General features: G+C 37.5%; 5 protein-coding genes and 1 pseudogene across 7 annotated transcripts; 4 read left to right on the top strand and 2 right to left on the bottom strand.

Annotated features, from left to right (window-relative positions):
• Positions 1 to 2,194: 2,194 nt before the first annotated feature.
• On the top strand, positions 2,195 to 6,822 carry LOC112312985 (olfactory receptor 52A5). Of its 2 annotated transcripts, none has more exons than XM_053925666.1 (2): positions 2,195 to 2,252; positions 5,125 to 6,822. In XM_053925666.1, exon 2 carries the CDS (start codon positions 5,469 to 5,471, stop codon positions 6,423 to 6,425), a length of 957 nt encoding a protein of 318 aa, XP_053781641.1. In that variant the 5' UTR covers positions 2,195 to 2,252; positions 5,125 to 5,468; the 3' UTR covers positions 6,426 to 6,822. The 2 variants fall into 2 exon arrangements, with proteins under 2 accessions (XP_053781641.1, XP_053781642.1); XM_053925667.1 differs by having other exon boundaries at positions 2,196 to 2,252; positions 5,408 to 6,822.
• Positions 6,823 to 12,652: 5,830 nt separating this feature from the next.
• Positions 12,653 to 15,604, bottom strand: LOC128781111 (olfactory receptor 51V1-like). Its single transcript, XM_053925665.1, has one exon. It carries the CDS (start codon positions 15,566 to 15,568, stop codon positions 14,618 to 14,620), a length of 951 nt encoding a protein of 316 aa, XP_053781640.1. The 5' UTR covers positions 15,569 to 15,604; the 3' UTR covers positions 12,653 to 14,617.
• A 10,031-nt stretch (positions 15,605 to 25,635) lies between these two features.
• LOC128781110 (olfactory receptor 51V1-like) lies at positions 25,636 to 27,353 on the top strand. The gene has a single exon (XM_053925664.1). It carries the CDS (start codon positions 25,762 to 25,764, stop codon positions 26,707 to 26,709), a length of 948 nt encoding a protein of 315 aa, XP_053781639.1. The 5' UTR covers positions 25,636 to 25,761; the 3' UTR covers positions 26,710 to 27,353.
• A 3,755-nt stretch (positions 27,354 to 31,108) lies between these two features.
• Positions 31,109 to 55,162, bottom strand: LOC128781108 (olfactory receptor 52Z1P-like; annotated as a pseudogene).
• On the top strand, positions 41,071 to 45,427 carry LOC112300147 (olfactory receptor 51A4). Of its 2 annotated transcripts, none has more exons than XM_053925661.1 (2): positions 41,071 to 41,347; positions 44,331 to 45,427. In XM_053925661.1, the coding sequence occupies exon 2, from the start codon at positions 44,376 to 44,378 to the stop codon at positions 45,318 to 45,320; it is 945 nt and encodes a 314-aa protein (XP_053781636.1). In that variant the 5' UTR covers positions 41,071 to 41,347; positions 44,331 to 44,375; the 3' UTR covers positions 45,321 to 45,427. The 2 variants fall into 2 exon arrangements, with proteins under 2 accessions (XP_053781636.1, XP_053781637.1); XM_053925662.1 differs by lacking the exon at positions 41,071 to 41,347 and adding an exon at positions 43,053 to 43,079.
• Positions 49,880 to 50,866, top strand: LOC128781109 (olfactory receptor 51V1-like). The gene has a single exon (XM_053925663.2). The coding sequence runs from the start codon at positions 49,880 to 49,882 to the stop codon at positions 50,825 to 50,827; it is 948 nt and encodes a 315-aa protein (XP_053781638.1). The 3' UTR covers positions 50,828 to 50,866.
• Positions 55,163 to 60,960: the final 5,798 nt, after the last annotated feature.

The following is a 60,960-nucleotide window of genomic DNA, read 5'->3' as shown; positions in this document are numbered from 1 at the left end:
ATAACAGTATTGTACAGTAGTTTTGACACTGGGTATTCTGGTCTGGTTCACTCCCATTACACGTGTGGATACCTTTTCTTGACACTTCCTGCTTTATGTCATAAAGTTTCATCATATATGAGGCCACTGAAGACAGAACAAAAACCATGAGGTGGGATATTTATTATTCTGACTATTCTGGTCTCTAAATCTGTCCCTGGGGAAAAGCTACATACAGTTCAACTACTGAGATGATATAACTTTTGATTCTCCCAGTTTCAGAGTCTGATGAAAAATTATGCATCCTCTCTCTATGAAGGGTTCTCAGTTTATTTAGCCATCTCTTAGTACATTGATTTAAAATATAGGTGTCAGATCAGAGGCACAGAAACATGGAACAGACTGACAGCTGTAAGAGGGGAGAGTGGAGGTGGAAACTAGTTGAAAGAAGGTGAAGGAATTAGTCAAAGAACATATATGAATGACCCATGGACATGGACAGTGGTGTAGGGACATACTGTGGGAATGGGGGGAAGGTTTGGGAGGATGGGCAAAGGGGAAAATTCGGGACAACTGTATTAGCACAAACAATAAAAAAGACTAAAAAAAGCAAAAAAATCATTGCAAAGAAATAAACATATTTCAAGTAATTACACACACACATGTCTGGGGGTGGTTGTCCAGAAAAAGTCCAACCATTGTTATTATAATGAGAATGGTTTGTGCAACATCCATGTAACCTGGCAGCCAAGGAGAGTGAACTGGAATGTGCATGTGTGAACAGTGGCAACTTCTCAGTACTAGTCACTGGTAGACACCAATGAGTGAATATGTGTACTGTGTGGCCATCACATTCAAAATGACTGAGTGAGTAGAGAAACAAATCTGCATCAAATTTTGTGTGAAGTCTGAATATTCCTATGCAGAAATTATTCCAGTGATTCAGAAAGCTGCAGCTAGGGACAACTGGTGATTGGCAGCTTCACCAGGACAACATGCCCACTCCTGCATCACATTTTGATGCAGGGATTTTTGGTGAAACATCGTCATCCAAGTGACTCAGCCTCCTTACAGCACAGATCTGCCTTGTGACTTCCAGCTTTTCCCCAAACTAAAATCACCTTTGAAAGGAAAGAATGTCAGACTGTGAAAGAGATTCAGGAAAATACAGTGGGGCAGCTGATGGCAATTGGGAGAAATGTGTGAGATCCCAAGGTGCCTCCTTTGAAGGGGACTAAGGTGTCATCATCTTATGTCCAATGTTTCTTGTACCTTGTATCCTCTTCAATAAATCTCTCTTTTTCATAAAACAATGAAATTAAAATTAAAATAGAATATGGAGTTCCTCCAAATGGTTGAGGAAAGGACAGACCACCAATTAACACATGGTATTGAAAAAATTACATATTTGAGAATAACTAAATGAAACCCCAAATCACCCAAGTCCTCAGAACAAACTCCAAATGGAGTAAACATTTCTTCTCTCTCTCTCTTTCTGTCTCTCCTATTGCTGTCTCTTTTCACTATTACTGTCTATTTCTCTTAATCATTATCCATATCACCTTCTATCTATGTCTACTGTTCTATCTCTACCTTCATTGCTCTATTTTTTACTTTGTATATGGAATAGCTACTTTTTACTTTATTTTTTTGTTGTTCTTCAAGTATAGTTATATCCACTTTCCTAGCACCACTTTTCCTCGCCCCACCCACCCCTACCTCCCATCCTCAATCCTTCGCCCATCTGGCTTTGTCCATGGGTCCTTCATACCTGTTCCTTGACAACCCTTTCCCCTATTTTCTCTGTGGAATAGCTTCTTAAGAATGCAAAGAATATGTCATAAATATATGTTAAATTGACTACATAATATTATGTATATCATGTATGTGACAAAATGAACAAAGTTAAAAAGAAAGAGAATATATATTCAAAATACTTAAAATATAAATGTGTTATAAATCAAAATTATAATTAATGATTTAAAAAATTAAGTATTTATCTCCTTTATTTTTTTATATGCATATGCTTATGTATATTTCCAGGAATGTCTTTTAGTGAGAATCACTTCCTCATCTTCTCAAAAGTCTAACTGGAGGTTCTGAGAATAATTATTCATAATTAATTGCTCCTTCAGGACCTGTCTCATCTTGCCTCCCCTTCTAGTCAGCTAAGTGCATATAAGTAGAAGGAGAAACCATGTCCACGGCCCAGTTGTCAGGAAACAGCAGGAAAGGGGAAGCATGGATGCTTGCTGTCAGTTCCACCTGGATAAGTAAGTATTGCATATCTAGGAGTAACTAGCTGTAGTTGTGCCTACTGATATACTGATGTACTGATACTGTCTTGTACCATTTCAGCGAAGCTGATTATAAACATCTCAGTTCTACATCCAGTGGCATCACGGTGGTAGCATTAAATTGCACACAGAAGTATTTCAGCAAAAAAATGGTAACTGGCAGAGATCAGAGCATTTTCACTCAGAGAGCTGATTGTTAAACATTTATTAGCACTCCATGGGTTGTAATGAACCAAGGGCCCTACCCCAATATGAGAGGAAGAACTCACTCTCACTCACCATTGCCATGCCCGAGCCCCATTCTGAATCCCATTTCTGGTCTTTAATCTTAATCCAAGACTCTGCTACAGATGACTAGAATTGTAGTGCAATAAGCCTGTTCCCAGATAAAGAACCATAGTCCTGAACCCACAGCATGATCACACTTAGCTTGTGAGACCCTGATGCTTTTGGTGTTGCTCTCAGCTCTGACCCCATGTTCTTGAAGGAGACACTGACTTTCCTGCAAAACACAGAGAAGCTTTCCTCATTGCCCATGGATAGCAGATGGTGAAAGTGTGAACTGGTAAATTAAAGAAACACATTGGAAAAATATTAAAAACTAGGGGAAATTATGCTAGTTTTCTTATGTGTTAATTTTTCTTCTTTATTTCATGCATTTAATATGTATTGTGATCAAATATAATAATAAACAATTTACACATATCATCTTATATCACTATTACTGTGTTTCTATTGAATACCTGAATTAGAGATATGTGACACCCCCAAGATTTCCTTTCTCTCAGTTTGCTCGATACTCTCTGATTACCTATTAAATATGTGTCTGTAAAGCTTCGGCTTCCTTGTTATTCTCCAAGGATTAGCTAGGTCTAATATTACTCACATGGCCATGTTTAATGTCTAAAATTAATATTCCTCATAAAGGCAGTAGCATAAATATTTGAACCAAATCACAGAGATTGTTTGTTGGTGTATAGATGATATGATTCTGCAAATGTGGTCATTTATCAGGCATGTAGCATCTAATAAACACAGTATAATATATCTATTATACTTACTGGATGAATTAAGAAGGTGATGTAGAGGTTGTTTCCTTCAGAATCTGAAAAAGCACGGACTGATTAAAATCTTTAGTAGTATATGCTTTTACAACCCGCCCTGATTTAGTTGCACATTGATACGTATCTCATAATCCTCACTGAATTACAATTCTAAAATCTCAGAGGACAGTTATTTTCTTTTTTGTTTATTCAGGACTAGTGTACCATAGAATTTGTATCCAAGTAGATTTACCTATAACAACAAGTCTTAGTTTTTTTAGTAATATAATAGGGCAATGATGTCAATATCATAAGGTAAGAAAAATAAAATCATTCAGCACAATGTAGATACCTTATAACTACAAAATAAATAAACTTATCTTTGTTCCCCAATTGCTTCTTGGAAGCCGGTGAATAATTAATGTGTATTAGGAAATACACTTTTAACTTCTGTGTGGTAATATTATCTTCTGATGTGGGAAAGATATAGGTTGACCTATTGCGTATTTACTCAAAGGAAGAGTCCCTGAACAAGGAATCTCGAAAAAGAAAGCCTTGCTCAGAGTTGACTAAGTTTTAGGAGGAGAAACAATAAATTCTCTTGCAATTGGCCTGAGGTGGGTTGCAGGTATTCCTTCATGTGCCAAACACAGACATAATCCGAATTCATGAGAAGAAAAAACTTGAAAGAGATGGAGAAGACGTGATTATATGATTTTTCTTGTTCCCAATTTGTTGCTTTATGTCTTTTCTTCACTATCTTTATCTGTTTTATACTTTCTTTAAATGGTTTCAGAAAGTGAGCTTTGCAAATAATAAAATAAAATATTTCTAATTTCTATAGTAATATTTTCATATACTAGGGTGAAAATATTTTCTCAAACAAAATTAAATACAGGGGTGGGGTGGTGGGATGGGGAGAAAATGCAAACAACTGTAATTGAATAACAATAAAAAATAAAATAAAATGATAAAATGATATATAGAAAAAAGAAAATTAGATAGAATTTATAGAAAATCAGCAGTCAGAAAAATCCCTGAGGTCTTCAGGAACTCTTAAGGAAAGCCACACACAGGAGGCCCTGCAGACATACAAGATACAGTGTTATATTCTACAGTAACCAGCAGAAGGCAGACACATAAAGATGATGGATCTAGTCCTATCAAAAACAACTTACAAGAAAAAAAAATCACTTCTACAGAAATGGTAGTTTCAGTGAATACAAGATGCATAAGCCTCTAAGTAAAGAAAACATTACATTTCATAGAGACTTTTGTGTTATCACAAATAGTTGAGGAAAAAAAACCTATCCAACCTTAGGGATGTAATAATGGTTATTGATGAGGAGAGAGAAGAAGAGAAGGTGTAGATTGGGACTTGAAATTAAATATAAAGGATGTGCAAATAATAGGATACATTGAGAACAAGCTCTGAAGGGAACTGCTACAGAAAAAGCTGTACATTAAAAATGGATTTATTTTCTCAGAGAATGAGTAGAAAAAGGCGCAAAACTTATGGTTGAGTTTTGGGAAAACACAGCAAGTTTGAAAAATTAGGTTGAAAGTATTTTGGTAGAACTTATTGGAGAGGGAACTCATTCTGAAGACAATAACCCAACAAGACAAGTTAGTGAGCTGCAAAACTGAAAAATATTCTGGTAAGTATGGTTCATGAGTTTAATCAAGCAGAATGACCTACCACCACTGTAAATCCTCACTAACTTGTATGTCTCGCCTAGGTGGAGTCTAGTTTTTGAAATATTTTTACTCTGTATTAACTATTTTTCCACAATTTCTATTGGCAGGTCACAAAAAGCACATATGTTTAGCGAACAAAAATTAAAGGGAAGTGGTTTGGTCCAGGAGTCGTGGGCCAGAATGAAGCCATCCAATCCATTTAATTTTGCTTATTGGAAATAATTAAGGCACAAAGACACATAGAACCTGACTGTGGACTGTTGAAGACTGAGAAAAAAGAAAATTACAGAGGAGTAGTTTGGATAGAAAAGATAAGATGGTATATTTCTAAAATAACTGAAGTATATTTTGCCAAATACATTAATTTATTCTTATTTTTAATTCATGAAGCCTTCACAGGGACAGAAGATAAAACAACCATACTGCTACTTGATCTCATGATTGGATAAGCATGCTCCCTCTCAACGGCTCAGTCTTCATGCCCTCTGTGCTGACACTCATCGGGATTCCTGGCCTGGAGTCAGTGCAGTGTTGGATTGGGATTCCATTCTGTATCATGTACCTCACTGCTGTGATTGGGAATTCCCTCATTTTACTTATAATCAAATATGAACACAGCCTCCATAAACCCATGTACATTTTTTTGGCCATGTTGGGGGCCACAGACCTTGCACTCAGCACCTGTATTCTTCCCAAAATGTTAGGCATCTTCTGGTTTCATTTCTCAAAGATTTCTTTTGAGGCCTGCCTTCTACAAATGTGGCTTATTCACTCATTCCAAGGAATTGAATCAGGTGTCTTGCTGGCAATGGCCCTCGATCGCTATGTGGCCATCTGCCACCCTTTGAGACACGCCATCGTCTTCTCCCAACAACTCGTGACTCACATAGGAGTTGGGGTGATGCTCAGGGCTGTCATTCTTATAGCACCATCCATAGTGCTTATCAAGTGTCGGCTTAAACTCTACCGCACTACAGTCATCTCCCACTCGTACTGTGAGCATTTGGCCATTGTGAAACTGGCTGCTGAGGATATCCGAATCAACAAAACATATGGTCTATTTGTTGCCTTCTCCATCTTAGGGTTTGACATAATTTTTATCACTTTGTCCTATGTTCAGATCTTCATCACTGTCTTTCAACTACCCCAGAAAGAAGCACGATTCAAAGCTTTTAATACATGTGTTCCCCACATATGTGTCTTCCTCCAGTTCTATGTCCTTGCCTTCTTCTCATTCTTCACACATAGGTTTGGCTCTCACATACCACCTTATGTTCATATTCTTTTATCAAATCTTTACCTTTTAGTCCCACCTTTTCTTAATCCCATTGTCTATGGAGTAAAGACCAAACAAATCCGTGACCATGTCCTGAAAATAATTCTCTTCAAAAAACGTCTTGCTGAGTAGTGGTTTTAGGTTGGTTCAAACTAGCAACATGGATATGGTGAAAAGTTGTATCTTTTACAAATATCTACATCCAAAACCAATCTTTAAATTTTAGAAGCTCATCATTGATGGAAGTACTTAAGAAATCATAAAATACTTAACTTTGGCCACTCATGTATGAAAAAACTCTTAGGCTCAGTTTTCAAATTGTTTTCTATTTATAATTATTCTTCTGTATTTGGCCTGTCTGTCTGAAGTTAGAAGTTCCTCTCTGGCAACCTTTAGCTCTACATAAAAACAAAATTGAACAAAGCAAGAAAATACCAGGTAATTTTTCAAGGACCATGTCACACAACAACATTTTCTAACTGCTAACCCAACCCATAGCTATAATTGTGGACATATCTCATTTTCTAACATCTGCTTGTGAATCTATAATGTGACATTTTTTGAATCACTTTTCTATTTTACCTATTTTCTCTTAAAAACTGATAAATATAAAAACAATTCAATACTGATATCAGCAACACAAAACATATATGATGAATCCCATAGACAATAAATAATGATGAATTTGTGTAGGAAATAATGTAGTAAAAATACTGATAGAAAAATTAGGGTATTTAAAATATTTTTTATTTTCAAAAACAAAAATGTGATCAGTACTTAAATAGAAAATATCCTTAAAGTGGTACATATTTTAATGACATTACCCAGTGAATTTTATCCAAATTTGGAGGTTGAAGTTTCAGAATGAAACAAATATAAAAATTAATTCCATTGCATTCAGTAATTGCCTACTTTAATTATCTTAAGTATGAAACCTTGCCTTATTTACATTTTTATCGATAACATGTAAAACAATGCCTGAGACTTCTTAGAGGCTCTATAAAATTACATTACATAATAAACCATTTCAGCATCTTATGATGTTGGTTAAGGTATTCAAAAGCAATGAATCTGGAGGTTTTAAGGCCATATTTAATATTGCCATACAGAAATTGTAGATGCTAGAAAGTTTATTCCAATATTGGAAAGGTGAACAAAGATGGTGAATTGAATGAATACATATTAAAACTATTTCCTGCTTCATTGCAGGATTCTCTTGATATAATTTTGAAGACTAGGTATTTTCATTCCAATGTAATCCAACTTATTAAGCATTGAAATAAGAGCTAGTGCTTTCCATGCCAATTTTAAAAATCTTCACCTATTTTGTGTTTATGAATATTATCACCTTAAATATTGTTTTTCTTTAATATTTAGATTAAATCCACTTAAAATTGCTATTTAGCTGTAGTGAAATAGAGACTATTGTCTTTGTTTTAAACTTCATTATAAAAATGGCATACAATTAACTTTAGTTATTTACAATGTACTATGTGATGAGTCTTGCCATGGGGGTATGTCCATGAAATCAGTACCACAATCAACTCATCACTCCCTCCAATATCCTTACATGCATTTGCAATACATACCCCATTTACCCCAGTATCTAGGCAACCATTTATCTATTTGCTCTCACTAGACATCAGTTTGCATTTTCTAGAATTTGATGGAAATGCAATGTGTAATTGCACTTTGGGTCTTTTTTATGTCACTTACCATAATTATTTGATGTTAGAAACTGCCAAATTGTTTTTAAAAAATTGTAACATTTTATACTCCCACCAACATTTTATGAGAATTCCAGAACTGGCGTATATTTGATTTTTTTTTTTTGTTTATAGCAATTTTGATGGCTGTGTAGTGGTATATTTGTGTGGTTTTTCATTTACATTCCCCTCATCACTAATGATGTTGAACACTTTGTTTATTGGTAATTTTGTATCCTATAGCTGTTCAAATTTGTTGCCCATTTTCTCATCAGATTGTTTGTTTAATTAAAAACTTGTATATATATATATTGGGTTCAAGTCCTTTTTCTGATATAAGATTTCTGTCCATAACCAATGGTTATAATCAATAACCATTGTTATTATAATGAGAATGGTTTGCATGACATCATAAACTGGCAGCCAAGGAGAGTGGACTGGAAAGTGCGTGTGTGAACAATGACAACTTCACTGTACTAGTCCATGGGGGTGGTGGATGTCTTTGAGTGAGCATGTACACTGCATGGCCATCACATTCAAAATGACTGAGCGAGTAGACCAACAAATCTGCATTAAATTTCACATTAAACTTGAACATTCCTTCACGTTAACTATTCAGGTGATTCAGAAGGCTGAGCTATGGGCAACTGGTGATTGGCAGCTTGATCACAACAAAATACCCTCTCATGCATCATGTCTCATGTAGAGTTTTTTGGTGAAACATCAGATCACCCAGGTGACTCAGAACCCTACAGCCCAGATTTGGCACCCTGCAACTTCCAAGACTAAAATCACCTTTGAAAGGGAAGGGATTTCAGACCGTCAATGAGATTCAGGAAAATACAGCAGGGCAGCTGATGGTGATTGGGAGTACTGTGTGAGGTCCTAAGGTGCATGCTTTGAAAGGGACTGAGGTGTCATTGTCCTCTCTCCAGTGTTTCTTGTATCTTGTATCTTCTTCAATAAATGTCTCTATCATAGTACGTGGCTGGATACTTTCTGAACAGACCTCTTAATGTGTGTTAAATCTTTCCTCTCACTCTGTAACTTGTCTTTTTATTCTCATAATGGTATCTTTCAAAGAGTTTAAGTTACTTTTTCATGAAATTCAACTTCATCAATTATTTTCCATTTATACTTTTTATTTTGTTTTATTTTATCTAAGGCATATTTGCCTACTCTCATGGTCACAAAGATTTTCTTCCGTGTTTTTACCACAAGGTTTTACAGTATATTGTGTTTTCCATTTAGGTCAATAAAAGGTTTTGAGTATATTTTGTGTAATGCAAGCTTAATAGTTATTTTCATTTTTTATATAGATGTACAGTTAATATGGCCTCATTTGTTGAAGAAATATTCCTGTATCTATGGTGTTGCCCTGGCACTTTTATTGAAAATCCTTTGACTATATATGTGTGGGTCACCTTATCCTGTATATAAATATTGACTACTGTGTTTCATTTGCCCCAGGAGGAGGCATGTCTTAAAGCAATTAATACATGTATTCTCCACATATGTATCTTCTTCCAATTCTACTTCCTTGTTTTCTTCTCCTTTTTTACTCACAGATCTGGATCTTATATCCTGTCACATATACACATCACCTTGTCCAACCTTTTATAGCCAGTGGCAGTCTTGCACCTAACACTTTCCTCTTAGGGCTTTTAACCGTGGGCCGGGTGTATAATCCACGCCCTAGACTACAGTCCTTGTGTGTTGAGCAAGGAAAGACTGCTAAAACTCCCTATTTACTTTCCAAATGACATCTGCTTACTTTTTTGACCTCCCATTACATGAAGTTTCAGAGTTCAGAAATTGTCTTATGTGAAAACTAGCACATTATCAGTGTTAGTTCTCCATTCCTCCTTTCTCACCAGGATTGAAATCCTTCTGTTGCCTCCTTTTTTCTTTGATGCTTTGTCAGAATTTGAAAATATCTGTGTTTCTGACCTTTAGAATGGGCCTTGTGGCAGGAAAATTCTCTTTTTTATTTTTATTTATTTATTTATTTAAAATTTTTATTGTTATTCAATTACAGTTGTCTGCATTTTCTCCCATCCCTTCACCCCACCTCAGCCGAAACCCACCTCCCTCCCCCACCTAAATCCTCCCCCTTGATTTTGTTAATATATCCTCCATAGTAGTTCCTGTAAACCCTTCTCCCCACTGTGCCATCCCCCCTCTCCTCTGGCTATTGTTAGATTGTTCTTAACTTCAATGTCTCTGGTTATATTTTGTTTGCTTTTTTCTTTTGTTGATTATGTTCCAGTTAAAGGTGAGATCATATGGTATTTGTCCCTCACTGCATGGCTTATTTCAATACCCTTTGCAACAGCATGGATAAACTGAAGAGGAAATTCTCTTTCTTGAATGCATGCTTTATCCTCAGAAATAGCAGATGGCTCTTGGCAAATGTGGCTTTAGAAAGTCAGCTATCTCTGTCCTCTGAAATCCTCCTCTCTGAATTTGCATTGCTTCAGAATGTCTCTAATATATTTTAAACTTTTAAAATACACTTATGTACTTATTCATTGGGTAAACTTTTGCCTCTACTCTCTCTTTCCTACTCCTATTGGCAGAATTATAATTTGGATTTCATACACAAAACTTTATTATTTACTTTATTTTTTATAGTAAAGTTTGTTATGTCTAGAAAACTTTCCCAATCATGAAATGTACATATAATCTTTGATATATATGTAATTGTGATATAGATGAAATTGTGATATGTATGCATGAAACTGTGATATGCATGCATATGAAAAATCAATTAATAAGTTAAAATTATACCATATCCAATGAAAAATCCATACAATGCTTTCCTTGAATAGCTGTATATGCACTTAAATTAAAACAATACCTTTTATTGTATAAAACTCAAACAATATAATACCTTCTTCTTCTGTCCTACATTCCCACTCTTTCATCAGAGTTGAGTGTGATATCCAGGATTTATCATACCTGATTATACATAGAATTATTTAAATAAAAATCAAATCATGTCATCAATATTGTTCTGCAACATTTTGTTGCATCATCTGCAGATATGAGGCAAACAACTCTAAATTACGACTTTTGGACCCCTTTCTTCTTTGAAATGTCAAACATTAAATAGTAGAGAAACAACATAAGGCAATTGGTTGTTTCTCTAAATAATCTTTTCAAACATATCAATAATACAATACTTTTGTGTATATGTGTATATACACTATCTTTATTGTTACGTAAGCATTCAAAAAATTTAATCTTTATTGTATTTTTTCCAGTACCATTTAGTCCCCTATAATCCCTTCTCCCAGCAATCACCACACTGTTTTCCTTGTCCATGACTCCTTTTTCCCTTCTGCTCAATCCCTTCACCCTCTAACCTCCCCTTCCCCACTAGCTGTCATCTGCTCTCCATCTATGAGTCTGTCTGTGTTTTTCTTATTACATCCGTTTGTTCATTAGATTCCACATATAAGTGAAATCATATGGTATTTGTCTTTCTCTGACTGACTTATTTCACTAAGCATAAAGGTCTCCAGGTCCTGTTACAAAGGTTAAAATTTTCTTTTTTTTCACTGTATATGTTAATACAAATAGAGTACACATACACACACACATATGTATATATAGAGAGAGATAAAGAGAGACAGAGAGAGTCTAATCTCATAAATTGCTACAGCTATGTTCTGTGAAGCCACTGCAAACACTGTGTTAGTAAATTCTAAACCTTGTCTCCTCTGGGGCAATACGGCATTAAGTTCCTTTGATCCTCTAGTCTTATTTTCATCAACCAGTTAATACACAACTATCTCTGTGTGTGTGTTTCTATTTAAACACACATTTTACTATGTATTAAACACATTTAGCATGTATTTCTTGCAAAAAATTACATGCAGTATTTCATTATAATAAAACACTAGCTGAGAAAGGTTTAATGTTTTCCCGATCCTGCGTTATCTGGATTTCCCCTTCACAACAGTGCTGTACACTGCACTCCATTTAATTGCCTATCCTCTCATGAACCCACATATTTAGCCACTTTTCCATTGTTTCCATAGTTTCATCACACAGTATATGTATTACTTTACTACTTAGCAGAGTAGCCTCATACATAGATGAGTAAAAATCTTCTTCCTTTTTCTGAGTATACAATATTTTAGATTCATTAACATTGAGCTTACAAACCCTAACCCTACAACTCATGCCTAAAGGAAGCTTTTCTAACACATGTGTATTCTCCACAGGTTATATCACAGCCTTGTGTTTAGAAACACTAGACCACCCTTCAGCACTGTGCTTGGGGCCATCTGTTTGAAATCACCAACATACAGCATGAAATGAGAAAAACAACACTGAATAGATCACAAAAAAGATATGTTTGTATGGTATAAGAGCCAATACAAGAAAGCAGAGCATCACCTGGTCCATCCTCATCTGGGAACATGTGCACTGGGTAACCCCAGTCTTTTGCGCTTCTGCTCATGTTCAGTAATGATGGTAAAAATGTTGTGGGTACTGATTTTGTGGGTTTGAATATGAATTCACAAACTCAGAATCTGCAAATAATAAGGGTCAATTATATACACAATATATTAATACAAATATGCATATAAACATATATCCATATATGGTTATAATGAATTAATTTCTTCATTTCTAATTATAAGTTATCGGTTTAGTTATAACATAAATAAAATAAAATGTGAATGTGTAAGCACAGCATTTTGACACTAACATGAATCACTTTTATAAAAATTCCTTCATTTTTACTATTATTTAGTTGGGCTCATTTCAGTCTACTGTGTGCTCCATTCAGTGTGTAAAGAAATTGAGGGAACACTTATGAGATTTTATAAAAGCATTTGGAAACCTTATTTTCTTTGAAATACTTATGGAGAAAAGAAAAACTTACCTGAAATTTAAAGTCCCCAAACCTATTACACTGTTGTATAAAATGAGGACAATACTACTGTCTTGAACTAACTCAGATAGTCATTCTTACTTACAAGTATGATGTACATAAAACATTTTGTTTAATGTATATGCTATAAGGATCATTTGTGTTATCATTCATTAGTCATAATTTAACATAGAGGTTTCTGTGGCCTGCCCTCCCTAAGAAAGAGGAGGAATACATTGTGAAATTCCTCACTGTAACTGGAGCAAGTACCAATGATTTGCAAGTAGGGTCTTTAGGAAATGGGCTATAGGGAAAGAGATAGGACTGATGAAAGAAGAAGCCATTGTAAAATAAAGAAGTACCATCATAGGAAGCTCAGAAGAAAGAAACTAATCACAGGAAAGAAAACCAGCAGGGGCAGAGCTGTTAAAGAAGCCTGAGCTGCAGGGATGTGCCTGGGGATGAATAGCAAGTTTGGAAAGGCAAGGGTCACAAATATAAACTTGGGGTCTTTTAATTAAAACTAAAAACTAATCATTAGTTTTCTAATAACAAAACACTAAGATACAAACTAAAAGGTAACAAACCAAATATTAATTTTCAAAATTGAATACTTTTATACTGTTTAGAAAATTAGTAGTGGAAATGTGTGATAATTTGCTTCCTCCAATCTACATAGCTTAACTGCAGTCAGGCTCTGCTTATAACTCTGCCACCCCGGTCATAGCTAGTACATAGCTGTGCACAAGTGACAATATTCAAGTGAGAAAAAGCAATCTTGAGACTGATATCATGTTTTTTGTTTTGGGAAGAGATCAATATAGTTTTTTAAAAAGCAAGGACCAGGGAAATGCACACTTGCATTTAATGACTGAATTGAATTCCTTGTTGTTCCCAGTGAAGAAGATGAGACTTAGATATGAGGGATATGTTCAGAAGAATCTCAAAGCCACATTTCTGTCCTCAGTCTAGGTATTAATGTTTTACTTTGTATCTCTGTGCTTCAGCATCCTCTCCTAAAGATGAAGAAGTTTTTCAAACTGTCTTTAAAACTCCCTGTATGATGATACCAAGATTAGAGTCGACTGACAAGTCTTGTGAGCATCCTAAACTCTTCTGTATTCACTACAAGGCACAGACGTGTGTACATGGAGGTGTGGAGTAGGGTAGGTAGAGATGTAATAGCTGACTCAGTGTCGTGTTCACCAAACCTTCTGTATTAAGCTGTGATATCTAATCCACCTATATAATGCATTCTATTATATGAGACAGAATGAACTTCCTGGACACGTTTGCTTAATTAAAGGTAGAGAGGTATGAATGACTCAACAGAGTCAATTGGTGACCCAGCATAATAATATGTAACAGCTGCTTATGAGATATTGTGAATGTAGACATATAACAGTTACATGCAACAACAGAATCATACTCTGAACTAGAATTAGAAAAGCATGATGGTACTAAGAATTTAGTCATTACCTGGTGAGTGCTCACTGGCACATTATGGAACATAATTCGCTTTAATATACATTATACTTAACTTTAAAATAAGGAAATAAGATCAGTACCATTTTCTCTGGCTATTTATCTGGCTTTGAAAAACTAAATTAGAAAATGACTATAAATATGCCTTTAACCTTTGAAGAATTACATATAAACTTATTATTTCTGGTACAAATCATTATTAGTCATTCTTCTTCCCAATACCACCATCCCTTCCCTAAAACACATTAACTTCTAGTACTCTGTTCAGTGAACCACCTCTGGATTCTGCTACGAATCTGTTGGGTCTTGACACTATAGATAATGGGGTTCATCAAAGGTGGAAAAAGGATATAGATGTTGCCCATGAGGACATGGACCACAGGTGAGAGGTGCTTCCCAAAACGGTGCACCATGGTCAGACCAATGATTGGAACATAGAAAACCAGGACAGCACAGGTGTGGGAGACACAGGTCTGCAGGGACTTGAGCCGTTCTTCCTGGGATGCAATAGCCAAGACAGAATGCAGAATCAAGATGTAGGAGATGAGAATGAGCACTGAATCCAAAAACAGAGTGCAGATGACCAGGGCTAAAGCATAGAAGCTGTTGAAGCGGATGTCGGAGCAGGCCAGCCTCAGTAGGTCCTGGTGCAGGCAGAAAGAGTGGGAGAGGATGTGGGGGCGGCAGTAATGGAAGAACTTGAGGCGGATGATGGGAGCAGTAATGAACAGGAAACTCCTACCTACAATAGCCACACCAGTGTTGATGATTCTGGTGTTGGTGAGGATGGATGTGTACCTCAGAGGGTTGCAGATTGCTGTAAAGCGATCAAAAGCCATCGCCAGAAGAACTCCAGATTCCATGCATGATAAACCGTGAACAAAGAAGGTCTGTGCAATGCAAGCATCCAACTCAATCTCCTGACTGAGCCCCCACAGGATTCCCAGCACCGTGTGCACCGTGGACAGCCCCATGCACAGGTCAGTGAGGGCCAGCATGGCCAGGAAGTAGAACATGGGCTGGTGCAGGCTCGGCTCAGTCCGGATCACATGCAGCACCAGGCAGTTCCCTGAAATTATCATAGCATAGATACAGAAGAAGGGGATGGAGATCCAGGGATAGTCCCTTTCCAGGCCAGGAAAACCAGTAAGAAGAAAGGTAGAGTTACTGACTTTGAGATCAGGTTGAACAGACATTGGTCTGTAAAGAGAAAAACCTCTCAAGGAAAAATGTAAGTAACAGCTGTGTAGGATTTGTAGGTATTTTCCACTGCCTTAATATAAAGTCTCAAGTAACAGCTATAATTAAAATGATTGGATTAGCACATTGCTTGTGGTTTGTTTTGTTTTTTTCAAAAGCTAAATGTGCTCCAAAACACTGATGAAATTAATTTATGCCTACATATGAAACCACCTGGTTATCAGAACTCTGGTCCCATCAGAGAAATCCGTGTCTCTGATCACAACATCACCATCACTTTCTGCTTCAATGCTTCCTGTTACAGGCAGCAGAGAAAAAAAAAATGTTTGGTTTGTGAAGGTATAATAATGAGGCTTAAGCATATAAAGTAAAAAAAGAAAGCACATTCAGGTTATTCACATTTAAAGCCTGGTGAAAGAAATTAGCCACTGTTGTAGGTGTATGATTAGCTAGCCTCTGCTTATATAAAAGACTAAGTAATTTATAAAAATCAGTGACCAACCATGTTGTCCCTTCTGACTTCTATGTTTCAGGGGCTTAATAAAGCATGACTGTCATTCACAGCAGAGATGTTCTTGCCAATTTTAAACATGGAGATTACTCTCCTATTTTGCTTACAGTGGCACTGAGATCCTCAGAGAAGCGAGATTTAAGCAGGTGCAAGAGTGCAGGAGTCAGTGGGGTAAATGCTGGAACCTGGGAGGTGCTGTGCTGAGTGATGCAATGACCTGTGGAAAATGAGGGAAAAGCCATGGGCAGTGCCTGCAAAGCAGACTTTCCACTCCAACAAGTTTTCAATGTTTCTACAAGCACAAGTTTATAAAAATGATTCCTTCATCCCAGGGGATTTGCAAATGAGCATTGGACAGATTGGTTCAGAAACCTCTGGTAGTTTTGTTCCTCATAGACTGGTCTTTCCTTTTTATTTAAAGGGTAGCAGGTATGTCCTATATAAAACAGATTATTGTTATTAACACAAAATTTCACTTTATTTCTCTTCATTTCTGCCCCATTTTATCCATTTCTTTATTTAAATCCCCTGTTTAAATATTCAAAGAATTCTAGTGCTGGCAAATATAAAATGCTGTTTATAAGTCATATAGTTTTGTATAAGGTTGATAAACTTTCTAAGCTGCTGGAAATCAGAATCTCTGTTTTAATAACAATATTATTGAGCTTTTTTGCATTTACTGAGTGCTAGGAATCTTAGTATTATTTAATCCTCAGGGTTAGAGAATTTTTTAATCTAATTTAATTGCTAGATTTATTTGAATATCATGTCTTCATTTTCAGAGGCAGTAGAGCATAGCGATAAAGAATATGCTTATAAAGTCAACTTTCTGACATAGAAACCATTCTTCAAAGCCTTTGAGAATTGTGAACTTGGGCAAGACACTTCAGCATATATTAGTTTTCTCATCCAAAATGGGGATAATACGTTACCAGTTTCATAGGGTTGTCCTGAAAATTAAATTAGATGACCATACAAATAAAGCACTTAGAATAATGAAGATGCAGAGAAACATAATAAAAACAAATTGCTATTATTTCCATTTCAGAGATGAAAAACTGAGGTCAGAATTGCAATACTTAATAAGGTAGCCATAAGCCACAAATAGGTATTGAGTACATAAAATGTGATAAGTTCAGATCGAGAACTTGCAAGACTCCATTCCAGGAAGACAAACAATCCAATCTAAAAAATAGACAAAGGACCTGAACAGACACTTCACCAAGGAGGACATACAGAGTGACCAGAGATACATGAAAGGATGCTCAGCATCACTATCCATCAGAGATGCAAATTAAATCCACAATGAGATACTATTTTATACCAGTCAGAATGGCCATCATAAACAAATCAACAAACAATAAGTGCTGGTGAGCTTGTGGAGAAAAGGGAATCCTAGTACACTGTTTGTGGGAATGCAGACTGGTGCAGCTACTGTGAAAAACAGTATGGCATTTCCTCAAAAAACTAAAAATGGAACTGCCTTTTGACCTGGCAATTCTTTTGCTAGGATTTTACCCTAAGCATCCTCAAACACCAGTTCAAAACAACCTATGCACCCCAATGTTCATAGCAGCACACTTTACAATAGCCAAGTGCTGGAAGCAACCTAAATGTCCATCAGTAAATAAGTGGATGGAAAAACTATGGTACATTTACACAATGGGATAGTATAGAAATATTATAGAAGAAAGAAGGAACTCCTACCCTTCCCAAAAGCATGGATGGAACTGGAGAGCATTATGCTAAGTGAAATAAGCCAGGTGGTGAAAGACAAATACCATATGATCTCACTTATAAGTGGAATCTAATTAATAAAATAAACAAGCAAGAAAAATATAACCAAAGACACTGTAATAAAGAACAAACTGACACTAACCAGAGGGGAGGGGGGAAGGGGATAATGGAGGAAAGAAGGGGAAGGGTGGTCAAGGAACATGTATAAAAGATCCATGCAGAAAGCCATTTTTTCTACACATGAAATAGAAAAAACTAGAACAAATGTTCCAAAAATTTACATGAACCCAAGAGACTGAATAGTGAGAGTAATCTTGAGAAAAAGGGAATGAAGTTAGAGGAATCACTCTCCCTGATATCAAACTACACTACAAGACCATAGTAGTCAAAACACAATGGTACAGGCATAAAAACTGACATATAAATCAATAAAACAGAATAGAGAGTTCAGAAATAAACCAACACCTTTGTGAACAATCAATATTTGACAAAGGAGACAAGGAAATACAGTAGGTTAAGATTGTCTATTCAAAAAATGGTGTTGGGAAGATTGGATAGATACATGCAAAAAATGAAACTAGATCATCTTCTTACACCATACACAAATATAAACTCAAATAGATTAAAGACTTTAATGTAAGATTTGAAACACAGGCAGTAAAATTTGGACATTTCTTGCACCAATATTTTCTCTGCTGTATCTTCTTGGCAAGGAAAACAAAAGATCAAATAACAAATGGGACTATGTGAGACTAATGAGTTTTGATAGCAAAGGTAACCATTAACAAAATGAGAAGACAATCCACTGAATGGGAGAACATATTTGCCAATGATACAACTGATAAAGGGTTAATATCCAAAATTTATAAAGAACATATAAAACTCAACATCTAAAAAAAAAAAGCAAGGAACCCAATTAAAAATGGGCAAAGAACCTGAATAGACAATTCTCTGAGGAGGACATACAGGTGGCAATCGACATATGCAAAGATACTCAAGGTCACTAATCATCAGAGACAGCATAAAAAATGATCCAATCAGAAACAAAGGATATACTAACTGAAATAAAGAACGATTTACAGGGAAACAACAATAGAGTGGATGAAGCCAAGAATCAAATCGATGATTTGGATAAGGGAAGAAAAAGCAATCAATAAGAACAAGAAGAAGAAAAAAGAATGCAAAAAAATGAAGATAGTGTAAGCAGCCTCTGGGACAATTTTAAGAGGTACAACATTAACATCATAGGGGTGCCAGATAGAGAAGAGAAAGAGCAAGAAATTGGAAATCTATTTGAAAAAATAATGAGAGAAAACTTCCCTAATTTGATGAAGGAGATAGACTTGCAAGTCAAGGAAGCACAAAGAATCCCAAACAAGATGGATGCAAAGAGGTCCACTCCACGACATATATAATTAAAATGCCAAAGGTTAAAGATAAAGAGAGAATCTTAAAAGCAGCAAGAGAAAAGAAGTTAGTTACCTAAGGAGAGTTCCCAGAAGACTCTCAGCTGATTTCTCAAAAGAAACGTTGTGGGCTAAAGGGATTGGCAAGAAATATTCAAAATCATGAAAAACAAGGACCTACAGCCAAGATTGCTCTACCCAGCAAAGATATCATCAAGAATCGAAGGGAAGATAAAGAGCTTCCTAGACAAGGAAAAACTAAAGGAGTTCATCATTACCAAGCCATTATTAAAAGGAAATATTAAAGGGACTTATCTGAGAAAAAGACAATCACAACTATGTACAACAAAATGACAATAAATACATGTGTATCAATAACTGAATCTAAAAACAAACTAAGCAAACAAGAACACAGTCAGAATCATGGATAAGGAGAGCGTTTTGATGGTTGCCAAATGGCAGGGGGTGTGGGAGAATGGGTGAAGAGGTGAGGGGGTTAAGAAGTACAAATAAGTAGTTACAGAATAACCATGGGGATGTAAAATACAGTGTAGGAAATGGAGTAGCCAGAGAACTTATATGCATGACCCCTGAACATGAAAAATGGTGGGAGAATTGACCGAGGGAGTAGGGGGTGCTGGGGGGGGCGGGGCGGGTCTGGACAACTGCAATAGTATAATCAATGAAATGTAATTAAAATTTTAAAAATAAATATCAATTATATCAATTAGATAAACTTAATTTATAACATTGTTCAGGTGAGCTATGTCTTTTCTGATATTCTGGCTACTTAAGGAACAGAAACTAATAACTGGAAGGAGGGAAACCTTTTAATAATCTTACAATAAATCTCTCTCTTGTAGTGAGTTTCAGGTTGTGACATTCACTTGTGTTTACTTGCTTCCTCCTCCCTATTAAAGTGACACAGGAAGCCTAGAGGGGCTGGAGTCGAGTCAGTCCCCTTCTGTCTTCTAACTAAGCAAGGCTCTGGGAAAGTCTTTGTCACTGGAGAGGACGCCTTTATTATGGACAGCACACTGGAAATACTGATGTATTTCAAAATAGTTATCTTTACCCTCCACCTACTAGATACAGAAGTTTTTTTTTCTTGGCTTTTCACTGTTAGAATTGCTTTCTTGGGGGTGAGGTGGGTCAGTCCTTGGAGGTAGAGTTTATAAAAGTAATGTGGACAAAAAATAATGCTACATACTAACCCTAACAAGCTCAGAGAGGCCTGCATGAAGGTCTTACAAACTCAGAGATCCAAAGCAACCACACAGGATGGTCTGAAATTCAAACTTCTCAACAAAAAGTGTGTCATGGAAAGTAGTCATGTCCTAGGCTGGTATATTCCTTGAGAAAGGTCCATCTTTACCTTACCTGAGCCTGTCTATTGTCTTTTTATATCTGCCTTTATATGTACCTTTGGAATGTAAGAGTTATCCCTCAAGGCACAATCTCCCACCACCAGTGCACTAGGTCACAGGTGCCCACATAGAGATAGCGTACCATCGCTACGTGCTGTAAATGTTCATTGTTGACTATCCTACACCCACTGATACAGAGTAACAGGTGTCTCTCCGTTCTACTCTTTATCCAATCTCAGAGACTTCACCCCTTTACTTCTCCCACCTAACTCATCTACTACCAGTAAATTTCACAAAACCACCCCTTATGCCTCCTCTTTTGATAATAATATATAAAGTGAACTGCAAAACTGCCATTCTCCAGAGCATTTTCTCAGTCTGTTGAGATTATGCTTCCTAGCAACAGCTGTCAGTTTGAGTTTGACTCAAATAGAAGTTCTGTACATGTTTGGACTTTTCTTGTGTCTGCAGTATCCCACCACAACACTGCAGTCTCCAAAAGCTTCTCAGCCTCATCTTATTCCATGCTGAGTACTCATGAATTTATTAAAAATTCTGGTTAAACATTTCTCCCAATGTATGGCTCCCTCAGCCTTTATTCTAGACAAACAAGTGTGGGTTGTCATTCTCTTTATTTAATGTTCTCTCTATAATTCTAGGTGGTGATTTACCCTATAACTTTAATTATCTGATGGGTTCAAGTAGTCATGAGTTTTCATTTGTTTAGTTTTTTTTTAATTTTTTAATATATTTATCGATTATGCTATTACAGTTGTCCCATTCCCCCCCCACTCCACTCCATCCTGCCCACCCCCTCCCTCCCACACTCCCCCCCTATAGTTCATGTCTATGGGTCATACTTATAAGTTCTTTGGCTTCTACATTTCCTACACTATTCTTACCCTCCCCCTGTCTATTTTCCACCTATCATCTATGCTACTTATTCTCTGTACCTTTCCCCCCCTCTCCCTCTCCCACTCTCCTATTGACACCCCTCCATGTGATCTACATCTCTATGGTTCTGTTCCTGTTCTAGTTGTTTGCCTAGTTTGCTCTTTGTGTTTTAGGTGTGGTCGTTAATAACTGTGAGTTTGCTGTCATTTTTACTGTTCCTATTTTTGATCTTCTTTTTCTTAGGTAACTCCCTTTAACATTTCATATAATAAGGGCTTGGTGATGATGAACTTCTTTAACTTGACCTTATCTGAGAAGCACTTTATCTTCCCTTCCATTCTAAATGATAGCTTTGCTGGATACAGTAATCTTGGATGTAGGCCCTTGCATTTAATCTTGGGTAATGTAATTATGATGTGCCTTGGTGTGTTCCTCCTTGGGTCCAGCTTCTTTGGGACTCTCTGAGCTTCCTGGACTTCCCGGAAGTCTATTTCCTTTGCCATATTAGGGAAGTTCTCCTTCATTATTTGTTCAAATAAGTTTTCAATTTTTTGTTCTTCCTCTTCTCCTTCTGGCACCCCTATAATTCGGATGTTGGAACGTTTTGAGATGTCCTGGAGGTTCCTATGCCTCTCCTCATTTTTCTGAGTTCTTGTTTCTTCATTCTTTTCTGGTTGGATGTTTCTTTCTTCCTTCTGGTCCATACCGTTGATTTGAGTCCCAGTTTCCTTCGCTTCACTATTGGTTCCCTGTACATTTTCCTTTGTTTCTCTTAGCATAGGCTTCATTTTTTCATCTACTTTTCGAATAGATTCAACCAAGTCTGTGAGCATATTGATAACCAGTGCTTTCAACTGTGCATCCGATAGGTTGGCTATCTCTTCGTCGCTTAGTTGTATTTTTTCTGGAGCTTTGAAGTGTTCTGTCATTTGGGCCATTTTTTTTTTTTTGTCTTGGTGCTTCTGTTACTTTAAGGGGCGGAGCCTTAGGTGTTCACCGGGGCGGGGTAACGCTGGTCACTGCGCTGTGACGCTGTACGTGGGGGAGGGGCCGAGAGGGAGCAATGGCGCCCCCCTCACTCTCCTCCGGATTTCAGTCTTTCACTCCGCTACCCACAATCAAACTGGGCCCCTCTGGTGCTGGTTCCCGAGTGGGTGGGCTTGTGCACACCCTAGGCCCCTGTGGGTCTCTCCAACGAACTCTCCCGTGAGGCTGGGAGTCTCTCCTGCTGCCGGCCCAACCTTCAAGGGCGCTTTCAATCAGAGGTTTGAGGCTTTATTTCCCGGAGCTGGAGCCCTGGGTTGCACAGTCTGCTTTGCTCCCCGCTGTTCGCCCGGTTTATCTGTGTGCGAATGTGGGGCCCCGGGGTGCTACCCACTGCTCTGCCTGCCCCGCTCTCCGCCACTCTGAGTCCGGTCCTCTCGGGGTATCTGCACGAAAGTAGTGCTCGGACTGCCTGCCCCATTCGTCCCACACTCTGCCAGTCTCAGTCCCTCCACGGCCACGTGAGTCCTCTCCACCCCGGTGCCGGTCTCCGCCCCTCCTACCGGTCTGGATGAATGTTTATTTTGTATTTCCTTGGTGTTGGACTCCCTTGCTGTTCGATTTTCTGTCAGTTCTGGTTGTGCGAGGAGGCACAGTGTGTCTACCTACGCCGCCATCTTGGTTCTCCTGTTTAGTTTTTATTTTTGTTGTAAACATGGGAGAGAGAACTTCTAAAGTCTTTACATATCAGAACTAAAAGCAGAAAGCTAACAATTTGATTTGGAAATTTAAATAATACCATTATAATTGCATCAAAAATAAACTATTTAGAATTAAATATGAAAAAAATTGTTCAAAATCTGGACAAGGAAAGCTCCATAATTCCAATGGAAAAATCAAAGAACACATGAGTAAATTAGGAAGTATTTTATTTTCTTGGGTTGGAAATCATGTCAATCCTCATTAATTTCATTTTTAGATTCAAGTATATCTTAATGAATACCTCAGCAAACTTTATGCACATATTGATGAGTATTCTAATATTTATATGTAAAGGCAAATGAACTAGAGTAGCCAAAACAAATGTGCAAAAGAAGAACAATTTTGAAGGACTCATTCTGCTCAGTCTAGGAGTTTTAAAGACACAGAAACAAGGCAGTATTTGTGCAAGTAAAAACACATAGGTTAATAGGAGATAATAGAGAGCTCAGACAGACCACATTAACATATGCAACTAATTTTTGGCAAAAGTTTAAAGATAATTCTATTGAGAAAAGGTAGTCTTTTAAAAATAATCTTGATGCCTTATAAAGGGGGAACCCCCAAAGGAATTTATTTATAGAAAATTGTGTATGTATTCTTACATGTAAACTTCATTCACCTTCAAAGCACTCTCCATTTGATGCATTAAACCTATTGAGAAAAATTTTCCACTGCTCAAAACAGTTTTTGACCTCATCATTTTTGACCAACTTTTAGTGCTTCTGCAATTATTTTTTGTTTCACCTTTTCCACATTTGCAAAGTGTTTCCCTTTGAGGACTTTTTTCATCCAGGGAAACAACAGCACCAAAAAAGTTGATCAGGGCAGGATCAAATGAATAGAAAGGGTGGGGCAGCGAGGTGTGGGCATGTGCACTCATAAATCACCCATCCTGAAAGGGGCCAACTTGTTGAAAAAATCTTAAAAAAAAAATTCACTGAAGCCAAACGCAGTCTCTCACAATAATGCCAGCTAGTACACTGATACAGACAGGTTCCTAGAACACTCACCCAGCAGGGAAGCCTGCACTACAAGGGTCCTGTCCTCCAGAAGATAATTCCTGTTTTGGGGGATCCCCTCTCTTATATAAAAATTAATTCAAAATGGATAACTGACCTAAAAGGAAAATGTAAAACTTCTAAAGGAAATACATGAGAAAATCTTGTGATCTTGGGTTTGACAATGTTTGTAGATATAAAAAGAATAGCACAATCCTTAAAATAATATGAATTGGACTCTATCACATTATTTTTTTTAATTAAACTTTTGCCTTTTTTGGTCACAGTTAAGAAAATGAAAGGATAACTTACAAGTTGAAAATAATGACTTACAAATCATACACCTGTTAAGGGTTCTGTAATTAAAATATCTAAAGGACTCTCCAACCTCACTGAGAAGGAAACAACCTCACCAGAAAAAAGAAAATTATTAGCAGGCACTTCACCAAGAAGATGGATGAATGACAAATAAGCATGTGAAAAATGCATTAAAGTATTTGTCATAAGGGAAGTACAAAGTTAAAACAATGACATGTCACAACTTGCCCATTAATATAGCAAAGCAAAATAAAATAAACATAAAAAATCTGACCATACCAAATATTGGCCAAGATAAGGAGGAACTGTAATTCTCATATGCTACTGGTCAGAGTGTCAAATGGTACAGTTATTTTAAAATACAGGTTGACAGTATATTAAAAAGTTAAATATTTATCATATGATCTGGTCATTCCACTTCTAGCTGTTACCTAAGATCAAATATTGGTCTAATACTTTCCAGCTTAAAATGTATGTCACTTATATAATATAGAAAATAATGAGGGTAAGTTGTGGTGAGGATCAGAAAAAGTAGAAGTCCATATGAAATATGAAGACATGGATGGAAATGGAGAAGAAAAGTATGGAATATAGAGAAGAAAAAGTATAATTAAAACCATTGTACAAGGGTAAATCATTTAGAGAAGGGCCATGTGAGATGCACCAAAAAAGTCCTGATTCTCCTTTGTTTAGTTCCTCTTATCTAAATTTTAGGTCTGCAAAGTTAGATTGAAGTAACCAGTCAATTTTATTTGCAGTCTTATAACCCTTTGGGGGTAGTGAAAGAAGAGCTATGGTACCCAAGAGAAAAATTACCCACTTCACACTTTCTGAGGATCCTACCAGCCATAAAAGCAGTAAACACATGTGATTACACATTATCTCCCTCTAGAAATAAACAGACACTCCCAGAAGTCCAGCCCCAAATCTAAATCCCATATGCACATTGAGATTATTGTTTCTGCATAAAACTCCCTATTCTGCAGGCATTGCTGGTCGACAGCAGTGGGAAAATGTATGTCTAAAGAAGGGATTTCTACCCTAAAGGATAAAGAATCGGGTATCTATTTTTGTGAGTTTATAAAACTAAAGGGAATTTTATTTTATTTTATATTATTTATTTTATTTTCAAAATCAGACAAACCTTACTAGAAAGTAGAGGATCATAAAGTGATCTAATTTGCCACATCAAAATTTTTTAATTCTCTCTTAATGTCTGCTATCTCCATCTCAAAATACAATAGCTCTACATTTATTCTGACTGGTTTCCCTGGCCTAGAAGTCAACTATCTCTGGTTCTCCATCCCTTTTTCCATCATCTATGCTATGGTTCTCTCCGGGAACTGCCTGGTGCTGCACGTGATCCGGACTGAGCCAAGCCTGCACCAGCCCATGTTCTACCTCCTGGCCATGCTGGCCCTCACTGACCTGGGCATGGGGCTGTCCACAGTGCACACAGTGCTGGGGATCCTATGGGGGTTTGTTCAAGAGATCAGCCTGGATGCCTGCATTGCCCAGTCCTATTTTATCCATGGTTTGTCCTTTATGGAGTCCTCTGTCCTCCTTGCCATGGCTTTTGATCGCTACATTGCCATTTGCCACCCATTGCGCTACTCCTCCATCCTAACTAATGACAAAATCATGAAAATTGGGGTGGCAATCTTATGTAGAAGTACTTTACTCGTACCTCTGGTCATCATTCGCCTAAAGTTCCTAAATTATTGCCGTCCCCACATCCTTTCTCACTCTTTCTGCCTGCACCAAGACTTAATTCGGATGGCCTGCTCAGATATCCGCTTCAACAGCATCTGTGGTCTGGCCCTGGTGATCGCCAACCTGCTGTTGGATGCAGTGCTCATACTAGTGTCCTATGTCATGATCTTGCATGCAGTCCTAGCTATTGCATCACAGGAGGAGAGAGTCAAGTCCTTGCAGACCTGTGTATCACACATCTGTGCTATTTCAGTTTTCTACATCCCAATCATTGGTCTGACCATGGTGCATCGCTTTGGGAAACACCTCTCACCTTTGGTTCATGTGTTCATGGGCAACATCTACATCCTTTTCCCTCCCTTGATGAACCCCATTATTTATAGCATCAAGACCCAGCAAATACGAAGCAGAGTCCAGAGACTGTTTTACTTGAGAGAAATGTGTTGAGGTCAAATGTGCATATATTTAAAAGTCAGCAAGTGGAGATCAAAAGGGTAAGAATTGGTGTATAATCAAAAATAAATTTAATGACTTCTATTTGGATAATGTATATGTTGCAAATACTTTCAATTTTTCCCACAGCCGTCATAATTCAGTGACAATGACATGGGTTATATTGTGGTCAATTGTATAAATCATTATATACCTATATGTACATACATATAGGTATATAATGAGCTGAGAATCATACTAATGTATCAGGCATGTTAGCTATTAAGATTTATGTTGTGCTATGGTCACCTGAGTGAGGACAGTTTTGCATTCACCCAATATGGAAAATGTTAATTTTACAAGTTAATGTCCTTCAGGTAATTCCTAAGGTATCAATAATTGTCTTAGTCCATTTTTACTACTCTAGGCAACATTCTTATTTGTTGTTTAGCCATCACCCGTGCTATCCGGTTTTGCCACATGATAGTGTAACAGAGTAAGCATCACAGGGAGACTGGACTCTTTGGATGATTTAGAAAGTAGTGGAACAAACTAACAACAAAAAACTAATGTGATCCTATTTGCCCACCAGTCAAACACTCTTTCCTCACTTGTATTATATGAGTAGTATTTGGACTGGAGATATAGACAACCAGTAATTGCCAGAGTAGGAAAACAACATACTTTTGTGATCAGTTTGATTAACTAAATAATAATACAAATAGCAACTACCATTTGAAAACCATTTGAAAATATTTATTATGAGTCCATATCTCATTTAAAGCTCAATCTCAAATGAAATAAGCTAGACATAGAAATACAAGTACCAGAGGATTTCACTCATGTGCAGAATCTAATGAACAAACTGAACTAACAAGCAAAACAGAGATAGGCTCATAGATAGAGAGCAGACAGACAGCTCTGGGGGTGTGTGGGCTGAGGTGCAGAAGGATTGAGCAAAAAAAATCATATAAATTAAATCATAATGTAATCTTTTATTTCTGCAGTCTTTCACTTGCAATAATGCCTTTGACATTCATTTTTGTTGTCTGTATTCACAGTTTATTGTTAAATCCTATTTTTGTATCACATACTGCACGTTTATTTATTCATCAATTGATGGGCATTTTAGTGGTTAATAATTTTGATTTTGAATAAAGCTGTTACAAGCATACACAGCTTATGAACATCAAAGTATTTTCTCAAAATTGGTATCATTTATTTTTAATGTTTATATTTTTACAATTAATAATACAACTACCAGTAATAATAATAGCCATAAAATAATGCTTAGTTTACACTTATCAGATGCCCATTCTACATCAGTCACCATGGAAGCACTCAGTAGTGATTCTTGCTAGTAACCTTCAGAGCAAATTTATGAGGTAAATCATAATCATATAATTGTGCGGATGAGGAAATTGAGGGAAATTAATTTTAAATTAGCAGAAAATAGTGGTGGGACAATTTCATTTCAAAGATTTTTACTATTGCTACTACTGTTTTATTTTACATTACAGTTAATTCCCCATCATCCTGTGTGTTTCTGTCAGTGGTGGTGGGCATGGTGGGAGGGAAGAATTTTAAAACTCATATTGATGTAAATATAATTTTCCAATGAATTACTGGTTGAAACAATTATTTAATAGGCAATTCTTCTCTCAGCCAGTATTTTAACAAAATCTTATGTAATAGGTTTGGTACTTCATACTTGGGAAGTCAGATATGATGAGTTTTGTTTTTATTTTTTAGCATTATCTTGTTCCAAGAGATCTTATCTCTGTCCATAGTGGCCAGAATTTCCAACCTTCCACTTAAAAGATCAATTAAAGATTTTTAGTTTAAAAAGTATATTTACTATGATGTAACCCAATTAATTTCAACAACTTTTCTCTTATTTGGAAATTGATATTCTCTGTTAAGACTGTTTCTTTTCTCCTTGAGTCTCTGCCACTCACTCCCACCTCATCCAAGCTTCTTACCACCTGCATTAAAGGGGAAGCCACGTGTCCCTGAGGAATTGGATGAGAGAGTTGGATGAGATTCTGGTCTAAATCTGTAATGTGTGGCTGACTATATTGAGTGAAACTTACCTTACCTCCACTGAGTCTGTACCCTCTGCGGGATGTGGACTCATTATTTTCTCTTGAATCTACTTAGTGACCCATCCCTAAAGTTGGTGTTCACTCCTTAAGCCCCTAAATCACACTCATTTTCTCTTTCTTCCTGGACTCTAACATTTATTTTTATGGCCCTTGACTGTGGGATCATTCTTCCTAGCCAAAGCAACTCTCTTGACAACTACACTACTCAGCATTAGCTATGATGTTTGTGTTCCTTATAGGACTATAAAGAACTCCTAAACCCATTTTCTGCCTTGTGGAGGAGAAGGAAAACAGTTTTCTGACTGAATGTGCCATATGCATGTGTTTCTACTGTAATGCTGCTCATGGTAATTTCTACTCTTCAAGGTGGCATGAGATATTGTAGAAGGACATTTTCCTCAGATATTTATGCAGAAAGTAAAGTATTAATCTCCCTGTGCTTTTAGCTTCCCAGTACAATACATTGGATTTCTATCTTTTCAGGCCCTGACACTTTGAATGAGGGCCTGAGAGTGTGCAGCTGAAACTGGGACCTTTGAAGATTTTTTTTTCCCCTCTAATTTTATTGTTGTTCAAGTACAGTTCTCTGCCTTTTCCCCCCAGCCCTCCCCATCACCCTCCCATTTCTACCTCCACAACCCATCTGTTATTGTCCATGTATCCCTTATAATTGTTCCTACAAACCCTTCACCCTTTCCCCTGAAATTCCCTCCCCTCTCCCCTCTGGTCACTGTTGGCCTTTTCTCAAATTCAGTGTCTTTGGTTATATTTTGCTTGTTTGTTTGCTTTGTTGATTAGGTTCCTGTTAAAGGTGAGATCATATGGTATTTGTCTTTCACCACATGGCTTATTTTGCTTAGCATAATGCTCTCCAGTTCCATCCATGCTGTTGCAAAGGGTAGGAGCTCCTTCTTTCTTTCTGCTGCATAGAATTCTATTGTGTAAATGTACCTTAGTATTTTGATCCATTCATTTTCCTTTGAAGATTATAACTTCCCTATTCTTCCCTTCCATCTGTGTTTCTCCTCTCCATCTCATGCTGAAAGGGAGTCCACTACTCCTCTTTTGTATATAAAAGGAACAGTCTCTGCATCCCAACCTCTTTCCTCCCTACACTTGTTCTAGCTGGTACCCTCTAACAGAAGCATGTAATGATATAATGACATTAGGACTCTACTGAGAGAAGAAAATCAATAATATTTAAAAGACAAAATATATTGGAATATATATAATATATATACATGTATAAATAGTATTTAAAATATATAGAATACATGGAATTTATATGTTATATATTCATAACATATATGTACATATATATTTCATATATATATATTTTTTGATGGGTTTTAACTACCTTTTTCCTTATGGTAATGTGTCCCAATTTTGACAGCCTTTCACTAATACAGTAATGCTAACACACTTTTGGCATGTTAAGTTTTTTTCTACTTTACCGCATTTAAATAAATTTTCAACCTAATATGACTCTGAAAATGTACAAACTAAATTTTATTACTATATTTATAAGTGGTTACTACCCTTTATTGAAAACATTATATGTCAGATATTATATACTTTCTCAATTTAAAAAGATTGACACATAGATAGAATAACTTTGCAAAGATTTTATACTTATACTAGGAGCAGAGATTTTTATTTTTGGCACTCTGACCTAGAGATTGCCATATTAGTCAAAAGCCTACAATATATTCCTTTTTATTTTGGGGGGGCAGGGCACCAGACAATGAGCCTACAATGTATTCTAATGCATAAAATTAGTATTTCCTGACTAACTACATGAAAATAATTGCATTAAATCAATTATATTTTATGCCATTGTAATGAAAGTCAATATTACACAGAATCTAAGGTGTTCTTGGTCTGATATTGTCCTGAAGAAAATCACAAAAAGAGTAAGATTTTATTCGTGATCTCATTTACTTAAATTTTTAAAAATATTTTATTTATTTATTTTTGGAGAGATAGGAAGGGAGGGAGAGAGGGAGAGAAACATTGATGTGTAAGAGATACATCAACTGGTTGCCTCTCACATTCCCCCACCAGGCACCTGGCCTGCAACCCGGGCATATGCCCTTACTGGGAATCGAACAGCTGACCCTTTAGTACTCAGAACAGCTCTGAGTCCTGAGCTACACCAGCCAGGGCTCATTTACTTAAGCTTTTACTGTTCTTATTCTCTCTTAATACTGGCATGATTTAAGATGTTTAATATAATTGTAGATACCCTTCAATTAGTGGAGCTGCACACACACACACACACACACACAATGAAGACTGAGCTGTTCAGTCTACAGCATCAAAAATTCTTGCTCAAAGAAAAGACCTAGAGAAACTTCTCCTGAATATTCTTGGTTCCTAACACCATAAATTATGAGGTTGACTGTGGGTGGTACCACCACACAAAGATTGCAAGAATATGTACATGAAGTGGTATGTTGTGGTTCTGGAATTGGTGAGCAAAGAATGAAAAAGTAAGGCTGGGGTTGAGAATAGTAGGATAACACTGACAGGGGAGCCACAAAAACTCAGAGCCTTGGGTGGAGCTTCGTGGGAAGGGATTCTAAACACAGTACAGAGTACAAGGGCATGGGAGATGATGACAAGCACCACATCCAGGCATGTGGAAAATGCGGGCACAATCACTCCATAGTAGATGTTGACTTTGATGCTATTACAGGATAGCCTGGCAATGCCCATAAGTTCACAATATGGGTGACAAATAATGCTTCCCACAGTAAGCAAGCTGATAAACCAGAAAAACCAAGGGGAAGCAGACGAGGAATTTCCTAATCACATATGCAATACCCATTTTTCTAATGGCTGAGAGGGTTAGAATGGTAGTGTTATATATCTTGGTGGGTAACAGATGGCTGCACAGGGGTCAAATGCCATAGTCAGCAATGTGGAGACTCTGCCACAAAGACGAAGGGGAGGAAAAACATCTGGGACACACAGCTACCAATGAAATACCCCCATCTTGGGACCAGAAGATTGTTAGCATTTTGCTGTGGTAACTGTGGAAAGAAAGATATCCACCAGGGCCAACACAGAGAGGAAAAGGTTTATGGGTTCATGAGGACTATGCTTAATGATCCGGAATAATAAAAGGGCGTTGCCTACAAGAGCAACTGTATACATGGAACAGAGAGGGATGGAGATCCATGTGTGTTCATCTTCCAGTCCTGGGATTCCGATCATGCTGTGCCAGGTGTCTTTAAGGATGGCATGGTTTGAAGTGGTCATTTTGCACTCTGTCCTCTGATATTGAACCCTGGATGAAGAGCTAGAGCTAGAGAGAGAGCAAGAGTGAGAGAGAGATTGAGAGAGAAGAATCGAAGTTATTTTTATCAGGTTAAATGTAAATTTGGGCATTGCAGTAAAGTTAATTTTCTTTTTTAATGTTTTTATTCTATTGTTGTTCAAGTACAGTCGTCCGCCTTTTCCTCCTCACCACTGTCCCCCCACCCCAGCCATCCCCACCTCCCTACCCTGATTCCACTTCCCCCTTGGTTTTGCCCATGTGTCCTTTATAGTTGTTCCTGAAAGTTAACTTTCTTAAGAAAAGATTGGTAATCAGTAGTGATTCAAGGATAATAAGTCAGATAGGCTTCACTGATATGAAAGTTACCAACATTATAGGGCCAACACTGCTACTACTACTGGTAATGATCATGGTAATAACTGTAGTCATAATCAACATCTAATAGCTTTGTGACTTGGTGTAGGCACTATAGTCAATATGTCACACTTACCAACTCAGCATCATACATGAAAGCCCCTGTAAGTCCTTGCACATCACAGTTTCCCCCCTTGCCTGACTGGTCATTTCCAGTGAGTCATACTTTATTCCTTGGAATGCCAGAAATAATGTGTTCCGATTACTGGTATGGTTTCAGGATCTCAAGACCTCTAAATCAGTAACAATGATTATTCTTTTAATTTAATATGAAGGCTTTCATCATCAAATAAAAATAACTTGGAAAAAAAGAGAAAGAGAAGCTTAGATAGTCCTGGCTGACACAGTGCTGTATTCACTTAATGTGCGTTTAGAACCACATTCTCTCTGTGCCTGGTTCCATTATGCGTGTGTTTCAGTTAAACCACTACCGCACAGAGCAAGCACTCCTATAACATCCTTCTAATTCAGCATTCACTGCACCCTCCCTCCATTCTCTCTCCCTGCACTGCTTTTTCCTCCTGTATATTTCTTCCTACTTGTGTTCAAATTCTCATATTTCCCTTACCTTTTTTATCCTTTTTCTGCTCAAACTTGAATTTTATAACTGGAGAAAAGGAAAAGGAAACTCACAATATAACAAAATAACAAAAAGGTTGCAAACACATGCAAAAATTAAATAAGTTAATGAACATTTCTTTAAGCTCACTCTGTGTGTGATACTGTGCTAAAGAAGAAATCAATAAAAGCTGAATATTCTCTATTTCAAGAATATTCTGCCATAGCAAGAATCATGAAACATGAACACATGATAGCACACCTCAGATCAAATCAGGATTAGGATGATAGGAGATATCCAATTACATGTGTATAATACAGAAGACATTACCTTTAACTAGGGAGATGTTGCAAAGGTTCTTGAAGCTGCTGTCATTCGGTCTGTTGAATAACAGTAAAAAAGTTTAGACATTCAAAGAGCTAACTCTGGAATGAACAATCCAGATAGTTGAAAAGTTAAATTGAGAAATGTAAGTCACTGTAAAAATCAAGTCATCTACATATGATATCTTAGAGACATGAGGAATATGACCAAAGAGTAGATTGTACTTTGAAAATTCAGTTTGAAAAGTGAAGCTAAAGGCTTTAGGTTTAGTTTAGTTCTATATTAAGAATTGATTTGTTATTCCACAATTTTTACAGAGTCTCTAATATTTAGCAAAGTTTTAAGGAGGACATAATATGATCAATATTAATACTTATGTTTTCAGAGAAACCTTGTTAATGAGCAGTATGGTTATTTTTCATTCTCTGTTTCCCAATAACACACCTATTCATTTTCTAATTACATATTTTGTATTATTCTTCACCAATAAGTCTTAAGTTTCATGATGGCTATGTATAGGGAACAGCTCCATGTGTGGGAAATGTAGTCCAGACCTCACTCGGAAAAGCCAGTGGGGAGCGAGGTCCAGAACACAGGACCCCCACCCATGGACAGGTTCTCCCATGGGGAATCAGGCCTGCATTGTACCTAGGCTTCTGTGAGACTTGCTTTTGCTAAAACTCCCTCACTCTGAATTGAGGCAGCAAATGTTTACTGAGTATCTTTAACTTCCTAAAGTCTGTGCTAAACCTCCCAAGTATGGAGTGTAACCAGTTCAGCCACTTTCCCCCTTGATCTATAACATCCTTCTCTTTGAAGTAATTAGCAACATTCTTTCCTTTGTTGTCTGTTAAAGGTAATCACCTACAGCAATCCTGCTTAGTAAATGAGGATCATCCTAGGTGTAATGCATCTGGAAAAGCAATAAAAGCCTGTCCAGGTAGGGGTAGGACTCTCTGGCCCTCCTGCCCTCTCTCTCACTCAGAGAGCGGCCACGCTGTCCCTTTTTCTCCACAGGACTTCTGTAGTCCATGTGAATTTGTCTATTGTTGCCACGATACATGGATCCTGCAGGCCGGGATCCGCATCAGCTATAAGTTTATCTTAAGTGTAATACATTTGTATTGAGTAAATATAGTTTAAAAGACAGCAAGATGGATTGATGGGAAGGAAGGCAGCTACCAGGAGTTACTCTGGGAAGCTTTTGCAACAGACCAAAGCAGAAACAGAAACGTGGCCTTAACAGTGAAAACAGATAAGGTAAGGCATGTTCAGGGTGGAAAAAAAGATTCGATACCTAGTCTTCTCAAACTCTTCCAAAAAAAATTGAAGAAGAGGCAATACTTCCTAACACATTTTAAACACATTTTATGAGACCAACATAATCCTGATGCCAACAATGACCACACACACACAAACTATAGACCAAACAAAAAAAAATTCTAAAAATTCAGGCTGTTTATTTCAATTCTATTATAAGCCCATGTATTAGATTCAAAAAGAATGAGGCAAAGAAGAGTTCTAGGTATTAAATCTCTTCCTTAGCTGTATCTCAAACACATAGTGTATTTTATCATAGTGACAATCTTCACTCGCCTGGGCTTTTTAATCTAAATAATATTATTTAGTTCTGTCATATTGTTATATTTTAAACTAATTTTTGAGCATTTTTATAAACTATATCCTGTGTTAACCAGTTTATACAATTTAATCCTCACAAAATCCCACCTACTTATCACAATAACTGAGCAAAATGGCTGCTAGTGTGATCTCCATTTAACATGTTCAGCAACTATGGCATGAGTAGGTTGAAAAACCTGTGTAAGTTCACACAGCTATCATCTAATCAAGCACAAATTCAAACCCAGGTTATCATCCTGGATGGTGTAGCTCGGTGTATTGAGTGCTGGCTTGCAAACCAAAGGGTGGCCAATTCCATTCCCAGTCAGGGCACATGTCTGGGCTGTGGGCCAGGTCCCCAGTAGGAGGCATATGAGAGGCAACCACGCATTGAAGTTTCTCTCCCTTTCTTTTTCACTCCCTTCCCCCTCTCTAAAAATAAATAAAGAAAATCTAAAAAAAAAATTAACTCAGGTCATCTTGCTCTAAACCTCATGCCTTTAAGACACTGTTTCATTTGCCACCAGCGAGCAACCCCTTCTTCAAAATTTCTTCTCCTTTGGTGATCTTGATCCCATTATAGTATTGTCTTCCTATTACATTTTCGTAGTTCTGTGCCTTTTTTCCAGTGCTATTTTTCTTATTATTATTTCCAGTGTTGTTGTAATTATTTAGTTCCACTTCCTAATTGTTGTATTAAAAGCAGAATTTGGAAGACAAGCATTATACTTTAATTTCTAGTGAAAGATATTTGACCTTCACTAATGTGACCAGTGTTACTTACCAAGAAGGAAGTTTCACTAAATGTTCTGCTTTGATTTTTTTCTCCTTCTTTTCTCCAACGATTGATATCTATCTTTCTCATACCCTTGGCTTTCAATTTATGTCATAGTTTATCCTTTCCATTTGCTTTACCACCATAATGCTACTGTGACCCAAACTGATAAATAAGAACCGCACTCTAACAAAAGCAAGAAGCAGAAGCTTCCCAGAGAGCCTCCTGACATTCCAGCTCTTGCTGTGCTGTGAAACAGACTTCTACGCCCACTACACCTAGCCTGTGTCTTAACCTCTTTTCTGTTTTCAAGGCAATGAAGCAAACTCAGTTGTTCCAAAGACAGATTTAGCAAGCAAGCAGAAAGTCAGTAAAGAAAATCATACACAAGTCTGTGAGGTAGAACCTGAAAAATAATAAAAATAACTAAAAATGAAAATTCAGTGATCTCTCTCCACTTACAGGAAATCATGCTATAGTTAAGACAACAAAACCCCAGGCCCTTTTCTTCTGCTGACCTCATTTTAAAAACACCTCAATTTTCTTTCTGAAATAATTCTTCTTCATAGAGATTGGCTATTTCAGGAGTCATACATACCCCCCCCAACTAACACTTTATTGATCCAAAAGAACGTGATCTGGCCAGGTAGCCAGACATTTCAATCAATAAGATAATAAAAATCATTTCTCAAGCACAGGATGTGCCTCCACGTTCACCCTTGGATCTGTTCAAGCCATGGCCTTGGGCACATGCTACAAGGGTATATATGGCAGGAAAAAGTCACAGGTCCTTTGTTCCGTACCAGAAATGTGTCTAATCTAAAACCTGAGAAACATGGGACACCTTCTAAACTCAGCAGTAGCCTACTGTCCACTATGGAATACCAGGTGCTTATGAACTCCTCTGTTCTACAGCTGCAGACTCACTGAGGCCCCACAGATAGGCTGCGTCTCCTTAGTCTGGGCCCCATTGCTGCCTCGGAGGCTGGTTCTACAGCTTTCTCTGTAACAAGAGATATATTCCTGCAGATTTTTTCCCTGCCACTTATGGGGGTGGGACTAGCCCATTCCTTGTCTCCGCTCCTCCTACCAGTCTCAGTGTTACTTCTTCTTTATATCTATAGATGTAGGACTTCTGTTCAGCTAGATTGCAGGTGGCTTCTGAGAGATGGTTGTTCCGCAGTATAGTTACAATTCTGATGTGGTTGAGGGAGCATTTGAACACTGCATTTACCTGCTGCCATCTTCACTGGAACCCGCTGTAAAGATTCTTAAATTTTGTTTCAATAACACATTTAAATTACCTGAAAAGTTTGATCTTTTAGGTCTTCTGTTTAATATTTGTCAGGCATGACCAGACAACATTTAACCTAAAACTAATTACTAATACTACTGTTACAGAACAGACCGGGGGCGGGGGGCAGTGAATGATATAGTATCACCGAAAGAACCCCCACTTTCTGTCTGGGGGTCCCCCTCACCTACTAGCTTTGACCGCTGCCACAGGAAAAATGCCTCTCAATGCCAGAGATTGGTGAAAAGGAAAGAAAGTATTATTTAAAAGTTATACAGACATACAGACTTAGAGTAATGACTTAATGTCTTCATTGAAATACTAAAGTCCTTTAGAATACCCACAGATGCACACAGTCCTTCCTTCTCCCCTCTGCCCAGTCCAGGGTACCATATCTCAGGAAAAGAAGTGGAAATCCGTGATTCAGGCTCCCGGCACCAACAGCTGTGTTGCAGCCACGGGGTCCCCACTCTGCCAAAGCTGCGTGGTTCTCGCTTGGGTATGGCTGCCACACCTGGATTTAAATCCCAAAGCCAGTCTTCCTCTGCAGCCCCATTTCTAACTCCTCCCACAATCAGTTACACTTGCCAGCGTTCCCATATTCTTCCAGCTTTACTGGGCTGCCACAGTAAGTCTGGGCAGGTGTGACCCCATGGCATGAAGCCAATCTTCTCCAAAGTCTCATGTAGGCACTGTAACCAGGAGGAGTTGACTCCCAGTTACTTCTTGGGTGGAAGTCACTTCCACCTCCCAGGCTCAAAGCTTGGCCACAGCTACTTAACATATCCATGAAACCAGTTAAAGTTTATAGATATGTTAAATGACCATGCCAGAGGTTAGCTGCAGAGCTGTTGCTATACAAAACAGCTCTGAATGGCCCTGCTCCATGTGTCCCATCCCCCAAGCTCTGACTTGTGGGGGTGAGGACATCCTATATATATTTTTCTAATATTTCCTGGACACCTTGAGTTCTGTACCCTATTACAAATCACTATTTAGGCCACTGTCTTGCCTGCACCCTGTTACACTACCAGCTACTGGGACTTTCATCTTTCTAAATGTTTTGCCTAATCCCCTTTTAACTATGAGTTATTTCATATGCATAGTTGGAAACATGCATTATGCAGGCTATATGTTAATATTGGGGTATTTCTCTTTTACTTTTATGGTCATTTCTTTGGCTTTAGTCAGTTTTTTTACTCACATGCACGATCAGTAGGCTGGCAAATATTTGAGGGAAGTTGCAATAGTGTGATACATATATATATATATATAAAAATTTGTTTTTTCAGATGACCAAATATATTTTTCATACATTTTATTTCTACTCATGGTTCCTGCCTCACAGCTTCCCAAACCCTTAAATATTCCTGAGTGATAAGAACAATGGGAACATCTGTTATATTTGGTCTCTTGTCCCCAGCTCCTGAAATCACTTCAGAGTCATAAACATAAAATGAGTGTTGCTTGTTATTCATAACAAGCCCATTTTTCCACTAAAACTGTGTTTATGTTAATTAGGTGACTTTCTGAAAGCATCTAAAGATGGGGGCTGTCTGTCAGGGAAACCAACCTCTATTCAAAGGGTGGGACTTTAAGTTCTACCCCTGATTTCTGGGGAGAGGGGCTAGAGATTGAATCAGTTACCAGTGATTAATGTTTTAATCTGTCATGCATATGTAATGAAGGAAGCCTTCATAAAAACCCAAATATGGGTTTGGAGAACTTCCAGGTTAGAGAACCAGAACACTCCCATATGCCACTGTGTGGGGCCCCAACTCCACAAAGGCAGAAGCTCCTTTGTTTGGAGACTTGACTTATGTATCTGTTCATCTGACTGGTGATTCATATTCTTTTTTTTTAAAGAATAAATTGGTAATCTAATAAGTAAGCAGGTTTCCTGAGTTCTGTGAACTGTTCAAGCAAATTAATTGAATCCAAGGAGGGGGTAATAGGAACTTGTCCTTTATAACCAGTCAGTCAGAAAGACAAGCATCAACCTGGACTTGCGATTGGTGTCTGCATTAAATCTGTGGGGGGTGGGGGAATGACTGTGGAAAGCTCCGATCTGTGCTCAGTTGGTAAGAAGCACAGATAACACCTGGGCTTGCATTTGAAACCTTAAGTGCAAGAAGGTCTTATGGGACTGAACTCTTAATCTATGAAATCTAGTTTTATTTCCAGGTAGAAAGTGTCAGAATTTGTTGGGGACCACTATGTGTGGTTTTGGAGACTGTAGCCTTGCAAGAGCAAGCTCTGTAAGGGGCTAGTAAGTCTCCCTGGGAAACTAGATAACACAGGTGGCAGGCATGGCCAATTCTAACATTGAGGGTTCCCATGGCAATCAGGCCTGAAATGTACATTTTATCCTTTGAAGTTTGCTCTGCCTAGCATAGACCTGTTGATATGAACCGGATGTTTAAGTTCAAGGCATAAGGAGTAAACTCCTTATCTCATGAAACACGTCTTAAAGACCATCTGGCGTCAGCATGTCTCACAGACCCTGACCTATGACAAAACTCTGTGTTCCTTCAATTGTTGTCTATATATAATATCTGTTTTTGAATGACTATAGCCTTTTGATATTGATTGATGAACTGTGCATATATGCTGTATACACCTACACATACCATTCCCAATAAAAGCCATTTGGGAGAAGGGCTCTGGGCATTCCCCACTAGAGGGAATCACCACCCCCTTTCCTGCCAGAACAATATTGTGTCTGGGACAACTTATTCTCATTGATGGCAGTTGGGAGAGCTCTGAGGGATGGAGTTCTCCCACAAGAATTGAGTTGAATTGTTGGATAATTGCTCCGTGGTGGTGTGGGAAGCCTCCCTGTCCCCCACATTGTAATTGGTGTCAGAACCTCTGTAGGGAACCTCTGCAAACTTTCAAAACTCTCTCTTTGTGCAGCTGGTTCTCTATTCTCCAGTACTCTGTCCAATGAAGTTTAGAATCTTTGGTCTCCTTTGGTTCTCAGTCATTGTTTTTCAACTCAGGGAGTTCATGGGCTCTGTCTGGGTATCTGCTACCATGGCCTGGAAAATCTCTCTAAGCAGTAAGCTGAGCCAATTGCAGGATTTATGTTTTGTGCTTATTTTGTACGTCTTGATCTCTCTCTCTCAGGGATCATAGTTCTTTGTTTCCAGATGTGCATTGTCTTGAAAAATATTGCTTTATACATTTTATCTAATTACTTTGGTTGTTTTTGATTGGAAGATAAATTCAATCTCTCTTAGTCCATTTTGACCAAAGGCAAAAGTCTCCAGCACCATTTATTCTACATTGATATATGCTGAACACCTTCTATGTACTCGGTACTATTATAGGCTTCCTAGTAAAGTAAGAAATAAAGGTTAAAACTTTGAGAGCAGAGAAAAAAGTTACAAACACATCAAAAACTTAATAAAGTCCTTAAAATAGAGAAAAGTTGCTTACAACTAACAGCTTTACAGAAAGAAAAGGGGGAGAAAAACAAAATGAAGCCATGCTAACTCAATCTAATGTAAATTATTCTATATTTCTCAAAAATTTACAGCATCACAATATTGTGAGACAATATAATAATGGACATGCACAATGGTAATGAGAAGAATACTTCCCAGCATTAAGCATCTCAAAAAGAATGTAGAGAATTACATTTTCAAATGATTTACCTCTAAAATGACCAAAACTAAATATGGATAGTTACGGGTCACTTAGGAAAAATCATTTCTAAAGAAGCTCATCACATACTTATAGTGAACAGTAGCAATACAACTGGTTTCATGTTTGAATGTGTGATTAATTATAAGGGCTCTGGAGTGTTGAGAAAAGCAAATTTGGTATGCCCTTACCTCCAAACAATTTGTTTTTGTGACATCCCATGTGTAATTCATTAAAACCTCTATGTCATGGGAATACTTGATAACCTCCTTCTGGCACCTTCCATCGAAGATTCTCTGTTGCAATAAATAACTCAGGTGCTGGACAGGTACCTTTCTGAGAGGTTTCTAACATCTTAAAAGAGACTACCTATTCTCTGTTTATGCCAAGGAGGGTGAAACTAAAAGAGAAGAATTGTGCTGCTGAAGTCACTTGTCAACCCATACTGAGGTGGCTGGTTTCATGGAGGGATTGCACACACATAAAAATAACTGTTGGAGCTGTTTTCTTTAAAATAATAGTTGAGACCATCTTTAAGAGTTGCTTAACAGCAATTTTCCTTAGACTCAGAATGACAGTCATGGAACCTCAGTGTCCTTAGAAACGAAACAAAGTGAAGAGTTGAGAAAAGGTAAGACCACAGAACCTCAATGCAAGAGCAAAGAAAAGTGTTACAGAGTTCAAGGTTAACTGATGGGAATTCGTAGTACATATGTGAGAAACCAAATCTTTGTTTGGGGCTCTGGGGCAAGACTGAAGAAATTATGTGTCTTGAAAAGATTTTTCAGGAGGTTGAAAGTAAGATATACTTAATTAGACTAGTTAAATTTCTTTTGACTCTCCAGAAATAGTCTGTAAAATATCTTTCTGGCTAGGATGGGTAATTCAGCACAGATAAACAGAAACCCAATACAAGGACAACTGGAAATTGAACAGAATGATAAACACTGGAATTTATATTCTCTACCTGATTATACATCTTTCTTGCTCTCTCTTCAAATTTAGTGAAATCTAGTTTTCAGTTCTAAAATAAACCCCAGTGGGGAGAATTATCCTGCCAAAATATCTTTATATCAAAGTTTAAAAGGGAGCCTTGATCACTGGTGAGTTTCAAATATTTGCTAAATGTTGGCAACTATATGCTACAGTGGGAATCTCTAAATATGTAATTTAATTGCTTGGGCAAAATTTATTACGTTCCTTCCATGTCCAAACAGTGTTAGACTCTTTTTACTATGTGATGTGTGAAGGGTGAAATTCAAATTTTAAAGGCATTTAAAGTCAAATTGGATAAGGAAAACTTGTTCAGGTAAAAGTTGGAGATAATATCAAACCATATGTAGTAAGTGACAAATGTTAAGATAAAAGCAATATAATCTGTAAGGATTTAATAGCTGGAGACATTTTTCTAATATGAATTAGTCATAGAAAGTGTATAAAATGTTGGATGTAAACTGATTTTTAATCAATGAATTTACTTACTATCAATTGAGATAAAGCATGATCCCATTTGAGATTCCATCAGGAGATGTACAAATATTCTGAGGTGGAAATGATTAAGTATTACATGGTGGTATTAAGCAACAACCTGGCTAGAGTAGAATGTGATTAGAAAAAAAATTAAGTTAGTTGAAACAAAAGACATTCTCATTGAAAAGGGCTAGGCATGTAGGACCCAGAAGTATTAAAAATGATGGGCAACAATATGAACTGAGTATATAGTTGAGTTTTACATGGGTGGCTACAGCTGTGTTGATGGTGGCATCAGTGCTTTTGGTGGTCGTACTGATTGGATTGGTGCCAAAAACACAAGGGAAAGAAAAGTGACATGTATAAAGTACAGGAGGATGAATCCAAAATACTCTGGGAGATAGTTAAAGCAAAGAGAGAAAAGTTGGTTATATGTGTATATAAAAATCTGTAATGTATGTATTTGTGTATGTCTAAATGAAGTACATGGTGCATTGTGGTAGGTCAGAATGTTATGTTCATAAGAGAGTTGTATGGAATGCAGTGTGCTGAGTGACTGAATGTGAGTATATTTGGATGCCCCAGTCTAGTATAAACCATGATAGTTCTTTCTTTTTTTTTTTTATTCAACATGAGTGACTCTCATACTCCACATGAACAGCTAAAAAAAATTAAATAAAGCTTAGTATTCTAAGTCCTTAAGAAGTTGACCTTCCTATTAGGAGCACTGCTTATGAGGAGCTAACTCAGTAAATCAGCTAAAAACACATGCTTTGTAAAACACTCTTTACTAGGCATACTACGCACGAATCTTTTTGACTATAGAAGACGTTCACTGCCACGACCATGTGCATGGATGACTGAACCAGTTATGTCTATACATCAGTAGATGGGTAGGTGTGCATTGTGACTCATCTGGGATTTAGTCTTCAAAGATATACTTACATCTGTGAAAAGATAATGTCTTCTTTTTTACATTTACATAATTTTAAAACTGCATATTTCCAATTTTGGCTGAGAGCAAAACATATTAATCTTTTATTCTAATCTTCCCTGTTTGTAGCTGTTTAAGAAGAAATCTTTCACTAATTCTTAATTTTTCTTTTTGTGTTCTTATTTTTGGAATATTTTTAAATACTCATATTTTTAAGTACCATGATTTTATAAAGATATCAAATTTTTATTTCATGTTTATCTAGATAAGGTTAGTTATATTACTTCCCTTCTTCCCAATCCCTCATCTTCAAATGTAGTTACATCACTCTTTTGTTTCTGCTTGCAATTTTAAACAAAAGATTTAAATCAAACTATATTTAATTAATCATATATAATACCTTTCTACTTTTCTTATAAGGCTTAAGTTCTAATACCCTTTCCTTTAATTACACTATTTTAAGGTATTTACTGAAAATTGGAATTTATTATTCACCACATATATTTCTATATTGAATAGAGATATTTTGAATTATGTTTAAGAAATTATTTGTTATTGTTTGATACTATCCTAGTACTGGCCGAGAAGTAATGACAATATCCACTTTGTTGATTTTATCATTTTCTTGTATTTTGAAAATTCAATATAATATTTTAAAAAGACATATCAAACAACCCAGAAATTAATTTAAAAAATGCTATCATACAAATTTTATAATGCCTTGGGGTTTATGTGGGTTATTGTAATGTCCTGTGCTTTATTTCTGTGCATATATAACAGGAAAATTGTCTAGATTTCCAGATGCTTGTATGTTTACAGGGGTGATGTTGATATGGAGTAAGTGTAGAAACTTATTTTAGAGGTTCAGCTAAGGTGACTAAAAATAAAAGTAGATGCAAACATAAATAAAGAAATAGGAAATGTTCTGAGAATAAAATTTTTCTAAACATTGGATAAAAACAAAATTACATCCATAGTTTTCATTGTTACTTGATCAATGATTAGAGTGTGATAAGCCAAAAGAACTCCAGTAGCTCTAACAATTCAAAAGCAGTTACCTATTGCCTTAATTTCAGGTAGTTATTCAGATAGGTTTGGAAATGTTCTTAAAATCAATCCTTGATGTAAAGACGCCCAGGATTAGCACTGTCCAGAGGAGTCCCATGCACTATGTCCTCCTGTTTTAAAATGTATATTTTTCTTTCAATAGGAACATTTAGAAGCTGACCTGCACTGGATTTCAAGAAATATCTTTATGGGGTTTATAAACAATAGCTGGTTCCAGCCACCCACTCTTCTTCTAATAGGCATTCCTGGACTGGAGGCTGTACAGATGTGGATCTCTATCCCACTGTGTGTCATGTATGTAATTGCCCTCTTAGGGAACCTCACCATCCTCTTCGTTATCAAAACCACCCTTAGTCTTCATGAGCCTCAGTATATCTTTCTGTCCATGCTGGCAGCCACAGATATGGGTCTGTCTTTATCAACCCTACCTACAGTGCTCAATGTCTTCCTCCTAAATCACAGAGAGATTGAGTTCCACTCTTGCCTAATGCAGATGTTCTTCATCCATACCTTCTCCTCCATGGAGTCAGCCATCCTACTGGCCATGGCGTTTGATCGATTTGTAGCTATTCGAAACCCACTGCACTACACTGCGGTCTTAACCCCTCCTCGGATTATTGGGATGGGGCTTGCAGCCTTGGTTAGGGGTGTGGTATTAATGACGCCCTTGCCAATCCTGCTCAAGCGATTGTCCTTCTGCAAAGATATTACTCTATCTCACTGTTACTGCTATCACCCTGATGTTATGAAGCTGGCCTGTGGCCCTGTCAGAGTCAACATGATCTATGGGTTGTTTCTTGTCCTCTGCTCCTTTGGAGTTGACTTTATCTTCATTGTCATTTCATACATCCTGATTCTGAGAACAGTGCTGGGTATTGCCTCTGACGATGGCCAGTTCAAGGCCCTTAACACTTGTGTTTCCCACATTTTCACTGTATGCATTTTTTATGTGCCACTTATTGTGCTGGCTCTAATTCATAGGTTTGGTACATTCACATCTCCTCTTCTCCATGTCACCATGGCCAATCTCTTCCTCTTCTTGACCCCTGTCCTTAACCCCTTAATTTATAGCCTAAAAACTAAACAGATAAGGTCTGCCATACGCAAGATATTTAAGGGCAGGAGAAACTAGTTCAAATAGTCAAGTATGGCCTTAGCAAAAACAATGCCCTGAATCTTGTTCTCCTTTTATCTGTCAGCTTCCCTCTTAGAAATGTGTCATCATTTAACAGTATGGTTTTGTGAGATTGGAGCTATTTTTTCTGGTCTGTGAAGAAGATGATAGTATTTTGGATACTGTCTTAATCCAATTCATCATCCACAGTATTGCATCAGGGATCATCCTGAAATGATTTTTATGTTTCTTCTCTATTTAAACATTTAAATTTAAGTAGTTAAATGATTTACAGTTAATTATGTGATAAAGGTCAAGTTATTAACATGTTTTAGAAAACTCTTTATTTTCTTATTCCTGCTCTTCTCTCGAACCTCAGCTCCAGCTACAGATTGCCTCTTCTCAAACTAGATGATTCAATACATTTTTATACAAATATACCAGCCTTCACATTACTCTAAGTTTTTACTAATTGTTTCATTTCAAATTTCATCACCAATCTTACATAAAACATTTTTCATTATGAATGTTTCTAACATGTTAGTAGAATTGGCACTTTCTACTGCCCCATAGATAATTGTATTATAATACTACACTGTTTTACTTACATCTTCATGTCTATCTTCCTCAATAAATTAAGAATTGCTGTGAGAAGACAGTGTGTTATTTTATTCTGAAACTCTGGTATTCAGTGCCAGAGTAAATTCTAATTGTCTTCTTCAATAAATGAATGAACATTTATGGACATAGTTGCATTTCACGATCACAACTCTTGTTACCTGCTAATATAACTACTGTCAAATGACAGTCAAGGATCATTATTGTCTTTGCCATTGCATCTTCCGGGCCTTATGAAATATCTGTAAGATTGTGTACAATAAATACATATTGATGAATAAATGGATAAATTAATAAATATATCAACTGAGAAGTAACACTCATTCGTACCTATAACAGTATGATTTTGCACATTAAATGTAGCTAAAACAAGCAAGGGAAATTTTTTAAATACTTTATTATTGAAGAAAGAAAGAAAATGAGTAATTTAATGTCTATCTAAAGCTATAAACTTTAATTACATTACTAAAAGTAGCCTTTCTTAAATCAAGGGAGGTGTTTTATTAGCTTTATTTCAAAAGAAAGAAGGCAGTTAAAAGATACTAAATCATTTGTCTGTATCTCTTCAATAAAATATGATTAGACTCTGGTTTAAAAAATCACATTTTTTGTGGCAATTGTGGGGTAGGAGGATATAAGGGGACTAAATACTAATGGAAAAAATACAATAAAAATATATAAATTAAAAAAATAAATAAAATCTTTACATTTTATATAAAAGAATACATAAATTCTGATAAATCGGATTTTCCCCCAGATATAAGTGTATATATATGTGTGTGTGTATGTATATATACACACGTAAATATATACATACACATATGCACACATAGGTGTCCTTGAATCCCCTTTATTTAATTAATTATAATATTTAACTGAATTTTATTTTTATTTATGTTTTTTTACATTAGACACACTATGAATTCCCTAATTCCAGCATATATTTGTTTTTTTAAAGATATAGTATTTTTATTGTCAATTGATATGTGAATAAAGACTATAGTGCCCAAGAAAGCTGCTAGTTGTAAAAGTAGGACTTAAACTCTCATCTTTATTCCTGCAGATATCATGTTCCTAAGTCCACTTTGTATTTCATGCTTATAAAAACTGAGGCCTAAGAAGAATATTGCCAAAATGTGTAGCTTTACCCTTGATTGGAGAGTAGGGCTGACCTTCAAAAAACTCAAGGGTTAGAGACACTGGCTTCCTGCTCTGTTGAAAATTCATATATAACTTTTCACTCCACCATAACTTTACTAATAGCTACTGTTGGCCAGAAGCTTTACAAGGAACATAGGTAGTTGATAAAGATATATTTTGAAATGTATATGTAGTATATAGTATATTCTTATCATAAAGTAACCTAGAGAAAAACAAATGTCACAAAGAAAAATCATCATGAAGAGCAAATATATTTACAATACTGTACATATGTATGCAAAAATTTGCATGTAGCTGGACCCATGCAGTTCAAAACCATGCTGGTCAAGGTTCAACTGTGTATGTGGAAGTCGATATGGAATATATGTATTTTTATTTTGTCTTTTTTAAGGAACAACTTGAAATATTTAAATTGAAAGACTGTAGGGACAAGGCAGTTGACAATCATCTTTTGGAAAACAAAAGTCAAACCAAAATTAGCTAACACAAGGAGAAAATTATCTTGTTATGATAAATTTCTACATAGTCTATGCAAAGGAACATCTGATAATTAAGGAAGGTCAATAGTTTCATTCAGTGTTCTTAGATATTGGAAACTGAAAGTTGCTCATTCTCTGAAAGTTTATCATAAAGCTTAAAGTTGAACTATCATTCAGTGGGTGAATGGATAAAAAATTGTGGTATATACACACAACAGAATTTTATTCCGCTATAAAAATGAAGTACTGATAGATGCTATAACACAGACAGTCCTCCAAAACGTTACTGTAAGTGAAAAAACCAGAGACAAAACATCTCACATTGTATTATTTCATTTATATGACATATTCAGAACAGTTAAATGCACAGAAACATAAAGGTCATTGGTGGTTGCCAGGACTGGTAGAAATGAGAATGCTAAGCAACTCTTTAATGGGTGTGATTTTTTATTTTGCAGGGGCAAATATATCTTGGAACTAGATAAAAGTGATGACTGTACAACATTGTGAATGTACTAAATGTCAATGAAATGTACACTTTTAAATGGTTATTTTTATGTATGTGAATCTAAAGAAAAAATTTAAAAAACACATTTACTAAGCCAAATCAAATTCATATGTTAATGTCCAATGAGAGTTACAATCAATGTCCTAAAAAAAAAGTATATCTGAGCCAAATCATCCCAGCACCAGGTCCTAACTCTGCAGTAACAGCAGTGCAGGGCCGGAGCAGATGCGGCTTGGGCCTGTGCTCAGGACATCTGGTCAAAAGGGCAGCAAAGGCAGACATGGCTCACCTCTTCACACAACCACATCAAAATTACAACTAAAATATAGAACAACCATCACTGTCATAAATAGAGTTGAATGGAAGTTTGACAACTATGGAATAAAAGAAACTGAATCCATCGAGACTGGTAGGAGGGGTGCAGATGCAGAGTGGGCTGGTCTCTCATCCATGCATAATGGATGAAAATTCAGGAAGCATATCTCAGGAGTGAGGAGTCCCAGCTCCACACCGGGCCCTACAGCCCAGGGTTCCAGCGCCAGGGAGATAAGTCCCCACAACTTCTGGCTGCAAAAAACCCAGCAAGGATTGAGTCAGCAGAAGAAACTTCTGGATCCCCAAGCAATTCTTTTTAAAGAACGCACAGACAGACTCACTTTCTCAAACTCACTCCTTCTGAGATCCAGCACCAGGATAGCAGCTTGAAAGGCACCAGTAGCACATGAGGAAGAACTGAAGTGTCAGGCATCAAGGCCAGCAGAGACCATTGTCCCTTTTCTAAACCCTCCCCCAACAGAGCTGGCAAGCTGGTGCCATATCTGAGACTCCACCAACATGGCTAACACCATTTGACTCGCCTTGGAGATTCCCAGAGACTCTGTCCCACCCAAATTATGGGCCCACCCAAGATGTTTATCCATATGAATGGCTGGTCTTGGCTCTTATTTCACAACTTCCTAAATCCTCTCAAACAAGCAACAGCCAGCCTCAGTGAGTCCTAAGCATGGCACTAGTCAGCCTAGATTCGTAGCTTCACCTGGAAATATCCAAGTCCAGCACAAGTAGCAGCTACTTCAGTTTGCTTTATAACACAGGCAAGGTGGCCCTGGACAAAATATAGGTGGGGACTGACCTTGGCCTGCCCCACCCAGGAAACCCAGGTCCAGTGCACCCAGTGGACAGCTACAGACCACATCAGAGCACCACCACCCTGCCCCTACACCGTGAATACTCCACAGAGGGCAGAGGTTGGTGATAAGTGGTAACAGCCAATCCTTGAAGCTGACTGACCTGGGTAAACCCCTCCCATTGATCTGCCAACAGCAACCAAGACTCAACTACAGGAGGAGAGTATATGCATCCCACATGAAGGGTGCACCTTGATAAGGGAAGCTGTGCCACTGAACTTTATAGGACACCTACTACATTAGACCACACTACCAAGACACAGAGTCAAATCAGCTCTACCTAATACATAGAAACAAACACAGGGAGGCTGTCAAAATGCAACATGCCCAAATGAAAGATCAGATCAAACTCCAGAAAAAGAGCTAAATGAAATGGAGATAAGCCATTTTTTTCAGATGCCTTGTTGCCAGCAGTGGAAAAATGTATGTCTAAAGACGGGATTTTTACCCTAAAGGATAAAAAATCGGGTTTCTATTTTTGCGAGTTTATAAAATTAAAGGGAATTTTATTTTATTTTATATTATTTATTTTATTTTCAAAATCAGACAAACCTTACTAGAAAGTAGAGGATCATAAAGTGATCTAATTTGCCACATCTCTCAAAATTTTTAAATTCTCTCTTAATGTCTGCTATCTCCATCTCAAAATACAATAGTTCTGCATTTATTCTGACTGGTTTCCCTGGCCTAGAAGTCAACTATCTCTGGTTCTCCATCCCTTTTTCCATCATCTATGCTATGGTTCTCTCAGGGCACTGCCTGGTGCTGCATGTGATCCGGACTGAGCCAAGCCTGCACCAGCCCATGTTCTACCTCCTGGCCATGCTGGCCCTCACTGACCTGGGCATGGGGCTGTCCACAGTGCACACAGTGCTGGGGATCCTGTGGGGACTAAGTCAGGAAGTCAGCCTGGATGCCTGCATTGCCCAGTCCTATTTTATCCACGGTTTGTCCTTTATGGAGTCCTCTGTCCTCCTCGCCATGGCTTTTGATCGCTATATTGCCATTTGCCACCCATTGCGCTACTCCTCCATCCTAACTAATGACAAAATCATGAAAATTGGGGTGGCAATCTTATGTAGAAGTACTTTACTCATACCTCTGGTCATCATTCGCCTAAAGTTCCTAAATTATTGCCATCCCCACATCCTTTCTCACTCTTTCTGCCTGCACCAAGACTTAATTCGGATGGCCTGCTCAGATATCCGCTTCAACAGCATCTGTGGTCTGGCCCTGGTGATCGCCAACCTGCTGTTGGATGCAGTGCTCATACTAGTGTCCTATGTCATGATCTTGCATGCAGTCCTAGCTATTGCATCACAGGAGGAGGGAGTCAAGTCCTTGCAGACCTGTGTATCACACATCTGTGCTGTTTCAGTTTTCTACATCCCAATCATTGGTCTGACCATGGTGCATCGCTTTGGGAAACACCTCTCACCTTTGGTTCATGTGTTCATGGGCAACATCTACATCCTTTTCCCTCCCTTGATGAACCCCATTATTTATAGCATCAAGACCCAGCAAATACGAAGCAGAGTCCAGAGACTGTTTTACTTAAGAGAAATGTGTTGAGGTCAAATGTGCATATATTTAAAAGTCAACAAGTGGAGATCAAAAGGGTAAGAATTGGTGTATAATCAAAAATAAATTTAATGACTTCTATTTGGATAATGTTGTATATGTTGCAAATACTTTCAATTTTTCCCACAGCCATCATAATTCAGTGACATTGACATGGGTTATATTGTGGTCAATTGTATAAATCATTATATACCTATATGTACATACATATAGGTATATAATGAGCTGAGAATCATACTAATGTATCAGGCATGTTAGCTATTAAGATTTATGTTGTGCTATGGTCACTTGAGTGAGGACAGTTTTGCATTCACCCAATATGGAAAATGTTAATTTTACAAGTTAATGTCCTTCAGGTAATTCCTAAGGTATCAATAATTGTCTTAGTCCATTTTTACTATTCTAGGCAACATTCTTGTTTATTGTTTAGCCATCACCCATGCTATCTGGTTTTGCCACATGACAATGTAACAGAGTAAGCATCACAGGGAGACTGGACTCTTTGGATGATTTAAAAAGTCTTATTTCTACTCCAAAATTGCCGTAGGCTGTGTTTATCAGTGCCCTGTGGCTTCAGGTGCTTCAGCTCTTTAAGCTAAGCTCTGGACTTTGAGCACAGCATATGGGAAGATGGTCTTACTGGGGGAGAAGAAGGCTTCTGTTGCACAACACCTCGGGCCATGGCTAAATTAAATATTGGACTTTGAGTCTGTCTCTACATTTAAACAGTGGTTGGTGTTATTTGCTAGAACCTATCTTCTGCTTTGAGACCTCTGGTCCCTAGGAAGCCTCTAGCTCTGGCCTGAATTGCTGTCACTGGTTAAGACAGTGTGTACCTTTGGATCCTTACAGTAACCCCATGAGATAGATTCAATTTTTATCCTTCTTTTATAGCTAATGAGACTGAGCTCAGAGGAGTTAAGGCATTGCCCCTAGTTAATGGGAAGTCTCATGGAATAGGAGAATGTAAATTGCTGCTGTGCTCTGCCTCTCTACCCTTTCCCACGCTCACCCTGGAATTCACAATCTATCTCCCCTGAGACTCATGGGCTCCACCCAGAGCTGTCAACTGGTCCTGACCCCTTATCTGAGCCTACAGACCTATAGACCTTCTGGGTCCTGATAGCTGGCAGTTAGCCCTGGCCCTGCCCTCCCTGCACCTCTGATAGACACATCTGACATACCAGCTCCCAAAGTCCCTGAGGGGGCCCTGTGTTTGCTGAGTCACAATGTTTCCTAAGTCCAAGCTCTGAGAGACTCCTGCTCTCACAGCTATACTTATTAATGTCTCCATTTCCACCTCCTTCCCGCACAGCCCAGTTCCCCGGGTTTCCCAGTTCCATCCATCAAATGCTCCTCAGCAGGGCAGCAAAGGGCTATGAGCAGTAAATTCAGTGTCTGACCTGGGTCCAAGCACTAGCATCACCCCTTGTATGTCTGACCTTAGGCAAATGCCTTGACTCCTCTGAACTTAGCCTTGCCATCAAAAACAAAGATAGTAATTGTACCTGTCTTATGAAGTCAGCGTGAGGACAGAAGGAGATATGACACACTAAAAAGCAGTAGTTTACTTGATTGCACTTTAGAATATAAAATGTCTTAACACATAATAGATTTTATCATCCCTTAACCCTGTCCCATTCATTTCAACACATCAGTTGATTATGTGATTAATCCAATCAAAAAGTGTGGGGAGAGACCTCTCTCATGGGTTCCTAAGTGTGCACATGACAGGAAAGCAGAGAATAACATAGAATGGCATAGGTCTTCACAGAGCTATGTGAGCCTTAGGAATTCGTCAAGATCAAACTCACTTAGGGTAAAATTCCTCTCTGAAACACCCGTCATATTCATACAATCACAGGTGAAACACTTTAGTCAGGAAAAGTTCATGGCTTTTCCACTGAGCCCTTGTTTTTGTGAGTCAGCTTAATTGTCACAAAGTTCTTACAAAAATAAAAGCCCTTTAATCCTGTCACATAGCGTAACTCGAATCTCTGTTTCAGAAGATAGCCTTTCACATGAGATCACTCCCACGTTTGTTAAACCCAAATCGTGCGCATTGTAACGAATACTGCTGACATGTGAAGCAGAGAGCCACAGTCCTTGAATCCGCCAAGCCAACCACACCCCTTCTTCCTGACCTTGGAGAAATAAATTAAATGGTGTAACTTGTTCAAATGCTTATTACAGTGCCTGGCACATAACTTCAGTTATTTTTATTATTACTTTTATAAATGAACTGATGCAAAGTGTGGAATGAAATAATTTGAGGCTGTAGCAAGAATGACTGCAGTCAAATACAATAAAAGCAAATATTTCTAGTGTATTTAGCATATGTGTCACCATTTTAAACTGGATCTGTTAACTCATTCAATGCCACAATAATCTTATGAGGATGGTAAAATCCTATTTGACAGATGAAAAAACAGACATACAGCTAGTAAGAGGTGCTTAGGAGCCTGCCACTCAGGCAGTCTGGCTCCAGAGATTGTGCTTTGAACCATTGCTCTTAATGCCTAAGGTTTCCCTGAAGCAAAAGGTTTGAATCTCTGAAATGAATTAGCAGGGATGGCTATGTGAGGAGGGTGTCAAGTTCTTTCCTAATGTGTATAAGAACATGGGTGAAAGGGACATCTCTTCACACATCTAGCCCCCAGTGGGCCTGGCAGAAGAAGAGAATGTCACAGCTGAATGAGAGGACCAAGGAACATCTGCTTGTTCAGGAATATTTGGGTCAGTGACAGTCCCAGTTTAAGAGCTGACAGAGCTGATGAATTTAATCAATAGAAATTCTATGTGGGGAGAAGGTCCATAGATTCCAGTCTACTGCTTAGAGAAGAGGAAGCTGAGCTGAGAGAAGGGTGGGGACTTTCTCAGTACCATTGAATTCGCCATGGAAATGCCCACATGAGGACTCAAAGTTCCTGACTGACTGCTCAGGACACTTGCCTGTAACTGCTCTTCTTGAAAGGAGGAACAGATGGCATCTAAAATACTTTAGGTCATTTCCATGCCACAGCCGGGGCTGGGCAGACTCCAGGTTACTTCTTTAGAGGTCAACATAGCATATGATACATAAATAAGCAAACCCTGCTCAGGGGCTGGGAGGGAGAGGTTGCCCCTCCCGGGTCCTGGCCCTGCAGATTGTGCTATCTGAGCCCTGACAGGACCCCGTCCCAGTGCTGGGCCTTGGAGTGAGTCAGCCTCACACAGGCCCAGGACAGGCCATATCATTCTGACCTGGATGCTCAGTAGGAGAGAAGAAAAAGGCTCATGATTATAATCTCAGGCTATAGATACAATCCCCCTTAAAAAAAAAGAAAAACAGTCAGAGGTGTATGTTACTCTGTATTCCCCTTGGTGTGCCTGAGCCCCCAAAGCTCTCTGTTCTGAAGTTACGGCAAGGGCATTGCACCATGTGCCACCTCATCCAAACCTGTTCAGGCAACTGGTGCTTCTTTTGTATAACAGGCAAGGAACCATTGAGAAACTTACTCTTTCAATGTTTCCCTATTTCTCTTGCTTCAGTGGCTCAGTGGGAAAAATGTATGTGCAAATTCAAATTGCTAGTGTCTGGAAAAGTTGCATTATGGTGAATAAAAAAGAAAGCCATTATGAATTCAGAAAATAAAAGCTATCAACTCCAGGCCTCACCTTTTTATCAATAGTATAAATATTATAAAACTACCCAAATTATTGTGATAACACATGTATAGCACCTCGGCATATGATGGATACATGATAGAAAGTCAAAGAAAAGCTTTAAAGAGTATTTTATTGACAAATGTCTGATACCACCTGAGGGGTAGTAGACAGTAGACAATATAGAGTTAATGTTCCAAAAATGGAACTAGGGTTCGGTTAGGATAGAGGTCAGAATTTAATCTTACACCCAAAAAGATCTTAAAACAGAAGTAGTGGGGACTGGGGTCCTATATTCCCTCTTCAGCTGTCCTCAGATAGAAATCTCTTCAAAGAACTAGTAGTCCCAATAGGCCACTATCTAAAGGAAAATATTGCCCCCAGAATAGAGATGTCATTTTACAAAAAAACAAAAAAAGAAAAAGAAACACAGGAATGTCCGTATCTTGTTCCCTGAAGCCATCAGAGAGGTGACCCTTGCCTACCTTCAGCATTAGAGAAGACTTGAGAAGTTTTGGGCTGTGTCCTTGAGGTCGACATACTCTTCTCCATCATCTACCAAGTTCAGTTCTCTTGTCTACCTCCAACACCCATTGCAGTAGGAGTGGGACTGAACATGCTGAGAAGCTGGGGACTCAGACCAGGAAAAATAAGAGATATTAGTGTCCATTCCTTATTAAGAGGCTCCTGAGTCTTCTTAGTCCAATCATTTATGAAGCATGAATTGTGGATCAGAAATTATTTTCAAATCTTTTGGTTGACGTTGATATCAGAATCTAACCTAGGCACTGATAAATTAACCAAGGCCAGGTGTGCCAGATCTGAGACATATTTTAAATATATTTCACGATTTTAAATAATCATGAAATTAAGTATTTATTTTATTTATTCATCTGTTCATTAATTCATTCATCATTGCTTTCATCCATTTATTCATTCATAAACAAAAAGCCTAGAGGTTAGTATAGTATGTTAATGTTCAGGGCTCTGTGTGTGTGCTGGAATAAGGGAAGGGGTTGGGGTGTTGAAGGTGGATCCCCAGTAGAAGTTCAACTTTGCCGCCCCCTTGTGTTATCCTCACTACCCTGCAAGTCTCTGTCAACTGCTCAGCTTAATTTTGAGACTTTTGGGGAAGTAGATTCTGCCTCTCTCTGTTTCTATATCCGCATATTCATCAGAAAATAATTTTTAAATAGAAAAATATTGTCACATGTATGAGGCAGATATCTAAATTTAAACCAACTGCAGTTTGAATGCCATCTACACAGGACATTATGCAATTTAATTAACTTCTCTGAGTCTGAAGTTCTCCAGTATGAAATGTGTATAAAAGTGTTTGCCTTCTGCTGTTTAAATTAGACCTTAGTTATCTAGTGCATCGGTGGTATTAGTATAGTGCCCAGCATAAAGTAAGAACCCTATAAATGTTACAATATGAGAATCTATTGTAAAATCACAGGCATAATGAAGCATTATTTATTGTGCTTATTATGATTAAGACTTAAGTTGTCAAAAGATTAATAGACACCAAAGTATTTGGCTGAATCTAGTCTCTCTTACTTCAAACTATATTTTATTTCAGATCAAATAACTGAGACTTTGAAAATGTTTTCTCATTAATTATTATTTCATAGCAGGAAAGAGACTGGGTTGAAATTTCCTTTCTGCTACTTTCTAGCTACTTCATCTTGGGACATTACTTAGTGTTTGTGTGCTTCAGTCTCCACACCTGTACAAAGAGGGTAACATTAGTACCTGAGTCACAGAGTTATTGTGCACATTTCATGAGTTTCTCCATGAACAGTGCCTTGTGCATAGTGTCAGACATAATAATTGTATTATTATTACTATTAGTAGTAATGTTTTTAATACTATCTTTCAATCATTCTGCTTTGTATATTAAGGGTGTGGGGACTTGGAGCAAGGACATGATCTCACCTATGGGAAGAGGTGGGAATGAAAGAATGAGATTATGTTGTTGAGAGTTAAACACTGGTCTTTCTCTGATAAGGTTCAGAGAAATTTAGTCCCTGCCAGAGAGCAGTGTGCAAAAGTAACTTAAAAGAAGTCACTCATTCTACAGCCGTGTGGTGACCAGCAGTATGCCAAGGAGATCTCTGACCCAAAGCTTGTGAGAGCCATGTGCCAACAGACAGACTTGCCTGTGGTTGTAAAATAAACCTCGCTTTTCCCACACATGCTAAAATGAGGTTAATCTAGAAGTGATTAGAAGGCTAGGTTGTAGTTTTCATAGATAAGTACTCCATGTGATACTCATTTGGTATATATATTCCAAAAGAAAGTTTCTTCTATAAAAACAAAGTTTAATGGAAATTTAAGAGAAGAGAATACATTGTTATTATTTATTTGAGGTATGCTTTGGAATGCTATTTTATCAGGTAGATAAAAAGCAGGGACTATCCTAAGAAAGACAACAATCTCAAAGTTGCAAATCCCCAGTAATGTAGAGTGATTTTTTTTTTTTACTGGATCATTATACAGACCCTCGTATAAAATATTGCAGATAAGTTAGGTAATGAATAATTTGAGAGACTTAGTGTTCATAGAAAATTTAGAGGTTTATATAGTCTTTAAAATTCTAGTAAATGATTTAGTTGCTTTTTCTGGGACATTTCATTGGTGAGTAATGTATGAGATAGCTTGTTCCATTAGTGTACACCTCTGATTGATAACAATGTCTTTCCCATATTAATCTAAAAATGTACATCCTTCTAACTTATAGAGTAGATTTTAGTTATTTTATATAAAAGAATGCAAGATAGGGAGTATTTTTCATTCAAAATACAGAAGTGTTTCTTTATACAGAAGAGTTATCTACCAAACTAATTTTCTGTCCATAAATTTTAGTTCTTCTAATTCCTTTTTCCATTTCTATGATTATCAGGTCTTTGTCATCTTTATTCTGTTTCCCTCTCTTCAATTCCTTCTCATGTATAGATTTCTACCTCAATTCATATTGAACGATAGACTAGTGAATGAATTTTCAGCACTCAAAGACAGATTTAGTTAGAAGTACCTCACCAGCATAAATATTACTTCAAACATTTATTTGTTGCATCTGTCTGTTCCATATGACAACAAGCTGATGAGATATGGAAAGAGAATTTCTGATACATTTTTCTCCTTTAAAGTCATAACATATTGGTCAACTCCTTTTATCTGCCCCTGGCAGCGTGAGCTGACCATCTTTTCTATGATTCTAAAGGCTCCCAATTAACAAGCTGAATTTTCTTATAGCTCATTTCTACATATATCGATTCTGTATTTGCACGTCTTTCCAACTAGATTATACAAACCTTTAAGTTAAGGAATATTTTTAAAAGATTTTATTTGTTTCTTTTTAGAAAGAGAGGAAGGGAAGGAGAAAGAGAGGGAGAGAAATGTCAACATTTGGTTGCCCCTGGCACACCCCCTACTGGGGACCTGGTCTGCAATCCAGGCTTGTGCCCTGACTGGGAATCAAACTGGTGGCCCTTTGGTTCGCAGGCCCACACTCAATCCACTGAGCTACACCAGCCAGGGTAAGTTAGGGAATATTTTGTTTACCTTTGTTTCTCCACTACTTACTCTAAGACCTAGAACATATTAGGCACTTAATAAGTTTTGGTTAATGGATATATATTAACTTACCTCTGAAATATTTACTGACTACTTACTATGATAAACACTCACTGAGATTCAGAGAAGTAAATAGAGATATCCAGGTGCATTATAGAGGAGCAGACTGCTACAAACTCAAAGGAGTCAACAACTCTACAGACATCAGAGCACTTATGAGCAGACTGGCACACACTCACACACACGTTATTTATAAATATAGCCTGTTCACAGAGAGAAGCACAACGTGGATCTTCCACATGCTCTCACAAGCATAGCCTCGCCAACCGCCTTCTTTCTGTTAGGGTCACCCCCACCCCATACATCTCTAGAATGCCATAGCTTGAGTTACCTACTCTTCACCCAAGTCTTCAGTGGATAAGCAGTGTCCTACTTAAACTGTGCTAAATGGACTGAGTATAGTATTTCAGTTTTTAGGTGACAAACACAAATGACATAAGACTCTCCCCTCAGTTTCACCACAAATTCTGTTTGTATGGATATATATGACTAAGTTCAAGGTATGTATAAAATAGGATTGAGTGAAAGAGGCATGCTGGACAATTTTCTTCTTGTCCCACAACAGGACACCCGGGACTGTGGTCATTGTCGTTAGTGTCATCCTAAAGTCTGTACCTGCCAGCATGCCAGCAAGTAGCACATGGGCCAGGAGACTGTGGTCATTCTGAATAAGGAAGAGAAGTGTGCCATTGCCAAAAAGAATGGACAGGTAAATGATAAAGGCAGGGATAGAGATCCAGTGGTGAACTGCCCTGAGCCCAGGAAGCCAGTTAGCAAGAAAGGAGCAGTGCTGCTGTTGGACCACATGGTAGGTTTTGCAAGTGGAGAAGAGCTTTTTCAGAGTTTACTCAGCAAGTCTTCCCCACATTAATCTAAAACTCTAAGTACTCAGCATTCTTTCTTCCCCTCCATCTTCTTATAGCACATCATCAGGCAACGTTTCCCTTCCAAATGTATAAGATTTTGTGGATCGTCTCACTCTTAATTATATATTCTTTGCCTGAAATAATGAATAACAATATTAATCACATTACTAAATATGAACAATTCACTCTTCAGCATCCAACTTTTATTCTGTCAGTCACACACCTTTCATCTGTGTTTCTGGTCTTTTCTCCAGGTCACCCAAATCATTCCTTTGACTCTACTTCATTGTCTGCACTATCTTATTCCTCCTGTTATTATCTTTCATACAGACCATTTATGTATTTCTTTCTGATTTGGACTAATTCAGATTTTCTTTCTTGAAATCCATCAGATATTTGTTTCAATAATGAATCACTAGGGAAAATGATTAATCAATAGAAATGAGTCCATCAGTATAAAATGTTTGAGAAACATTATCAATATTGCCATCCCAAATGGCCTGTGAATAAGGAGGTGACTCGTGAGATTCCAGAGAAATCAGAACAAATGGGCATAGTGCTAAACTCATTTTCGAAGGGTGTGATTTACTCAGTGGACTTGGAACTCAGAACATTTTCAATGCTGTAAAATATGTGAGACCAGTAACACCAGAGACAAAGTTTAAAACAGAAAAAAAGACAGGAGTTGAAAGCTCCTTAAAAACCATTCAGGAAGACAGAGTCCTGCTACAAAGGTCTCCTCAGAAGCCAGCAGCCTACATACACTGAGTTCCATATTTAAAAAAAAATACGTGAGCATCTGAGTGACTAAAGCAACACCAGAATTTAATGATTGAGTGCATAAACTTTGAACAGCCAGTTCTGGAAGGTAGATAAAGACTCACAGATATGTAAAAACACATTGCTAGTAGCAACAATCATATAGATATTCTGATATTTATGCATCAGGTGAAATTTCTTTGCATACAGCCAAGAAATTTTGTGGCAGTTGATTATAAAAACAATTAAAAAGAAACACAAGAAAAACTAGTTTTTCCCAAATTCCATGCAATCTGTATGTGGCCACAGTCTTTTAAATATTGTTTACTCTGATAAACATCACTACTGGTACCTTTGAAGACGAATTCAGGAAGAATGAAGGGATAGCAATTTTTATACCACTCCATTTCATAAAACAACTCTGAAAACAAGAATAAATTTTCCCCAAGAATTTGGCCCACGGTATTATCATTAATAATAAGCAGTGGTTTATGGGGGGAGATGAGTGGAGAAAAGATCAATGTGTTTTGGAAATGACCACCACTCCAGGGGATGGTCAATGACAAAAAAGTCAAACTGGGAACCAAGGTGGCAAATACTCTTTGATATGTGATATGCACATATATGTGTCATGGGGACACAAAGAGAAATCTGAAAAATCTCAGCTTTTAAGTGATTGATTAAATCTTACCTTAGGGGGAACAGTGGGAAGAGGGGATTACAGGAACTACTATAAAGGACACATGGACAAAACCAAGGGGGAGGGTGGAGGAGGGGGAGGGAGGTGGGTTCAGCTGGGGTGGGGTGGAGGGATGGGGAGAAAAGGCATACAACTGTAATTGAATAACAATAAAAATTTTTTTAAATAAATAAATAAAAGAAACTGTAAAAAAAAAATCTTACCTTAGGTATGAATTAAGATGGGAAAGTAGATGTGGAGAGAAAAATTGTGAACCTCGGAAAACCTCTATTTTAGAATAAAAAGAAAGAAGGTTTCAAAACACATGGACAAAGAAGTAGGTAAAATATAAGATGAGAGCAAAGGTACTCTGTTATTACAAAGGCAGTGAAAAAGAAATTTTAAAACATTACATAATGCTGTAGGTTAATAGTGGAAAAATGTCAGAACTGCCAAGTAAGATAAAAATGAAATGTATTCATTGCTTTTGGCTAATTGGCTTTTGGTAATCTTAACAATTTCAACAGAATGGTGGG

The sequence above is a fragment of the Desmodus rotundus genome, chromosome 5, assembly GCF_022682495.2.
Source record: "Desmodus rotundus isolate HL8 chromosome 5, HLdesRot8A.1, whole genome shotgun sequence".
NCBI classification, from domain to species: Eukaryota; Metazoa; Chordata; class Mammalia; order Chiroptera; family Phyllostomidae; genus Desmodus; species Desmodus rotundus.
The sequence above is the reverse complement of the archived record's forward strand: the minus strand, read 5'-3'. Positions and strand labels throughout refer to the sequence as shown.

What these genes read in the sequence shown, in the direction of transcription:
- LOC128781111 (XM_053925665.1), bottom strand. Translation starts at nt 15,568, where the DNA reads ATGTCTGTTCAACCTGATCTCAAAGTCAGTAACTCTACCTTTCTTCTT.
- LOC128781110 (XM_053925664.1), top strand. Translation starts at nt 25,762, where the DNA reads ATGTCTGCTATCTCCATCTCAAAATACAATAGCTCTACATTTATTCTG.
- LOC112312985 (XM_053925666.1), top strand. Translation starts at nt 5,469, where the DNA reads ATGCTCCCTCTCAACGGCTCAGTCTTCATGCCCTCTGTGCTGACACTC.
- LOC128781109 (XM_053925663.2), top strand. Translation starts at nt 49,880, where the DNA reads ATGTCTGCTATCTCCATCTCAAAATACAATAGTTCTGCATTTATTCTG.
- LOC112300147 (XM_053925661.1), top strand. Translation starts at nt 44,376, where the DNA reads ATGGGGTTTATAAACAATAGCTGGTTCCAGCCACCCACTCTTCTTCTA.